Source organism: Arvicola amphibius, chromosome 7 (genome assembly GCF_903992535.2).
Source record: "Arvicola amphibius chromosome 7, mArvAmp1.2, whole genome shotgun sequence".
In the NCBI taxonomy this organism is placed as follows: Eukaryota; Metazoa; Chordata; class Mammalia; order Rodentia; family Cricetidae; genus Arvicola; species Arvicola amphibius.
The window spans coordinates 89,180,769-89,252,857 of record NC_052053.1 but is presented as its reverse complement, the minus strand read 5'-3'; the positions used below and the strand labels follow the sequence as shown (position 1 = coordinate 89,252,857).

The 72,089-nt window shown below is 39.2% G+C and overlaps 1 protein-coding gene across 2 annotated transcripts; it reads right to left on the bottom strand.

Moving 5' to 3' along the window:
• Positions 1-40,198: 40,198 nt before the first annotated feature.
• Dio2 (iodothyronine deiodinase 2) lies at positions 40,199-54,616 on the bottom strand. Of its 2 annotated transcripts, XM_038337981.1 has the most exons (3): positions 54,255-54,616; positions 53,699-53,973; positions 40,199-45,644 (listed from the first exon to the last, which is right to left on the bottom strand). In XM_038337981.1, the coding sequence occupies exons 2-3, from the start codon at positions 53,918-53,920 to the stop codon at positions 45,066-45,068; spliced, it is 801 nt and encodes a 266-aa protein (XP_038193909.1). In that variant the 5' UTR covers positions 53,921-53,973; positions 54,255-54,616; the 3' UTR covers positions 40,199-45,065. The 2 variants fall into 2 exon arrangements, with proteins under 2 accessions (XP_038193909.1, XP_038193910.1); XM_038337982.1 differs by having other exon boundaries at positions 45,078-45,644; positions 53,699-54,616.
• Between the last annotated feature and the right edge of the window lie 17,473 nt (positions 54,617-72,089).

Sequence of the window (72,089 nt, the reverse complement as noted above, 5' to 3'; positions counted from 1 at the left end):
ATGAAACAGGGAGCCCAATGACTTGGCCAAAGTCTTGAGAGAGGAAAGGATGATGGTATACAAAGAGATTTAGAAATTATGCTAAACAGAAGTTTATTGTTTGAAACTTGCATTAGCTAGTTCTGTGGATTAATACCATGTACCAAGTTCCAAACACTTCAGTGTAAACTCTCAACAACGGACCTGCTATCCTGTCTCTCCAAACAAGTTTAGTTTTACCCTAACAATCACTTGATTTTTGGTCCTTGTTTCTATTTTTGCTCTTTTAACATTTTTTTTAATTTTTTTTATTTACCTAAAATACAATGGATTCAATATCTTGGTTGCCTTGGATGAGAAGGCCAGCCTCACTCTGGCAATGGTGAAGTTGGTTTTCATGCTGGTCCTGGTCTGAATCAAACACGATAGTCTCCAAGGTATTTTCTGTCAGCATGAGATATGACTCCCATGGATACTAAGAACTAGGATAATAGTCATCAACAATATTAGGACATATATAAAGTCTACAGAAGTCAACAAGATTAAGCTTAAGCCAGAGAGAGAGAGAGAGAGAGAGAGAGAGAGAGAGAGAGAGAGAGAGAGAGAGAGAGAATGGATTGATTTATATCAAACACAATACAAGTCCCAATCAGGAGGTGAAATTCTTTACATGAGTCACAAGTGAGACTCTCCAAGTTATATCTCAAGATAAATATAAATGTAAAATGTCCGTCACTTCTGTTCATTGTCTCAAATGAACAAACCCCTTTCTACCACTGGGAGGTTCACTTTCTAAACTATGCTATTTTGAGCAATTTTTTTTTCTTGAGAGATATAAAGAAGCATCCATGCACCCCAAAAGAGAAGGCACCAGTGATCAAAGAAAGGATTCTACCTAAGTCCTGGCTGGTGAACCAACAAACTGATACTATTCATGACTTTCTAGACAAAGCATCGATGACTCAAAGATGGCTGCGACACTACCAGGAATTTCCCTGGGTACTTCTAGGAACCAGAGTCTTACCCACAGTATGAATGACCCATAAAAAGCTGCAACGCTAAAGACATCCATGAGATACTTATGGACAGATGCACTACCCAAGAACCTGAACCCCTGGGCTGTTGTTTAACTCATATAACCTATGAGGAGGTTTTACAAATCTCATGGACCTCTTTAGCCTTCTCGTTCCATACAGGAGGGGATGCTAGTCACAATCTCACAAGGAGGGCTTCATGCAGGTGATCACGGCTGCTGTGACTCAAGTTGACAACAACTATGCCACCCCCAGAGGCTGTAATTATACTCCCCTGCTTTCTCTGACTCACATTTTTCCACTCCCTGTTCTGTGATGTTCCCTTGAGCCTTGATCTGCTCAGGGCTGAATAGTGAACCGTTCTGTCACTTTAACATTGTAAGCCATGGTAACAAACACTCACTCCAAGCAGTTCAATCACTTATCAACTATTAGTAACTGCAGTGACTAGAAAAAGAGGCTTCTTTCCCCTCTAGCTGATAGCAGCAGTTATGTACAGACACAAGCATAAAGGTTTAGAAAGCAATATTACAGCATCCTACCCACTTAACAGAACAATAGCAATAGTCTCCCCCACTGCAGGCCACAATTTCTCCAGCCGTAGGTTTTTGCCTACCTCATGGTACCAAACATGTGTTTCTTCTTGTAGAGTGAGCTTTCAACACAATTGGGAAACAACTGGTCACACCCATGACAGTTGTGTCATTATTGCAACAGTGGCACACCTTGCCCTGGCATGCTGACTGCATAATATGCAGAGACCACATCTGAGTAGGGCTATGAGGGACACATCTCCCCAGTGACTTACAGACGAAGAAGGTTCCTAACCAACCAGACCTGACTTTGTCTCCTTGCAACGAAAATATGTAATTTCTTTAGGATAAGAGACTTATCATTGAGTTCGGACATGCAATGAACAGCATTGACAATAGTCTATATTATGTGGGGATCCTCAAAGTACTCCCTAGGCAATCACTTCATAGGATAATAGCTCACTGTTGGCATGAGGATTTTCCCTCTTACTTATAGCATAGGGCAGGACAACAAAGCAAAATCCTGGGACATCATCCAGTATCTAAAATGTTCTGCATACTAACAGAAAACCACTGCATTTCAACTTCAAGGCTTCTGGTTGCCTTTCATGTTCTGCCCCAGCAGGTAACATTTACTGGCCACTTCATTAGTGTAGCAGCTGAGCTATTTCAGTGCCACAATATGGCATCCTCACTGAACACACATGGATCATGTGCAGCGAGGGTAACAAACGCATGCCTGCTATCATCTTTTGAGTGAGCTGTTGTTCAGATTTCATGGCCTTCTGGAGGCCCCTTTAAGTTCATTGGTCCATGTTTAGGTGTGAAGTATCACATGTCTTTCCTGGTGATGCTATTCACACAAATAGAGAAGGTACCAAAATATTTTTAAAAAAAAAAGAAAGAAAGAAAGAAAGGGGGGAAGGAAGGAAGGAAGGAAGGAAGGAAGGAAGGAAGGAGAGAAAGAAAGAAAGAAAGAAAGAAAGAAAGAAAGAAAGAAAGAAAGAAAGAAAGAATACATCGAGCCTGATGAACTAATGAGTTCATTGGGGGTTATTTCCAGAAACATGGGTAATATAGGGAACAACTAAAGAGTTCCACCTGCATCGTGAATGGCTGAGATGATGCTGGGCCGTTGAAAAGTCCTAGTGTAGATAAACTACAAAGAATTCCAACCCCTAGTCATTGTGCAACTCTTACATAATCTTGTAGAAGAGAGGGACTTTGCAGGACTCATAAGCCTCTCCTCTCCTTTTACAAAGAAATGTTAATAGACATATCTCATGAGCTTATGTCACAGATGGTCACAGCTACTCTGGTTCAAGAAAATAGTGGTTATGTCATGCCTGGAAGACATTCCCACATTACAGCTCTGAATTGCCATGTCAAAGCAGAAATACGAGAAAGTCTGTCTTTTATTCCAAAACTACCACCCAACTTCTTCCCCCACATCAATGGACACAATCAGGCTATTTATAACCTTAATTAAAATATTATCAATAAAAAAGTAGACTTAGTGACACTGGGTTGTAACAACCAAAGTTGAAACACTTACTTGGATTCCTGTTTAGTTATCATATGGGCTAACTTATAGGCTTGTTAAGAGTGATTCAATGACGCTTTGGTAAAAGAAAACTGGACAAAAAAACTAGCAAATAGTATTGTGTGTGATGGTACAGTATTACTGTACCACTAAATGATTTGTTCTATCTATTTATCTGTAATCAATGATTAAAATTACTACACATCGGTGTGTGGCTATAGACGCAAACACGCAGAGTCGGTAGATTAGTTTGCTTTGTGTGGCTTCAGAAATGAGACTATAAACATAGGCAATGTTTAAAACTCAAGAAAAGAAAAATTGAAGGATATGATGACGACGTTATGATGTTGATGATTATGGGGATGGTGGTGGTAGTGGTGCTGGTTTTGCAATCCATACAAAACTGTTTAGAACATCCAGTGTAACCTGCTTTGCCATTGCAGCAAAGGTGTAACAACTTCCTCTACTACTATCTTCTGTAAGATCTGCTTTGGGATGATTCTCAGTTTCATGGAGATTCTAAGTTATCTGATGACCAGACGGATGAAGATAAATGGTTTGTCCCTTCAAATAGACTTGTGGCATTTGTGAACATCTTAGACAAGTAAAGCCAATAATAGATTTGATACCAAATGATATTTCTTTTATTTATTTTCTAAATTGTTCCACTGACACATTCAGCAACTAAAATCACAAATTTATTGAATTTGCAGGAACAAAACTATAATTAGGAACTTTCATTAGAGAATTTTCCCAGGTAGTATCCTGCTTGTCTTAAGCATTATGTGGGTGCCAAAGCCTAGGGACTTAATGGAACCCAGGTGGTCAATAAGAAGCATGACACAAAAAAATGATATCTACAAAGACTGAGACTCTATTAACCATACTAGATAATGGGATTGTGGGGTGTCCAAGACTAGGTCTGTCAAGTGCCTCAGCCAAAGCTGAGTCAGTTTTAGGCACCATCTGTGACTGGTCTCTGGGATTGGAAATATTAGCACATTATTTCAGGGAAGTCAAGCTTGTCTTTGACCTCTCCTCCTGTATCCCAGACAGTCCTACTTGCCTCTGGCCATGATGAGAAGAAGGTCTGTGAGCTCATTTCTGGGCAGTGTTTCGATGGAATGGAGACAGTGTCCACTGGGGCTTATATGTGAGGAAAACTTCAAGGCCTTGCTTCCTAAGAGAGCTGGGAAAGACATTATTAGGTGTTGAGAAGAGCTGCCTGTGGGCTTTTAAAATAAAATAATAAAAGTCAAACAAAATGAGAATTTTCCCAGGAAAACTTGACTTGGACATATTTTCTGTGGGTGGAGGAGCAGACACCAGCTCGGACCTTGCTGGACAACTCTGGATGAAAGAAGACAATGTGAGCTGGTCATTAGGGTAACTGCTGAACAGGATCAATCTGTATCTATTCTTTGAGGCTGCTTTGGCACCAATCTTTGGTGTGCTATCCCTAGAGATGCCCCAACCTCTAGATACCCATTCTCTCCATTCAAAATCAACAAGCTGATTATCTGAACCATCCAATATAATCACCAATAGTCACATGGATCTATTGAACTATGGAGACATTGCTGAGCTGAATTATGCTTTAAACTTAAAATATACAAGGTTATTTTAAAAACATATAATAGGATATTTCAAGAATTTAGTACAAAACTGTAAATTATCACACTAAAATGATTTCACATGTTGAAATGAAAATACTTTGGAAATACTAAGTTAGAAAAAAGTATGTTATTAAAATTAAATTATTTCTCTTTACATTTTCAAAAACTGTGGCTACTACAAATTTTTAAATTACATTTGTGGTTATATTTGTGGCTCACATTGTATTTCTTTTGGAGCACATAGTTCTCTATCCTCAGGATTGTTATTTTTAATATATCCATTTACCCTTGACAATGATGAGCTTGGGATTTCTCAAATAACACATTTTATTTTAACAGGAGTCATGGAAAAGGGTAAGATGAGAAATAGGTAAATCCCTTCACCTCAAATATGCTTCCTCCTTCTTTATCCTGGAAAACTCTGCTTTTATCCACATCAAAAGTCTTCTCACTAGGGACTTTCAGAAACTTTGGTTCAATCCTCCATACAACTTCATCAGAGCTGTCTAAATACTACTATAGAGTATCTCAATGCACATTGCTCCCCTTCTGTGTTATGAGTTTGTTATAAACAGGAAGTCCTCTATTTCAAAAGCATAATGCCACAGTAGCAATATAAATGCTTTCTTATTTCTTATTTTATTCATAAACTTCTTCACCCAACCTGGTATATAGCCTTCTGTACCATTTAGTCAGTTGTAGAAATATTTTTCCATTCCTTGTTCTTCAAATAGCCCATAATACCATGAAGCGAAATTTCCTCATGTTAGTTGCTAACCCAGATGCTTCTTTTTAAATAATACTTTGTTAATTCTTTGAGAATTCCATACAAGGTATTTTAATCATATTTACCACCACCCTTAAAGCCCCCCAGATCCACTCAAACTCCCTACTTATCCAATTCATGTGTATTTTAAAGCCCATAGAGTCTTATCTCTGTTTCCTAGTTACTTTTAATAAAGTCATCTAGTCATCAGTATCACAGTGATGGGGGCTAAAGTTTTTACCGTGTCCTCCCCTTTTCTGTCTGCACAAGGGTCCTGATTTTTTTCTCCTGGTATGTGTTCCATGTGATCAAATCTAGGCCAGCTTTATCTCCACTTCTTACATTATATTTCTCGTATTTTCTAGTAATGCTCTTAAGGTTGTGTTATCAGCTTTCTCCTTACTTCACCCCTGCAAATACATTCCTGTTTCCAAATGGAATGTTTATCCCACCGATTGGGTGTTGACTTTCTTTGAAGCCAGTATAATATGGTATTGATTAGGAAAATGATGACCTAATGACTCAGCAAGGATTAGTTCTTGTCCTATTTCCTGACGCTTGTCCATCTATGGACTGACAAAGTCAACCTTTTAATACAATTGGATCAGTCTCGTTTTTGGATCCTGCCTGAGATTTTGTTGTACTCTGCCAGATTTTGTTGATCTCTTGACCAGTACACCAAGTATGAAATAGGAAGTCAGACCTTTTTTGGTTGATTACAAGCATTTTCCTTTCACACACAAAGCCTAGGTGACATCCAGGAGCTCACCTTACTCGAATAGCCAGCAAGGCTCTTTCTATGGGCTGTTGTGCAACCAACGCCCACCAGTTGACCTTGGAAAAAGTCTTTCCAACTTGTTTCAAATGTGGTCCAAGAAGAAGAGGCAGCTTTGGCATTCTCATGAAAGGGCATAGTCAGAATTCTGTCTTCAATTATCACTAAGATAATAAAAACAAATCAGACTGCCAAATTATTAAAGTAGTGAAAATATTCTGAAAAGTCTCTAATTTCCTTTGGTCATGAGGATATATTCAATATGACTGCAGAAGAAAAAGGAAATAGAATTGATAGATACTGTCATCTTTTAAATATGAGATTACACAATTGTGTAATTTTGTTATTGTTCTTTTGCTTCCTTGACTAATTTTTATTTCTCAGATCTACTGGAATGGTTTAAAGATAAAACTTTGATCTAACTGGAACTCTCCCAGACCTCCCACTTTGCCTGAATAACATCTCCCACTTCTCCCCCCTCCCAGCCCCTCATCAGCTTGGATTTCACTCCTGTTATAAAATCTTTTGATTTGTTTCTTACTTTCTTTTGTGTGTGTGTTTGTGTGTGTGTAGAATGCCCTTTTAAATTACATACTTTTTAGGAATTTCTCATCATGCAGCCAGTCCCACTCACTTCCCAGTCCCTCTATACCTTTCTTCACACTTGTAGCATCCCCCCTCAGGAAAATGTAAAGAGAAACAATAAAGATAAGATAATGAATTATAAACAAAAGCAGACAAAAAGCAGTTTGCTATTCCATCTTTTTCCCCTCTCCAACACCTCTTCATTCATCTTCCTGGCACTGGGAGCTGAGGTGTGTCATGTAGTGCACCCTTTTGTCCAAGCAGCTTTATTTGCAAATGTTCATTGTGTAATATGTTGTTAGTTAGGCTCATGGCCTCTGGATTCTGGTACACCGTCAATACCTGACCCTCACTAAAACTCCTCTTGGATATCCTGCTGTTAACCCAAATTTTCTTACTGCAAAAAAGAAATGTACAACTGTATGTCTCCCAGAATGATATCCAAACCAGGTAGCTACTCAAAGCATGTTTACTGAGTAGAAACGAAGGAATGAATGTTAGCAAAGATAAATGTAGAAGATCTTTGGGTTATTAAAATTATCTTTATTTTAAGATAACCATAGTTCTATAAAGAGAAAAATAGAAAGACTCCATCAAAAAATCTGCTAGAACCAATAACTTAATTATGGAATTGAATACTACAAGTTATATAGGAAATCAACAGCGCTTTTATATACCAATAATGAACTTGATAACAAAAATAATGAAGAAAACAATCTTATTCATAATAGCTACAAAATAGTAGATGACCTAACAATAAATTTAACCAAGGAAGTGAATTATGTCTATAAAGAAAATCATAAAATATCATGAAGGAAATTGAAAAGGATACAAAAAAGTGAAAATATACCCCATATTTATGGATTGCCAAATTGTACTATTGTTTAAATGTCCATACTGTTATATGCTACCTGCAGATTAAATGCAATTTTCATTGAAATAGCAATGATTTCCTCTACAGAAAGGAAAAAGTAACCTTAAAATTCATATGGAAACAGCCAAACATTAGGAGGAATTCTAATTAGGGGTTTCCTGCAGAAGAGGAAGAGGGAAAATGATCGCAGGAGCCAGAGGGATTAAGAAAGGACATCACAAGAAAACTCACAGAATCAACTAACCTGAGATCATAGGGGCTCACAGAGACTGGATCAACAACCAGAGAGCCTGTATGGGACTGACCTAGGTACTCTACATATATGTTACATATACATTATATTGATATGGCTTGGTTGCTTTGTGGGACTCCTAACAGTGGTAACAGGGGCTGACTCTTTTACAGGCCTTTAAAACCCTACTCCTCATAACTGGTTGCCTTAATACATAGGGAAGAGCTTGATATGGCAACCTGATATGCCATGTTTATTGATACTAATGGGAGACCTGCCCTTTCCTAAACAGATACGAGGAGGAGTAACTTGGGGGTTGGGAACAGGGTGGGCATGGAGAGGACAGAATGGAAGGAGAGGAGGGAGGGGAAACTGTGGCCAGGATGTAAAATAAATAAACAAATTTTTAAAGATGTATGTGGAACCACAAAAGACTTCTAGCATCAAAAATAAATGTGAACAGATACAGCAAAGCTAGAGGTATGCCAAACAGGCCTCCAAACACCCTACAAAATTACAGCAAGGTACTAGAGAGTGGTAGTTCAAAATGTTTAATGCTCTTTCAGAACACCCCAGTTCAGTTTCTAGTATCCACCTTGGGCAACTCATGACTACCTCCCAATGCCCACAAAGATCAACTCATATTCACCTGTTAGTTCATTTTCTGGGAATTAAGTCCCTCTTCTAGCTCCACAGGTACCAGGACAGAAGATGTAGGTAGATAGGTAGGTAGGTAAATAGATAGGTAGATAGATGGACATAGATAGATAGACAGACAGACAGACAGATAGATAAATAGATAGATAGAGAGAGATAATGCATACATAGTTATTTAGATGCATAGATACACATAAACAAAACTCAGTAATACATTGTTACTCTAATAAAGCCCAAACAAAATGACAATGAGAAAAATAGAGAATTGAGAAAATGCATATATCTTTAGGCTCCAGATCTCCAAAGGTACAAAAAATATTACTGAAAATACAATCTCTTAATTATATATTACTGGGGAAGCTGCATATGTAGAATAAAATTAGATACCTGTCTATCACCAGTTACTATAATCAACTCAAAATGAAACAAATTGAACAAACTTAAAAACTCAAACTATTGAAGTTTCTAGAAAAAAAATATATGTGAAACACTTCAGGACACCGATATATGCAACAATATTTTGCCTGAAGTTTCAAAAGCATTGATAATAAAGGAAAAACATACCATGGGAATAACAACAAACTAATAAACGTCTTTATAACAAAAGAAAACAAGAGAGTAAAGAAACAGCCTCCCCAAACAGAAGAGCCAATATTTTTAAGGTATTTATTTGTTAGCAAGTATATATGTATATGTATGTTCAGAAGCATGCAGTGCACATGTAGATGCATGTGTTCGCTCACGTATGTGGTTTGTGAAGGCCTTGATGCTGATTTTCTTCTTCCGTCATTCTCCACTTAATCTATTGAGACAGGTTTCTCAATTGTATGTGCAGTTGAGGATTGGAAAGTCTAGTTAGCCAGCTTTCCATAGAGATCTCTGCCTCCAGACTTTTAACATAGGTTCTGGAGATTGGAATTCATGAATTCATGCACTCACACTTGTATAACAAGCCCTTCATCCACTATGACATCTCCCCAGCCCCTTATAAACTATTTAGCTACCAAAAGATTGATATCCAGACTCCTTAAAGGACTCAATTACAAAACACCAAATAATCTAATTAAAAAATGGGCAAACTATCTGATAAGACATCTTACAAACAGAAAATTAATATATCAAATGTACTCATGGTCACTCACTACTCATCAGAGAAATGCAGATCAAAAACACAATGAGATACCTTTCTCAAGTGAGGTTGTCAATTAAACAAAATAGACAACAGTAGCAAATGCTCATAAAGATGTTAAAAAGGGAATTGTGGGTATATATTATAAATTATAAATATATATTATTAATTTCCCAAGTTAAAGAAATGATACATAAAGGTTTGTAGATGCTAATTATATAGTCATTATGGAGAACAATATGGAGGCTTCACAAAACAATTACACAACTACATGACCCATTATTTCACTAGTGGATATATAACAATCAATATAGCAGAGATGGCTTTATATCTCTGTATAGTTTTATAATAATTTAGCATATGCAAGTCTTTTGGAAAGGGGAAAACTCAATTAAGAAAACACTCCCACCAAATTGGCCTGTGATGAACGTTTTTGATTGATGATTGATGTGGGAAGGACCAGACCAGGGGTAGTGGCACCCCTGGCTTGATGGTCCTTAATGGTATAAGAAAGCAGGCTGTGTAAGCCATGAGGAACAAAGCAGCTTTTCTCTATGGTGTCTGCTCTCTGGCTTCCCTTAATGATGCATTTATAAGCTGCAATATAAAATAAACCCTTTCCTCCCCAAGGTGCTTTTGATTATGGTGTTTTATCACAGAAATAGAAACCCTTAAAACATAACTACCCTTGTATATTTATTGGAGTCAATGCTATTCACAGCAGCCAAAATACAACATTAACTAAGGTGCTCATCAACAGATGAACTGATTAGAAATGTGAGATACTATGACCATTGGAATGTGTTTGGCCATAAAAAGAATTTTTGTATTTGTGACAACATTAATGGAATTAAAAGATGCTATTAATATCAATATTAAAATAGTCATGTAAAGAAAGTTGTTCATAGAATGAAAGCAAATATAGAATGGTCTTATTAATTGATAGAGGTAAACATTGATTTCACAAAGTAGAGGGCAGAACAGTGGTCACTAGAGGCTAGGCAGGGTAGAGAGGAGGATGTTAGAGGGTAATTAAAAAGAAGGTACAAATGTGCACTTAGAGAGAAGAAACACAGCTGAAGCTTATGCATGATAGTAAGGTGACTAATTTATAATTTATGATTCATTTTATAATGAGCTAAAAGAACAGAGTTCAAATGTTCCCAAGTTAAAGAAATGATATATAAAGATTTGTAGATGCTAATTATATAGATTTGATTGCTACATATTGTAAATGTATAGTGAATTTTCAGGCTGCACTCTATTCAAAAACATACAATTATGTGTCAATTAATTTTTCTCCAATCCTTGATTTCATACTGGAGCTATAGTTTTGTCATAGAGTACTTGATATGCATACAGGTAGTCCAAGATTCAGTCTTTGGTACTGGCAAAAGTATCAAACCCCAAACACAGCTCTTTAACAAACTCAGTAACTTTTCTACATCTTTTGAGTTCATCTTTAAAAACAGACATAATCATATAGCATTCTGAGGTCAAGTAAGGTCAAGCTAGTGAAAACATTCTGTAAACTGAAAAGCCCAATAGAAAATGAACTGTTATCCTGTACTCTTTCTGCTTTCATGTGCATATTTCCCACGAAAGTATCAATGCAGTGCATCAGGATTCAGGAGGCAGGTAGGGCCGAGGGTCTCCAGGTCACATGCAGTGCATACTGTAATTCTACTTCTACGTAAACTCCATGGCTGATGTTCAGAGAACTCTTTCTAAGCAACACAGGAAACCAATCTCAGGCATCCTCTGCACCAGAGCAAAAAAAGAACTGCAGTATTCAGAGGACATAATAGTATGTTTTCTCACGCATGACCCCACCCATGGTGAGAACCAACTAAGTTTAGAGACCCAGGGTCTGTGGGAGATTATGAAGGTCCATTACAGTGTTTTAAATAACCCACCCACCAAAGATAACTGGGTTAACATGAAGCTTTTTGCCTTGCCTACCCAGAGAACAGAGGATTTTATAAATTTATTTTGTTTTTTTTTTTTATTCTTTGAGAATTTAAAGTACCTGGTAAGTTAGAATCATACCTACCTCCCTTCTTGTTGATCCATGAATTCCAATTCCCCATGAATCTGCCTCTTCACTTCATATCCTCTTACTTTTGTAAATTACCCATTAAGTATATTTAATGCTGCCCATATGTGCATGGGTGTAGGGCCATCTACTGGAGCATGGGCAACCTACCAGTGACCATACCCCCCAAAGAATGACCCTCACTCTCCCAGGAGCCACCAACTGCCAACAGCTTCTCAGTTAAGAGCAGAGCCTTGTGAATTCTCCTCTGTCTATGCAAGAGTTTTTCCTGGCTGGATCTTGTGCAGATCTCATGCAGAAAACCACAGCCACTGTAAGTTTATGGGTTCAGTAGGTATAGCGTAGTTACTGGCAAAGTCTGAAATACTGATCTAGTGAACAAAAGGATGAAACTGTTGCACCTAAAGCCACAGATTGTTAATGAAATGCATTATTTATAATGAGTGAGGAAGGACGGACTACAAGGAAAGAAAGAAAAAAATAATATCAGAAAAAGATAAATTATGGTGGTATAAGCATGAGGTTTGCAGATATTTTCTGCAAGAGTGCTGGTCACATGTAGGCTATCACTATTTATGTGTTAGGCATTTAAATTTAACATAGGGTTTGCGCTAAGGACCTGTGAAGAAAGAAAACCATATGAAGATTTGTTGTGCAATTCTTACTAAAGTTGTCTGAGTGACCTTGACAGTCTGTCTTAGCATGTTTGTATGAGATGAACAGTGACCGTGATCCAAATCTAGTGTTGCCAATTTTTGAGTCTTATGAATAAAAGGATTAGCCTAAGGATAGACGACATTGGGTCTTTGTGATAGTTTATTACAAAGAACAAAAACCTGGTTGCACTATTCCAAGTGTTTATATTGCAATGAATCTCAGGAGTGTCCACAGATATCCAAGAAGAGTGGGGCCATCCAAGGACAGAGGGTAGAGTTGGCAAGTCCAGCAGTAGGACATTGATGGCTTTACTTGAACACTTTGGTCATCTACATCTTGATTTCCCTCCACACCCTTCCTTATTTCATGAACTTCTTTATTGTTTGTGATTATAATGGAGTATTCGGTAATTCACCATGACTACTTTCTAGCATCTAGGAATACTGGCTACGATGCCCTACCTTGATCAATCTTAGTGTGGACACTAGATTAAAGGTAAAAGTGGACATTAGGAGTATAAAGTTCAGGTGAGGGGAGATAGATCTGCCCTGTGGAAGCAACTCAGGGCCGATGCATATCTAGAGACATGAGAGGAAATGTGGGTTGAAAACTAGTAAAGAGCAATGGTCTTCATCTTAGGAACATCACCAATTGAGGTAAAAAAAAAAAAAGAAAGAAAAGAAAAACTGGACTAGGCTAGAGTGTCACACATCTCCTCTTTTCTATGTTTCTCATCAATCCACTTCTAAAGGAAATGGTGATTTCAGCCTGCCATGAGTCACAAAGGCACGGGAAGATTCCATTAAATGGGTTTCTAATTGTGGTTTGGGAGGAAGCCTTGTTAAAAATCTGTACCTAATTTTCTGCTTATGAGCTAATATGCTTAGCATATTATCACCAGAAACCAAAATATTAAAACACTTTCAGATTTCAAGTCCTCTCTCATTACCATGCTCCCTGGCTGCTTCCCTTTGCCTGGTGGAATGCCCCCTTTGGACTGTCAGCGACTCAGGAGTTTACCTGGAGACGTCACACTGCGGGCTGCCCACCTTTTCCTGCACTTGCCTCTGACTACCACAAAGAACCTTAGGCAAGAGCAATAGGTCACGAAAATTACCTGAACCACTATTCCTCTTCTAAAACAGCCACTTTTAGCCTTCATGTCTTTCGTGTGGATCTAAAGGTTTAAGAAAGACAGTCTTTGCTCTCTTCCAGGACAGGCCACCCAGGGATAACACACACTTACCTATCTGGATGGCACTCCTTAGCCCTGAAACAGGGACCCAAAAAAGCGAGAAGGGGAGGATGGGGAGAGCTTGGGAGAATGGGACAGTTGGGATGGAGGAAGGGTGGATATGGGAGCAGGGAAGTATATATCTTAATTAAGGGAAACATTTGAGGGTTGGCAAGAGTCTTGACTCTAGAGGGGTTCCCAGATGTCCATGGAGATGTTCCCAGCTAGATCCTTGGGCAGCTGAGAAGAGGGAGTCTGAAATGGCCCTATCCTATAGCCACTCTGATGAATATCTTGCATATCACCATAGAACCTTCATCTGGCAATTGATGAACCTAGAGACAGAGACCCACATGGAGCACTGGACTGAGCTTGTAAGGTTCAAATGAGGAGCAGAAGAAGGGAGAAAATGAGCAAGGAAGTCAGGACAACAAGGGGTGTGCCCACCCACTGAGACGGTGGGGCTGATCTACTGGGAGCTCACCAAGGCCAGCTGGACTGGGACTGATATAGAATGTGATCAAACCGGACTCTCTGAACATGGCAGACAATGAGGACTGACTGAGAAGCCAAAAACAATGGCCCTGGGTTTTGATCCTACTGCATGTACTGGCTTTGTGGGAGCCTAGTCTGTTTGGATACTCACCTTCCTAGACCTGGATAAAGGGGAGAGGACCTTGGACTTCCCACAGGGCAGTGAAACCTTGACTGTTCCTTGGACTGGAGAGAGAGGGAGAGGGGTATGGGGGAGAAAGAGGGAAACTGGAGGAGGGTAGGAGGTGGAAATTTTTAATAAAAAAAAGAAAAAGACATAAAAAAAAATAAAGGAACAAAGGAGGAGAATCGTTTCTCCTTGAGAACATAGGCCAGTAAGGAAGGCTGACCAAGCCCTAAGCACTGGCTTTAGGCTCCACATCACTGCAGAAATGGGAATATGCCCAAGCTGAGGGGGCATGCCACCCCAGCACTCAACAAAATCTTAAATGGTGTGGGAGAAGCCAGGCTTAAATGATGAGGACAGTGCTGGAGCTTTAGTTGCTAAACCCTGAGACCAGTCCTGGCTACAAATGTCCAAGATCACCCAGGAACTCGCCAATCTACTTGGTGTCAACAGCTGTGTTTACAGTCTATTGGCAAGGAAGGAAGGAGTCATTGTGTAGCCATTGCTGTGAGAGAATGGAAAATCTTTGTTTTCCTTCCTTGTGCTCCAGAGGAAGTGTAGGATCAATCAATGAGATCTACAGGTCTGTTGGAGGATATCCTAGGTGAATCCAGTTAAAACATAAGTTCAGATCTGTAGCCATTGTTCCATGAAACCTCCAAAGACAGGATATCATTATATTGAAAATATCCTTAACCTGCCCTTATTTAAAGTAACATTTGATGCTAACAATGCCCCATGTCTCTTCAGCGTCTTTGCTCCTCTACTCACTGACACCACATGTTGACCCCAAGTCCCCCCCTCTAAACTGTTTCTCTCTATCACATCAAATGTCTCTCCTCTTTTCTTCCCCTGCTGCCAAGATGTGTTTCCTGTCTAGACCATTACAATGAATTCCAGTCAATTAGCCATCTGAATCCAACCTAAACAATAACACGTCTGTCTAAATCTTCTCAAAATACAAAGCTGTTTGCATCACTTCCCCACTTAAAAACCTCTTTAGTGGCTCCCCATTCATTAAACCACTAAAGAAGCTCTGCAAACCCTTTAGCCTGATGGTCATTCTTCACAGGCCTCACCTCCACCAACTCCTCCACTGCATCTGTCTCTTGTCTATTGTTTCTGTCAACACTTTAGTAACATTAGGTAATTCTAGAAAATTTACAGAAAAAAATGTATAAACCTCAACCTTTTGTCACCGTTCACAAAAGCATTTTTGTCTCTTTACACATGGACTCACTTACAAAAGTTGAAACATCTTGGTTCTTTTTTTATTTATTCAAGAGTGGCATTTCCCCCATATTTAAAATAATTTTACATATTCAATATCATTTGTAACCCTGAATGAAAATATAATTATTTGTTTTTATAGTATACTTAGTACTTGGTTATAATAATTAGGACAGATGTAGACATGTACATATATGTTAACAAGCAAGCCTACAACTATAACATAGAGCTACCACTGCTGACATTTTTAGTATGTATAGTTATTGCTTCTTTCATTTGATCACCATATCATGGCATTCATTCTGTTACATTTTTTTCTTCTTCATTGGCTTCAAAACTTTGCATCATGTTTTGTTATGAGCAGTAGTGAATTACACAGCTCCTATCTTTAAAAATATACTAGAGCCCAGTTCCTCTACTTATTAGTAAGAGTGAAAAGGGTGTGTTCATTTCCATTGGGATGCTAATTTCCTATTCCTGTTTCCTTAAGAAATTTCCAATTTTTGTTAAAACAATCCAATTTCCATAGCACATTTATGACCTCTTGTAACCTACCTTTTAAAGGTTATTTTAACTATACAATGTTACATAATAATAACAGTAGTAATAATAATAATAGTAATAATAATGCTCAAATAGCTTTATCTCTCAAGACCAAATATTTGTTCTATTTTTGGGTTGATGGCTTCATTTGAATTTTCACCTATCTTCACATAATGTTGTTCTAACAAGTTTGTTCAGAAGTATGCACTCATTCCAAGCTCTCTAAGCACCTGTCTGAAATACGTTTTCTTTCTCCAAACTTACCTGTGGCAATTTTGTCATCTAGAGGACTCTTCCATAACAATATTTAACCTTCTAGTGCCACATCTTTTCATCCTCTATCCTTTTTGGCTCTGCTAGTTTGAAGAAAATTGATATCAGTCTTTTCTTAGGTATTTTTCTATGCAACCTGTTTCTATTAGCTCTAAAATTTTCTAGTTTACTCCATCTTTGATTTTAAATGTTTCAGTATTAAAGTAGGTTCTAATGTATTTCCATTAAATTTAAATAAATAACCAATTATTCTTTTCAGTTAAAGACAGGTCCATTCAGAACATTTCATTTTACTTTTTCCCCTACTCTTTCCATTTATGTCATTCTACAAATTTCCATATTATGTGTGTAATTTTTTCTTTATATCTGTGTTTGATCTTCTCTTTTATCTTTTTTTCCATTTAAGAATTGTACTTCAGTACTCCCTTAGTATCTCAGAGAAATGTTCTGTTTCCAACATTATTATTCAGTTTTACAGTGTTCAATCAAATCTCTGCAGCTTCCTCCTAATTAAGCATTTTGTACAATTCTATGAAATCTTTCTTACTCGCGGAACAGCCCCCATTTACAACTGCTCACTCAAATTTCATAGCTATGACAACCTCTTGAATCATGATAATAAGGATAACAATACTTCTAAATTTTCCTCCTACCTTAGAAAAGACAGAATTACCCTTTTGAACTACAGTACAATTTTTATGTATCTGGTATTATGTGTCAGGTATTACAACCCTATTAATATCTCTGCATAAATGGAGAAATAAAGTCAGCCATGCTTGGCATTTGCTATAAAAGTAGGAGCTAAGGTAGGTGGTTCTTTTTCAACTTCTTGAGGGAGGAACTTCTGTCTTTCTGGTTTTAAGTTCTTATAAATTCTTACCCAGTCCTACCATTCCTCTGTAAGAGTCTCCATTAAATCCATGCTTTCCTCAATACAAGCCACATTCCCCTTACAAGAAAGAATACTTCCAATCACTCTTCTAGGCTTTGTTGTGCCTTATGTTGGATTTTATCCAGGTGGGAATTGTAGATGTTTTCAGAAAATGGTTCATTGGTTGCATTTTCATCATTGGGGTAACAGAATAAATATAAAAGGTTTGTACGAGCTAATGGTTAGAGGTTAGACACCATGGTCATCAGTACTATTTTATTTTATTTTATTTTCCCCCAAGATGGGGTTTCTCTGTAGTTTTAGAGCCTGTCCTGGAACTAGCTCTTTTTTATTTCAGAAATTATATGAGTTATTTTTTTCTATTTTTCATTATTATTATTATTATTAGTAGTAGTAGTAGTAGTAGTAGTAGTAGTAGTAGTAGTAGTACAAATTTTCACTTCCTCCCCTTCTCCCAATTCCCTCCCCTTCCCCCCCATTTTCCTTTCCCTTCCCTCTCCAGTCCAAAGAGCAGTCAGGGTTCCCTGCCCTGTGGGAAGTCCAAGGTCCTCCCCCCTCCATCCAGGTCTAGAAAGGTGAGCATCCAAACAGACTAGGTTCCCACAAAGCCAGTACATGGAGTAGAATCAAAACCCAGTGCCGGGGGTTGGGGTTGGGGGTCTTGTGGCCCCGAGGGAGGGGAGGGGTTGTGCATGACTAAGCTCCCAAGGCCCAAATGAGGAGCGGAAGGAGGAAGAACATGAGCAAGGAAGTCAGGACCGCGAGGAGTGCACCCACCCACTGAGATGGTGGGGCTGGTCTAATGGGAGCTCACCAAGGCCAGCTTGACTGGGACTGAAAAACCATGGGATCTAACCGGACTCTCTGAACATGGCAGACAATGAGGGCTGACTGAGAAGCCAAGAATAATGGCACTGGGTTTTGATCCTACTGTATGTACTAGCTTTGGGGGAGCCTAGTCTGTTTAGATGCGCACCTTCCTGGACGTGGATGGAGTGGGGAAGACCTTGGACTTCCCACAGGGCAGAGAACCCCGGCTGCTCCTTGGACTAGAGAGGGAGGGGGAGGGGAGTGGAGGGAGGGGAAAGGAAATGGGAGGTGGGGAGGAGGCAGAAATTTTTAATAATAATAATAATAATAATATAAATAATAATAATAATATCCAGTGCCGTTGTCCTTGGCTTCTCAGTCCGCCCTCCATGTAAGCCACGTTCAGAGAGTCCAGTTTGATCATGTGCTCTATCAGACCCAGTCCAGCTGGCCTTGGTGAGTTCCCATTAGATCAGCCCCACCGTCACAGTGGGTGGGCACACCCCTCATGGCCCTGACTTCTGTGCTCATGTTCTCTCTCCTTCTGCTCCTCATTTGGACCTTGAGAGCTCAGTCCAGTGCTCCAATGTGGGTCTCTGTCTCTATCTCCATCCAACGCCAAATGAAGGTTCTATGGTGATATGCAAGATATTCATCAGAGTGGCTATAGTATAAGGCCAGATCAGGTGTCCTCTCCTCAGCTGCTCAAGGAACAAGCTGGGGACATCTCCTTGGACACCTGGGAAGCCCTCTAGAGTCCAGTCTCTTGCCAACTCTCAAATAGTTCCCTTAATTAATACATATACTTCCCTGCTCCCATATCCACTCCTCCTCCATCCCAACTGTCCCATTCCCCCAAGTTCTCCCCATCCTCCCCTTCTCACTTCTCTCTACTCATCTCTCCTTACTCCAAACCCACCCCCACCCCCAAGTTCTCCATTTTTGCCTGGAAATCTTGTCTACTTCCAATATCCAGGAGGATAACTACATGGTTTTTTTTGGGGGGGGGGAGGGTTCACCTTCCTATTTAGCTTCTCTAGGATCATGAATTATAGGCTTAATGTCCTTCATTTAGGGCTAGAATCCACTAATGAGTGAGTACTTACCATATTCATCTTTTGGGGTCTGGGTTACTATAGCCCAGACTAGCCTTAAACTCACAGAGATCTGCCTGCTTCTGCCTCCTGAGAGCTGGAATTAAAAGCGTGCGCCACAACTGCCCAGCAACAATACTCTTTAGTGGAGTTGAAATGAAACAAATCCCAGCAAGAATGCACCGTAGGTCAAAACTCTTTACCTCATTGCAAAGAGACAAGAAGAGAATAAGAAGAAAGGGTCATATGATATTCTTTAGAGAAATGCCTCCAACAACCTGAGAACCTTCATTAGGATCACTCCTACAAGGGCTACATCATACCCAAGGAGCACCACCCTACAGCCTTTGGAAAATGATCAAATTCTGCATATAACAAGTATATGTCAAGTTTCTGTTCCCCCTATATATATATATTTTTTTTTTTGGTTTTTCGAGACAGGGTTTCCCTGTAGTTTCTAGAGCCTGTCCTGGATCTAGCTCTTGTACACCAGGCTGGTCTCGAACTCAGAGATCCTCCTGCCTCTGCCTCCCGAGTGCTGGGATTAAAGGCGTGCGCCACCACCGCCCGGCATGTTCCCCATATATTTTAAGACTTGATTACTTTATTGAAACCTAATGGTGTGAAAGAAAGCAGTACACCTCTGCCGTCACTACATCTCCAAACTCTTTACTTTAAATATTTTATTTCCTGTATTATTATTTTTATCAATCTCATTACTATATATTGTATACTTTTTAGAAAATATACATTTTCTCATACTTTGTGTTTTGGGAAGGTCTCTTTTAAAATCTCTTCCAAAGCCCTCTCTTTCTATTGAAATAGACAAGACTCTAACACTTACCAACTGCTGATGGAGGAGGGTCATCTGTCTATGTGTCACTTTCATTGGTTAATAAAGAAACTGAATTAGCTCTTTAATAGGACAGAAAATAAGGTAGGTGGAGTAGAGAGAACAGAATTGTGGGAGAAATAAAGCAGAGTCAGGCAGATGCCTCAGGCAGACGCCATAGCTCTCCTCTCCGAGATGGACGCAGGCTAAGATCCTTCCCGGTAAGACACCACCTCGTGGTGCTACACAGATTACTAAATATGTGTTAAAGCAAGATATGAAAATTAGCCAATAAGAGGCTGAAACTAATGGGCCAGGCAGTGTTTAAATGAATACAGTTTCCATGTAATTATTTTAGGTAAAAGCCAGCCGGTGGCTGGCAGCCGAGTGGTAGGAAGCGGCCTATAGCTCCATCTACAAACTGCAATAAAAGTATTCAGGAAAAAGCAATGGAAAACTCACCTTTGAGTAAGCTCTCGTGTTTTCTATGGGTTGGTATGTACTACACTGTGCCACAAATACTAGCCATATATGATTATGTCCTATTTCTCCCAACTAGAGATTTAAAATGTGGGAGAAGCAGCCATGTTTGCTTTGTGTTTGTTTTCTACTAGGAAACAATATATCATATAATTGGGTCTCACTAAAATATGATAAATTCAGTTGAAGTATATGTACCATTTCATGTGCTATATATGTTACATGAATTATTACTATGTATTATTTATGCACCTCAAAGAATCCATTGCAAATACCAGCTCTTTTGCAAAAGAGTTATATAAGGCATAGACAAGATGGATAACTTTACGGTTACCCAGTCAATGACTGAAATTAGAATCAGATCCAATTTTGATTCTAATGGCCATATGATATTTCTGTTATGCCATTCTCACTCAATTAAATTTTAAGGAAGTTGAAATGACCTCACCAGGCATAAAACTTAGAAGGATTATTATTGAGTTAAATATAAAACAGCATGCATCCCTTATCAAGTCTACTTGCATCTTCTCTTTGGCTGAATATGAGAATGGGCCTCAAAGTTTCTACAGAATTCTTCTTTCTTCTCCATGATAATAAAGTAATTTTCCACTTACTACTTCTATAAAATAATTTTGCCATGCCATTCCTTGGAAATTTAAATGAAATTTGATAAAGAACAGATTTTTCCCATACCACAGCTATAATTTCATGTTAGGATATTTAATCTACATATTAGGTGATCCATTCTTCTGTGCTCAGTCCATACTTTGTGTAGTCAACAGAAAAAAATGGTGGGTAGCTGTAGCTGTTTATGGACCAGAACCAAAATCATTGAGAATGGAAAAGAAAACTTTAAAGCTTGTACTGTCAGCCCACAGGCCAAGCCCTACTCTGTATTGGGTTTAGTTTGGGTTGAATAGTTTAAAATATATTTGATTTTTAATTTATTCAGTTGTCTTAGGGTTTTTATTGCTGTGAACAGACATCATAACCATGATAACTCTTACAAAGAAAAAGTTTAATTTTAATTTCAGGGGTTCAGTCCATTATTATCATGACTGCATGCATGACGTACAGGTAGATATGGTTGTGGAGAAATAGCTGAGAGTCCTATATCGGGCAACAAAAAGTTGACTGACAGTCACAGTGGGGAAAGTTTGAGCAAAAGAGACCTTAAAGCCTGCCCCCACAGTGACACACTTCCTCCAACAAGTTCACACTTTCTAATAGTGGCACTCTTTTGGGGGGCCATTTTCTTTTAAAACTACCACATCAAAATTTAAAAGTTTGAAATCCCACAAAAAGACAAATTCTTAGCTAACAAGATGTCTGATCACATTGGTCTAGCATTTCATTTCAACACAGGAAATATAACTTAGCTTGAATAACAGCAAGGATGGTTACTGCCTTCAGTTATGGACCAGAGATCATGCAGACTTGATGTCAAACAAAGAAAATTACAGCAGGAAGAAACCTTAGCAAAATTAACTCAGCCTTTTCATTTGTAATAAGGAAGGATGATGTGAGATCACCCAAGGTGGTGGTTCACAGGAGACTGATAGTACAGAATTGCATATTCTGATTATGCAGGCCACTGCTCTTCTTATTAACAAGCTTCAAAGTGCAATAAGGACCTCACATAAAATTCTATATTGAGTAATTTAAAAGTGAGCTGTACTGTAAAATACCAAGCTGCTACTCCAGGCTCCCTTAGTGCCTGATCTCTTCTATGTTTACATTCACACATTATCCTGCCGAAGGACAACAGATCTTCCAGGCAGATATTGCAATTCATCTGAGTAACCACAAAGCAATGTCATTCTGAGGGTTGACTTTTTATAAAAATACAACCATTTATTCTGTATTAAACTTATTATAAATATACTTTATTTGTTTGACATTATGTTATATATTGATATTATATTCTATCAACTATATTGGACAGTCAGTGAAGATAAAAAGAATGAACAGAACAGTAAAGCCATTGTCTCTATAGTCATAATTAGCCATCTAGAACTGAATCCCCAACAGTGAGTAAGCTAGACATGCTTTCCAGACCTAAAACAGGTCTATTTCTTTATATTTCCTAGATTATATTAAGCATAGCATGTGTGATTCATAATTTAGTCAAAAGTTAATGACAAATTAAAATGAAAATATCAAATAGAATCAGCAAATTTATTAATCATTCAACAAATTTTCAAGAATGGGTAAAAGTATTAACTTTTAATGATCTATTGTATTTCTAGTTAATAATTAGATTCCTTTTTTTGAAACTTTATTCCAAAGCCTTTCTATGGTGGAAGAATATTCATGATCTAAGAAGAAGTTCCTAGCCATCTCATCTGATTCTAAATGAGTATGTTGAATCAGAAACGTCTATGCAATATAAGGAAGCTGCAGGATGATCAACTTTTCCCCTAATGTCTAGAATAGTCACCTTTCTACACATTTATTTCTTAAATGTAGTTAAGTGATAGGTATGAATTGGGCATCAATATTTGTCACTGGAAATATAGGAACAGGATTATAAGGTAACTAATTTCTTGGGTTAAAAGTTAATTTAAGAACTGGGGAAGCAGCCTAACAGCAGAACTTAACAAGAAAGAGGTCCTGGGTTTGACTCCCAGCACTTCAAAAAAAAGTTCACTAAAAGACACAGATTGAAAGAGGTGGAATATAGTTGATGCTTAGTTAACTATGGTTTTATTATTTTGTTGATACCCTAAAAACATAGAAAGAATATGCAGTAGATATCCAAAAATAGAAGCTAAAAGTGGGAATAGTCAAAACAGTCTTCAAAGGAACACTACATTTTCAGGAAGTAAGAATAACTACAAAAGTCAAGGAGGGCAGGCATCTTTAGGAGCAGAAACATCAACATATCAATGGGGGCAGAAAATCAGGATTCTTTCTACCACTGAGTTAACTCTCAGCTAGACTCACAATGAGGACTGGACAATGGCTAAGATAAAATAGTATATGTGAAGTGGAAAGTTGAAAGGGTAACAAAAAGAAATTAAAGAAAAAGAAAGGAGATGAATTTATTATATTTAGCTAGACTTAACTCAGTATAGTGAGACACAGATACTGCAATGTTGTGCCCAGTCCATAGGGACCCCAAAAGATCACCAGAGAGACCGACTCACTGAAATGCAAAAAGCAAGGTTTATTGTGTGCATAAGACAAGTCAGCAAGGACCTCGTCAAAGAAACTGGCACAGCAGCAGCAAGAGGAGGGCATTATTTAAAGGCAAAATCCAGAAAAGTTACATGAGCAGAGTGTGGGGTGACAGGTTCAATCCTAATTGGCTCGCATCTAGAGACTTTTCAGAAATTTTATTTTCTAATGTCACCTATTGCTTGTCAAGTTTTCTTATTGGCTGACCTCCAGAATGTTCCAGGTGGGAACATTCTGTGACATCTCTACTTTCAAGATGGCTACCATGTTACTTTTGTCCCTAGCCATTTCTGCCGACTGGCTTACACAAGACACAAGATGGAGGCAGAGGACAAAATAGAGGAACTTTGGTTCTTCAGCAATGATGTCATTGGGAGTCCATCTCTCTTAGATCACAGATCTGCCTATTTTTGAACAAATATTGAAGTCTCTCCTTTCTTATGTCCACACACACATTTATAAGCTGACCCACATATTTGAGAACTGATTACATTTATTTAATACTTAATGAAATAATAATAGTATATGAGGTTAGTAGCTAATGTCTTCTTTATTAGTGTTTGAAACCAAAAAACTTTTTTTAAATTATTAAATTTATTTTTTAAAACAATCTTTTCTCATTTTTCATACCTATCTCAGTTCCCACCTGCTCTCCCTATCCTTCTCCCCCCATCCACTCCTCAGAGAGGGTAAGGCTTTCCAAGGGGAGTCAATAAAGTCTGACATCACTTTGAGACAGGATTGAGGCTCTCCCCTCTATATCTAGGCTGAGAAAGGTATCCCTCCAGAAAGAATGGGCTCTAAAACATCAGTTCAAGCACTTGGGATAAATCCTGTCCCCACAGACTGCCTAAGCTGCACACTGTCACCCACATTCAGAGAGCCTAGTCTGTCCTAGGCAGGTTCCCTTATTATCAGTCCAGGGTCAGTGAGCTCTCACTAGCTCAGGTCAGCTGTTTCTGTGGGTATCCCCATCATGGTCATCATCCCTTTGCTCATATTATTGCTCCTCCCTCCCTTGGACTTGTCTCTGGAAGCTCGGCCCAATGCTGAGCTGTGGATCCCCACATCTGCTTCCATCAGTTGCTGGATGAAGGTTCTATGATGATAAGTAAGGTAGTCATCAACCTGATTACAGAAGAAGGTCAGTTCAGGCCCCCTCTCCACTATTGCTTAGGGTCTTAAGTAGGGTCATCCTTGTGAATTCCTGAGACTTTCTCTAGTGCCAAGTTTCTTGCTAGCTTCATAATGACTCCCTCTACCAAGGGAACTTTCCTTGCTCTCCCTCTCTGTCCTTCCCCCATCTCAACCAACCTGTTCCCTCATGTTCTCCTCCTCCCTTGCCACCCCTTCCCCTCCTTTTCTGCTTTCCCTTTTACCCCCACCAACTCCTAATAGTCTCAGGAGATCTTGCCTAATTCCCCTTACCAGGGGGATTTATATATGTCTCTCTCAGGGTTCTCCTTGTTACTTAGCTTCTCTGGGTTTGTAGATTATAGGTTGGTTATCCTTTGGTTTATGTCTAATATACAATTATGAGTGAGTGCATACCATGTTTGTGTTTCTGGATCTGGTTACCTCAATTAGGGTGGTTTTCTTCTAGTTCCATCCATTTCAAGGTGTCATTATTTTTGTTTGTTTGTTTGTTTTTTAACTCGGAGTAGTACTTCATTGTACCACATTTTCTGTATCCATTCTTCAGTTGAAGAGCATCTAAATTGTTTCCAGGTTCTGGCTATTATGAATAATGCTACTATAAACACAGTTGAACAAATGTCCTTGTGGCATGAGTGTGCATCAGTTGCGTATATGCCCAAGAGTGGTTTTGCTGGGTCTTGAGGTTGATTGATTCTCAATTTTTTGAGAAATTGTCATACTGATTTCCAAAGTGGTTGTACAAGTTTGTACTCCCTCCAGCAATGGGGACTGTTCCCCTTAATCTGAATCCTCTCCAGAATAAAATATCATTGGTGTTTTTGATCTTAGTCACTCTGCCATGTGTAAGATGGTATCTCAGAGTCCTTTTGATTTGCATTTCCCTGATGGCTAAGGATGTTGAGTGATTTCTTCAATGTCTTTTGTCCATATGTTATTCTTCTGTTGAGAATTTTGTTTAGATTTGTACCTCCTTTTTTAATTAATTTTTTTTGGTATTTGATGTCTAGTTTCTTGCGTTCTTTATATATTTTGGAAGTCAGTCCTCTGTCAAATGGGTGGCTAATCAAGATCTTTTCCCATTCTATAGGATGTCATTTTGTCTTATTGACTGTGTCCTTTGCTGTACAGAAGTTTCTCAGTTTCAGGAGGGGCCATTTATTAACTGTTGCTGTCAGTGTTTGTGTGGCTGGTGTTATATTTGAGAAGTGGTCTCCTATGCCCATGTGTTCAAAGATACCTCCCACTTTCTCTTCAACAAGGTTCATGGGACTGAATTTATGTTGAGGTATTTGGTCATTTGGACTTGAGTTTTGTGCATGGAGATAGATATGGGTCTATTTGCATTCTTCTACAAGTTGACATTCAGTTGTTCCAGCACCATTTGTTGAAGGTGTTTTCTTTCTTCCACTGTATAATTTTAGTTCCTTTGTCAAAAATCATATATTTATAGGTGTGTGTATTAATATCAGGGTTTTCAGTATGATTCCATTGGTCTACTTCTCTATTTTTCTGCCAGTACCAAGCTGTTTTCATTACTATAGCTCCATAGTAAAGCTTGAAGTCAGTGATGCTGCTGCCTCCAGAGGTTCCTTTATTGCCATGATTGTTTTGGATATTATTTTGGTTTTTTGTTTTCCCATATGAAGTTGAGTATTGTTCTTTTGAGGTCTGTAAAGAATTGTGTTGAAATTTTGATGGGAATTGCACTGAATTTGTAGATTGCTTTTGGTAAGGTTGCCAATTTTTTATGTTGATTCTACCTATCTAAGAGTATGGGAGATCTCTTCATTTCTGATATCTTCTTCAATGTCTTTTTTCAAAAACTTAAAGTTCTTTTGTATAGTTTTTTATTTCTTTGGTTAGTGTTAACCCAAGATACTTTATATTATTTGTGGTTACCATAATGGGTGTTGTCTCTCTTTTTCCCAGAACTTTTATCATTTGTATATAGGAAGGCTACTGATTTTTTTGAGTTGATCTTGTATCCTGCTACATTATTGAAGGTGTTTATCAGTTGCAGGAGCTCTATAGTAGAACTTTTGGGGTCACTTATGTATACAATCATGTCATCTGCAAATAGCAAAAGTTTGACTTCTTTTCCATTTTGCATCCCCTTGATCTCCTTGTATTGTCTTACTTATCTAGCTAGAACTTTGAGTACTAATATTGAATAGATAAGCAGAGAGTGGACAGCCTTGTCTGGTTCCTGATTTCAGTGGAATTTCTTTGAGTTTCTTTCCACTTAATTTGATGTTGCCTGTTGACTTGCTGCATATTGCTTTTATATGTTTAGATATGTTTCTTTTATTCCTAATCTCTCCAAGACCTTTACTATAAAGGGGTGTTAATTTTGTCAAAGACTGTTTCAGCATGTAGTGAGATGATGATCATATAGTTTTTTCTTTCAGTTGATTTATATGGTGGATTACATTGACAGTCTTTTATATATTGAACTATCCCTGCATCTCTGGGATGAAGTCAACTTGATCATGGTGGGTGATTTTTTTGATGTGTTCTTGGACTCAGTTTACCAGTATTTTATTGGGTATTTTTTATCAATTATCATAAGGCAGATTGGTCTGTAATTCTCTTTCTTACTTGTGTCTTTGAGTGGTTTGGGTATCAGTGTTTCTGTAGCCTTGTAAAAAGAGTTTGGCAATGCTCCCACTATTTCTATTCTGTGGAACAATTGGAGAAGTATAGGTATTAGCTTTTCTTTGAAGTTCTGATAGGATTCTGTGCTGAAACCATCTGGCCCTGGGCTTTTGTTGTTGTTGTTCGGATACTTTTGATGACTTCTTCTATTTCCTTAGGGGTTATATGTCTATTAAAATTGTTTATCTGGTCTTGATTTAGTTTTGGTATGTGGTACCTACCCAAGAAACTGTCCATTTCTTTTAGATTTTCCAATTTTGTGGTTTTTGAAATATGGCCTAATGATTCTTTTTATTTCCTCAGTGTTTGTTTTTCTGTCACTTTTCATATCTGATTTTGTTAATTTGGATATTTTCTCTATGCCTTTTGGTTAGTTGGGATCATGGTTTCTCTATCTTGTTGATTTTTCCAAAGAACCAGCTCTTTATTTCATTGATCTTTGTATTGTTCTCTTTGTTTCTATTTTAATGATTTCAGCCCACAATTTGATTATTTCCTGTTAGTTAGTCCTCCTGGAGTCTGCTACTTTTTGTTTTAGAGCTTTCAGGTGTGAGGTTAAGTCATATTCTTAATGAGATTTCTTCATTTTCTTCATGTAGGCACTTAGTTCCATGTTAGTCCCTCTTAACATTGCTTCCATGGAGTTCCATGAGTTTTAGTATGTTGTATATTCATTTTTGTTGAATCTTGGAAGTCTTTAATTTCTTTCTTTATTTTTTCCTTGACCCAGGGGTGATTCAACTGAACATCATTCAATTTCCATGTGTTTGTAGGCTTTCTGCAATTGGTGTAGTTGTTGAATTCTAACTTTAAGATAAGATATGGGGGTTATTCCAATTTTTTTTTTATCTGTTGAGGTTTGCTTTGTGAATGAGTATGTGATCAATTTTAGAGAAGATTACATGAGGTGCTGAGAAGGCAGTATATTCTTTTGTGAAATGTTCTACAGATGTCTATTATTCCCATTTAAGTCATGACATGTGTTAATTCTTTTATTTCTCTGTTAAGTTTCTGTCTAGCAGACCTGTCCATTGGTGAGAGTGGAGTGTTGAAGTCTCCCACTATTAGTGTTTGGGTTCTGATGTGTGATTTAAGCTTTAGTAATGTTTCTTTTTACATATGTAGGTTCTCTTGTATTTGGGGCATGGATTTTCAGAATTAAGGCTTCATCTTAATGAATTTTTCCTGTGATGAGTATGACGTGTCCTTCTCCATCTCTTTTGATTGATTTTAGTTTGAAATCTATTTTGTTAGATATTAGAACAGCTATACCTGCTTGTTTCTTAGGTCCATTTGATTGTAAAAATTTTTCCTGAACCCTTTACTCTCAGGTCAGGTCTGTCTTTGAGGTTGAGGTATGTTTCTCGTATACAGCAGAAGAATGGGTCCTGTTTTCATATCAATTCTGTTAACCTGTGTCTTTTTATATGTAAATTGAGTCCACTGATATTAAGAGATATTGATGACCAGAGATTGGTCATTCCTTATTTTTAGGTAGTAGTGTTCATGTGTTTCCCTTCTTTGAGGTTTACTGGTATGAGGTATAAGTTTATCTGTTGCCTGTGTTTTCGTGGGTGCAGCTAACTTCTTTGGGTTGGAGTTTTCCTTCTAGTACTTTCTGCAGTGATGGATTTGTGAATAGGTAGGTATTGTTTAAATCTGGTTTTGTCATGGAGTATCTTGCTTTCTCATTCTATGGTGACTAAAAGCTTTGCTGGGTATAGTAGTCTGGTTTGCATCCAATGTCTCTTAGTATCTGTAACACATTCCTCCAAGACTTTCTGGCTTTCAGAGTTTCCATCAAGAAGATGGGTATAAATGAGTCTGCCTGTATATGTTATTTGACCTTTTGCTTTTTCAGCTTTAATATTTTTTCTTTAGTCTACATGTTTAGTGCTTTGATTATTATATGGTGATGGGTCTTCTTTTTATGGTCCAACCTATTTGGTGTTCTGCAAGCTTCTTGTACCTTCATAGGCATAGCCTTCTTTAGTTTGGGAAAGTTTTTTTCTTTGATTTTGTTGAATATATTTTCTGTGCCTTTGATATGGAGTTCTTCTACTTTTATTATTCTTGGGTTTCATTTTTTCATGATGTCCTAAATTTCCTGGATGTTTTGTGTTAAGGATCTGTTGGATTTAACATTTTCTTTGACCAATGAATCTATTTCCTCTATTGTATCCTCAACTCTTGAAATTCTCTTTTCTATCCTCTTGTAATCTATTGGCAATGCTTGCATCTGTAGTTCTTGTTCATTTACCCAGATTTTCTATTTCCAAAATTCCCTTGGTTTGTGTTTTCTTTACTGACTCTATTTCAATTTTCAAGTCTTAAACTGTTTGAACTATTTCCTTCATCTGTTTGATTTTTTGTTTGTTTGTTTTTGTTTGGTTTTTTGTTTTGTTTTCTTGGCTTTAAGAGATTTATTGATTTCTTCCAACTTTTGTTTGTCTTTTTCCCCCCACTTTTCCTTTAAGTGTCTCTATCATCTTTAGAATGTTTTATTTAGGATCATTTTCTTCTGCTTCTTCTGGATTAGCATGTTCAGGTCTTCCTGTTGTAGGTTCTGGTGCCATATTGCTCTTTATGGTGTTGAATACATTCTTACACTGCCATATGCCCATCTTTTTCCAGTGGGGACAGGAGAGGCTTTGCTTCAGAGGGTCCCTCTTTCTTCAATTTGTGAAGGTGGGGCCTTTGACTTAGGTGGTCACTCTTCCTCCAGGTGCAGGCATATTCATGCATTTAGTGGATACTGATATAGTTCTGGGGCTCTCCCAGGTATAGTCAGGGCCAAGGCTCTCTCCATGAGCAGTCAGGGCCAAGACTCCAGTGGTCACAGATGTGGTAGGGGAATGGTTGTGTTTGTGGGAAGACTGTTCTGGAGTCTCTGTAGTTTGGTGGGTGGTGATAGGGCACAGGATGTGCTTCCCAGGGCTAGGACATAGAGAGCAGAGCCCTTCATCTGGGAACCCAGACACTCACCTTTCCAGGAGTAGTCTGGGCCAAGAATCCAGTGGTCATAGATGTGGTGGGGGATGATTGCATATATGGGGAGGCTGTTCCAGGGTTTCTGAGGTTTGGTGGGTAAAACAAAAAATCTTAGGGAAAATGTCAAATAGCATTTGCCTCTCTTAGAACCTGTAGCATCTTATACCACTGACAGACCAGATGAACAGTAGAAATTAGTAGCTTTGAAATTTTCTTGAATTAATCCTAAGTGAGGTGGCTAGGGCCTAGAATTTTATGTAGAACTTAGAAATGATAATTTATAATATATGTTATGGGGCAGACAGAGGAGCCAGTGGTAGACAATTCTTATCTTCCGCAGTATTTTCAGAACTGATGTGCTAAAATCTAAGAATAATGTTGACATGTTATAATAATAAAACAGCAGAGTTTGACAGGAAAATTAATTTGTGAAAGAAGATAAATTGTTCCTTATCTTTTGCTTTAACAGCTAATGAAATGTGTGAGTGGCTAATTCATGTTTCCAAAGGTCCAGAGCAATGGAAAGCAGATGTGGATTCGGTTCTGCATGAGGAGGTTTCAGAATCACTCATGAACATAGAGTTGAGCATGACATTGTTCAGATTAGATAACATTCCCTAACAAAGATTTCAGCAATAGGAGAGGCTATGTATTCAAGGGGGTGGACCCTTCTACTATAATTTCTAGTAGGTCTTGGATAAAATAAAACTAACAGACTTCAAAACACATAGAGGAATAACAAAGGTTTTCATTCTTTACTATCATTCTCAGTACCAGTAATTTTATATATATACATATATACATATATATATATATGTATATATATACACTCATGTGAGTATATACTATATTAATTATAATTATTCTATATTATATAATATTATTATGTTAATATTGTATGTTATATTATATATGTCAATTATCACATGAAATGATGGTAAATTTAACAAAATCAAACCGAAATGCTAAAAGACTTCTTCCTTTGATCTTGAGAAGTGTATTCTTAAACATATATAAAAGAGACAACTACCAATAATAATCAAGATGTCCCTGGTAGATAAATGAATAAAGCAGAAACAGAATTAACTGTAACAATGTAACAACGCTCATCCCAAAATTAAAATTACAGTATTCATTTTAATATATAGGAAACTGGCATCGTATAGCTCAATACCAAAGGGTGATAAAATCTCAAGAGTTACCAAAATAATAAAGTCTTTCTCTCCCTCTCCCTCTTTTTCTCCCTCTCCCTCTCTCTCTCTCTCCCTCCTCTCTCTCTCTCTCTCTCTCTCTCCTCTCTCTCTCTCTCTCTCTCTCTGTGTGTGTGCTGAAATGATGCCTTTAGGAGATCATCTCTTTCATATCTCAGCTCTGTCTTTCTTTGAACAAACATTGTAATTTCCCCCTTTTGTGAATCTCTAAACCTGAATTTATTGACTGACACATACACTTTGGTAACCGATTACATTTAGTGAATACTTAATTAAATGATAATATTATAATAAGTTAGTGGATAATATCTTTAATAGTGTTGAGAAAACTGCACGTATACATAATATATAATATATACATGTTTCATGTATGCATGCATATGCACATGTACATACAGACATATATACTATATATGATATATAAAATATTGGCTCAGAAATATAATATATTTGCTGTAGGAGGCTGCTTGTTTGTTTCCCCAGCCACTCAGACTCCTGAAATAATTACACAGAAACTATATTATTTGCAATAGTCTTTGGCCAATAGCTTAAGCGTATTTGACAGCTAGCTCTTACATCTATAATTAACCCATTTTGATTATTTTATATTTTATCACAAGGTTTGTGGCCTACCGGCAAGGTTTGAGCTGGCAGCTCACATTTTTCTCCTCTGGTCGCTACATGGCATCTTGTGACTCCACCTTCTTTCTCCCAGCATTCAGTTTACTTCCCCTCCTACATCCTTCCCCCCTGCCTAGCTCTACTTTACCCTATCACAGGTCAAGACAGCTTCTTTATTCATTAACCAATAAAAGCAACACATATACAGAAGGCCTTCCCATACCATATATTTATATTATAATACTTACATAAATTTATAACAGATAATTTATATATACTATTTATATAATATATACTTATGAGATATATTATTGGTACAGAAAAAGATGATAGAGAAAAAATCTATAGTAGATACCATAGAGGCACATACATGCATTTGGAAACTTGTAGTCAGAACTATCATTATAGAATATTGGTAAAAAATGAATGAAAGGTACCTTAATAATTACCTGATAGAAGAACAAAGTAAAATTTTGTTTCTTCACTAGTTTCATAAGGAAAATATCTTCATATACATAATATAATCAAAAGGTAAAATTTCTGGAAGAAAATCTCCTCTTTCCTTTTCCCTTCCTTTTCTTCTCCACCTCCCTCTCTTCTTCCTTCTCCTTTTTTGACAGGGACAACAATGTAGCATTGGTGGTTTGGAACTAAACCAGGCTGGCTTCAGCTTCAGAAATCTACCTGCCTCTGCCTTCCAAATGCTGGCAATAATGGCATGTACCACCATGCCTAGCTACTTTCCTCTTCCACAGTAATGAAATTTTGCACGGATGCATAGATATCAGCAATGAAGATGCATGTTCTAACCTACCTTACATGACAGTCAATTCTGGTGCTGTGTTTCAATGTGACTGCCTTCATAGGTTCATGTGTTGGATTTCCAGCTGGTGGTGCTATTTTATAAGACTGTGGAACCAATATGAAGTGGAGCCTTGTGGAAGAAAGTGAGTCACTGAGCAGCAGACTTGGGGTTTTCTGGCCCAGCCTCACTTCCTGTTCACTCTTAATTTTCCAAGTGTGGATGCAATATGACCAGATAACATCCTTCTCCTGTTATGGCCCTTTTCCTGCCTTCTGCTCTTCTTTACCACCACAAAGGACTACAGTCCTCTGGAACACTAAGTGAAAACAAACCCTGTCTCCTTTAGGATTATTTTCTCAGTGTATTTTGTCTCAGCAATGAGAAGGTAACAGACAATGAGTGATAAACTTCTTGCCAATGGGATGTGTTTGGAAATATCAATAAAGCAGTTCACATGATCCTCCTTAAAAGACAGCTGGCACACAAATGTCTTACCCATCTAGTTTTCTTTGGCAATCTTTGGCTATGGCAGGGAACCCTGACTACTCTTTGGACTGGAGAGGGAGGGGAAAGGAGTAAGGGAAGGGGTAGGAAAATGGGAGGTGGGGAGGAGGCGGAAATTTTTAATAATAAAAAAGAAAAAACAGTCAAAGATTGGATGGGGAACACAATCATTTGGGGATTTAAGCAGGCTTCATGCAATATAACTACCATCCTTGCTCTGATTTCCTATCTCAACACTCTTGATAACAGAGACTAGCACATATCTGTCTTGCCTGAGTCTCTATTACACTATCTCTTATTCTACCTCATATTACCTACATAACAATGCTTATTTTCTTTCTTTCAAAGGAGTAATGTGGTAGTTTGAAACTGGTACCCATTAGCTCATGGGGAATGACACTATTGGGAGGTATGGCCTTATTGCAGGAACTGTGTCACTGTGGAGGTAGGCTTTGAGGTCTCCTAAGATTCATTCAGTGTGACACTCAGTCCATTTCCTGTTGCTTTCTGGCCAAGATGTAACCAGCACCACGTCTGCCTGCACACCTCCACGCTCCCCACCATACTCCCTGCCATGACGACAATGGACCAAACCTCTGAACTGTAAGCAAGCCACACCAACAAAATGTTTTCTTTACAAGAGTTGCCATGGTCATGGCGTCTCTTCACAGTAATAGAAACCCTAACTAAGACAAGTACATAGAAAAAAATACTATAAACATGTCCATTTTTAAGAGACTGTATGGAAAGAGAGAGGTAAAATAAGAAGCTGTAGGAGTTAGTAACATGCAATGTCGTTCAAATATGGAGAATGAGGACTGAAATAAATTGATCTCATAGTCATCTAGATTAAATGGAGATTACTGGTGACTGTAGAGGGCTATTTTCAAAGGGTGACTAAGCAGCCGGTAAACAACCCAGCCCTCAAGGGATTATTGCATGTTACATGGAAGCCTTCCAGCTCTTTTTAAAGCCAGCGCCTGAATGTTGGGTGTTTCTGGACTAGGTGTACCTGAATCATGTAGAAAAAGAAAAAATAGCCTTTGCCCTGAATGATGCCTTGATGCCTTCCCATAATCATGGTGCATCCACTAACATATCTGATCTACTCAACCTGGTCACTAGAATGTCATCTGCCAACTAGTTTGGGTACAACCTGCCTCTGCCCTTAGCTGAATTTTCGAAGGTCAACAACATATGCACACTCTAGCATGAACAGCATGGATTGCTAGTAACAATACAGCCTTATTTGTAATGAGAAATGATGATTATCTTAAAGATATAACCACAAAGTTGGGCCGTGTTTAATTACCATTCTTTCCATAGAAGCCATAAGCACCAAAACATAGGAAACAGAAGTAGATCTAGGCCAAACTTAGAATTTTTCAAAGTCCAAATAAGCACTGATTTATATAACCCAAAGAGATAAATCCTATAAAGTACACAAAAACTGAAAGTTTATTGTACCAAAGTCATTGTTTCATAAGAAATACTGACAATAATTAAGTTTAGGGGATTCCAGTCATTATAACACAATATAGCCTTTATTTATTGACCTTGAAGAATTACAAAAGCACCCAGGCCTACAAACTCTATGCACTACTAAATTTCCTAAAATACCACACATGTTGTATAAAATAATGAATAAAGATTTTTGTCTGAAATATATAGAATGATTACCTATCCAGTCTCTTCCATGCCAACCAAACTCCATGTTCCCCACACGCTAAAGTTGTTTTGTTGTTTTTCTTTTTCTTAGAAGAACAAGGAAAATGTGTGGAGTGGGGGGAGGGCAAAGGCAGTAGAGGAAACAAGCCACAATTCCCTTCTCCAGAAATGAGAATGGGAGGCTCAGCACTTCCAATCTCTGATTTTAACCAGTTAAAATGGTTGTGGTTTACCAAAATGCACCTGGAATCTCTGCTACTGCCATGCAGGCCAAGGCAGTTGCAGGACTGAAAAATGATTCTCATGATACTTAAGCTGCAAGGCATAAACAGCCACAAGCTCAACACAGAGCAAACTGCAGCTGTTTGGCTGTAGCCAGACTTGTGTCCCGCAAGGAGACCCCTGGAATTCCCAAAGGCTAGATGCTAGGCTCACTCTGGACATCATATTAACCTCACCATAACAGCATCTGTGTTTTCTTGACTGTAAGGTTTTAAGTTTTTCGTGCTGGTCTTATGGTGAGAATTTATCCCCTGCCTTTTATTCCACCTTCATTTCCTTTGGATATTAAGCAAACTCACACCATAGCAATTAAACACTTTGCTCAAACCATAACAAATCATCGTACATGCAAAGCTGTGAGAAGATTATAAATGCCCAATGCAATGCACTGTGTTAATGATTTCATAAAATATAGTTGCAAGCAATAACAGCTCATGACTACCCAGAGGGGTCCTTTAGTGTGTGTGTGTGTGTGCATGTGCGTGTGCGTGTGTGTGTGGTACATATGTATTCATGTTTGTGTGTCCATGCATTTTTGTAGGTATGGGGGATAGAAGTCACCATCAGATGTCAACTTCTGTTATTGTACCATCTCACTTTTTTGAGGGTTTCCAACTGAACGTGACATTCACTGATGGCTAGACGCTTGGCTAATAGGTTCTGGGAGCCTCCAACTTCACTTTCCACCAGGACTGGTGTTCAGATACGTGCCACCCTCCAGGTTGTTTCATAATCATTACTGTTATTATTGATAATTTTATATATGAGTACTATATTTACATCATTTCCCCCCTCCCATCTTCTCCCTCAAACTATTCCTGTGGCCCTTGCTCCCTCTCAAATTCTGTTTTCTTTATTATTGTTTCATGTGGAAATATAACCAGCTGGGTGTATTTGTGTGCTTGCATGTATGTGCTTTTAGGAAAGACCACGTGGTTTCAGATAACCAATTAGGAGACTGAACCCTGAGAGAGCTTGATTTTTTTCTCTCTTATCAGTCATTAGTGGCATGTTACTCTTTATATAAGAGTACAACTATGTGATATTTCCCTTATCCAGATTATGTGCAAGGTTTTATCCACAAGTGTAGAGATCTAAACTCAGGTCCTTATGCCTTTGCTCCTAGCACTTTAATAACTGAGTCATCACCCAGCTCCTTCCTTTATATTTTTAAATTCTTTTTTCTAGATGTTACTTCTGTATATTTTTGGACTCCCCTTCTAGATACAATTGAGTATGCTAATTTGTTTTCAATATATATAATATATAATTTTCTTAAAATGTCTATCCATTACTCTGTGTGTATATATATATATATATATATATATGCATGATGTTTATGTGTGGGAGCACCTGTCATGATAAAAGTGTGGAGGCAGGGAGGGGAGCAGAGAAAAATGTAGAGCTCAATAAAAATGAATTAAAAAATTAAACAGGGAAATGATGGTTTATTATTTACAACCTTTTAATTCATATTAAAGACCTTCAATTATTATAATGAAAAATGTGTGGAGGTTTATAGGACAACTTCATGGAGTTAATTCTGTCTTTCCATTCTCCCATAGTTTGCTGGAATTGAACTCAGTTGATCAGGTTTGTGCAACAAGCACATCTACCCACTGAACCCTCTCAGCATCCCTGTATTCCGACTTTCTAAGTTTCTAGTTACACATGCAAGGCATACAAACCCAGAATAGCTTAGCAGCCTGGTACTCCATTTAGCTTGGGCTCTATACATACCCCTCCTCTAATGATGCACTGAGCAATCCGGGACCCTCACCCACATTGAGCCACACAAACATAGAGCTTAAATAACAGAGTGAGTCTTTCTCCTTTAGTAATAAACACCTCTTTCATGGTTAGTCTCCATTCAAACATGCTAGAACCTATTCAGGAATAGAGGAGTAGAGGCAATGGACTGATCTCGGCTGGGATGGTCTTGGGTGCATGGGCAGTAAGGCATAGTGTGTCCTCTTTTGAATATTTAGGCAAAATAACCTATTTCCATTTATGTCTATGCATAGCTTGGTATGCATATGATTAAAATCAAATGTATTATGAGAAAGGACAAGCACAGTGGAAAAAAAAGACTTTCATAATCTAAGTCAGTCAATCAAAGTGGAGATTTACCCACACTATGCCCCTTAGTAACTGACTTCTCCCCCTTCTAACTCTTTAAAAAGAAGTCCCAAACAGCAGCCAATGTTCATTGATATTCAAGAACCCTTGCAATGTATCCTGCACTGTTTCTTTAATTGAACCATCTTACTGCCTTAGTAGCTGTGTGCACCTTCTTAATTCTTTGACTAAGACAGTGAAAAGCTGGAAACATCAGGTCTAGATTAAGATGACAGGTAATTTATTAGCTTGTCTGTCACCACTTCTTCCTAACGTGTTAACAGTTGAGCAGACTGAAAACTCAACAATACTTTTCAATCCAGGTAGAGGGTATAGACCCAGATAAAATCTTCCCCCAGACTGGGGTAACAAGAAGGTAAATATATCACAGTTTAGATGGCTAAGCTCAGTTAGTAGAAGGTTAAGAGCTGGGAACACCTGCAGGAACCTTTCCCTGAGTAGAAATATCCAAACAGTAATTGATGCATTGGAGGAACCTCAATGTGAGAAATGGGTACTAAAAATTCCAGGAGGACCCAGTCATGGTGTCTCCTCACAGCTTTGTAAGTTTCAACTCCAGAAACTGGACTGGGTTTCAGAAAATTAGAAAAATTCCTCTCTAGCCTATGGCAAGCAGAAGACAGAAAGAGCCATTTTGAGGCACACCAGAACCTTGTTTCCAGAGGTCTAACCCCCAGGAAAGACTGGGGAACTCCACCTGACCAGCTTGGGTGTGGTGAAGGTCTAGCTGACCTCAGGAAAGAGAAACACAGTAATCAAGTCGGTTCTAGTTAGTCAGTGCTACGTGAGCAGGATTAAGAGATGGGGCAACACCTGTGAGGATCAGAGTTCTGAGACAAGGGCTTATGGGAAGACTTGGGTATGCCTTTTGAAACTGTCCTTCAAAACTGCAGGAGAAATAAAGTCATTCTCAAACTAAAGTTGAGAATATGTATTGTCAGGAGACCTCCTTCATAAAAAACATTAAAAGAAATTCATTCATTAGAGAAAAGAAAAATGACACAGGTCAGAAACTACAGACAGAGCTTTGACAACAGACCTGAAATAAAAACTCGGTTTCCTTTATGTAGCAGATAACAGTGCTCAAAACTAATGGCAGCAATAATACTTGTGACTATATACGCATGTACACGGAATAAATGACAGCGCTAGGGACAGGACAGAGAAAACAAAGGCAGTTTGTTGTTTTAAGGCGTTCAACCCACTTAATACAGTAGGGTGTTGTTTGAGTGGGATAGACATTGTTGTAATTGAACACTGCAAACTCAAGGAAAACTATTAAAAAGTAAAGTGTGTGTGTGCGTGTGCGTGTGCGTGTGTGTGTGTGTGTGTGTGTGTGTGTGTGTGTGTGTGCATGTAAATGGCTCTAATTGCTCCTGCAGAGAACCCAGGGTCTGTTCCCAGCACCGGTAGCAGGTGCCTCAAAAGCCTCTATGATTCTAGCACCAGGCAACTTAGTGCCCTCTTCTGACCTCCACAGCTGCATGAAAGTGTGCATACACAGAGTGATGCACACACATAAATAAATATCTTTAGAGAAAAACAAACAAACAAACAAAACATGAGGCAGTTCTGATCCAGCCATTTTCTGAGGTTGGGTTACTAGCCAAGGGAACCATTTTAAAATTTTTAAACCAATTTGTGCATGATTCTTGCAAAATTTGAACAAATTCATGATAGGCCTCTTAAAGAAGTCTGGTCTTTAAGGGCATATCACGGGAACCCAGCATGGGGGCTCTGCAAAGGAATGAAGCTGAATGAACAATTGTAAAATAATGATTTTTTTTAAAAGAAATTTCACTAAAATTTATAGTATTATGTAAGAGGCTACAAGTATTAATAAAATTATGGGTTAAAAAATCATGAGAAAGAATAGGGCCTAAGGAAATATCACCGTTTTGTTTAAGTAATCGGAGAAAGAAAAACCACATGTTGAACTACATTCCAAGTGCATTCCTTATGATTTCTGGTCATGGCATCCATAGTACATCCATTTCCTTGTGCTCTTTCACACTGGGACACGTGTAATATACATAGGTCTAATCTTTTTAGCTACATTATTAGTGCATTGCTGACCACATAATGAATAACATGTGTGTGTGTGTATGTGTGTGTGTGTGTATGACTGTGTATGTTTGTCTGCATTTGTGCTGCTTTAACCAACTTCTTGAACGTTCCTTACACTTAGAAAACCTAAACTACAAATCTGACAAAGTACATGATTGCTTCACAGTCTCTGGAATTCAGGGCTCCTTTCACGGATCCTGTGTGTAATTTGTTAATAAATATGAAAAATATCTGAACGTTTATTTTGAACTCGTCTCGATTTCCTTGAAAACCGTGGCACACAGCCTTTATTAAAATAATCTGGCATGGCTTTGCCCACAAATACCAAGGAGTGCATATTAGAAAGATGGATGCTCTTTCCCTTGTCACCCATGACTGTGTTTCAGCCCAGAGCAAGGTCTAGGACGTTATTTAAAAATAAACAAATAGAGCCAAAGGGTAACTCTATTCTTTTATTTAACGTTTATTAAAACATGAGAACAAGCTGTATAAGCACACGTACCACTCAGCACCGATATAACAGCACTCTTCCTACTGATAATTCCCCAAAGCTTTCCTCTTGTCTGCAACCGAGAAGCAGAGATGGACACACACACACTCTCATCGCATTGACCCAGTACTCTTCGCATCATGACCCAAATATTCTCCTTGCCAAGGAGACAGAGATGGGAGAGGCAGACTCGTGTGACTACATCCAACCACGGACTGAGCGGGTGACTCTTTCATCAGTAGTTATCATTTCCACACCAGTCAGCTCTGCCCATCTCTGTTTCTCCCATCGGGTGTCTGGTTATCTGGGTCCGTGAGACAGTCTGGTGACAACGGACACACAAGGAAACAAAACTGGCCAATGTTCCCTACCCAAGATCATTTAATTGCTTTGGTTATCAAGTACTGGGTACATGGGTCTTCTCATTCCCCACTCCTGACACATAAAAAAAACAAAAAACTGCATGGCATGGTCCGGAGTAGTTTTGAGAGAATTTTATTTAGTTCCCATCCCCTTCTGTGGGCCTCTTTCATTTTTATGTTTACCTGTTTGAATTTTTTTTCTCAAGATAGATGGGGGAGGGCAGTTTGAGTCAAAATAGTGACTTCATTAAACATCTGCTAGGTCTCCAAAGTCTTGGTAAATATTAAATAAACTCCCCAGAGCCCTGGTGCTGTTGCCTGAGACAGGCAGCAAGTCCTGGCTTGCATGAAAAGTCTTGTTTGGATATCTGTATGTGTTTGCTTTCTGCTCGTTCAGACTCATCTTGGAACAGAGCTGAGTCTGTCAAGTCTGAGACCTTGTTTCTGGTGTTATCTAGAACACACGGCATGAAGAAGAGGCCTGGTACTTGCTTATCCTAAAGTAATTCACTGACTTTCAGCAGCCTTCCTCCAAGCGTAAGAAGTTTCATTTCAAAACTTTCCAAGCTCCCCCTTGGGGAGGGGGGAGCTAATTCTCCCCACCCAGCAGCTTCCTAGTTCATACAGCCTCAGATTCCTCCTTTCCTAGGAGGACTAGAGACAGTTCCAAGACAGTACAATCATTAAGCAGCAAGTGATTCTTATGTCAGTTCTGGAAATCCACATAAAGAGTAGGGTTTGGCTTCTACATTTAAGGCAATGATAGAAGTTGGAGTATAACTAAATATCCTTTGGTTCTAGTTGGGGACTGTATCCTAATGAAAGGTCCTAAAACTAAAATACTCACAGCCAATTTCCACTAAGAGAGAGGATACTGGACGTATTCTAAAGGGCAAAAGTGCTAGTTCATAACATTCAATGGGGGCAGAATCAGCCTGATATCCTCCTCTGCAGTATCCAAGGGATTCTAATGAAACTTATTTTCCAAACCATCAGTCAGAGGTCAGGAGGAACTAATGTCCAGGTTGATCCTCTTATGAAGTACATAATGAGAAGTCCTGCACATCAGCAAATCTCTCTTGCTGTGGATGGAGGCTACCGGGCATGCCAAGGACAACTTACATCCACCTGAGAATCCTCTGAAAATCATAACTAGCATCCCCAACCTTCTCATCCAGTATTTTTGGGGGGGAAGCCCCCACCTGTGACCTCACTGTGTTCTATAAATTTTAATCAAACCCAAATAGGAAAATACACTCAGGCAAAGAGAACAGAGAGTAAGCATCTGCTCACTCCTAGAAGTTAACTACATTAATAGGACCACTTCGAAGCTGATAGTACCAAAAATCCAGGGACATAAAATATGAAGGAGGTAAAGACACAGGAGGAGAGATCTAGAGCTTGAATAAAGCCAACATGTGAGTTACAGGACTTCCATTCTGACAACACAGAACAAGAACAATGACTGGGCTGCCTCCACTAAGGTTCATTGCCGTTGTATGAAGTTTGTCTACATTTGCGGGGCAGACACTTTATTCACGCCCATTTAAGAAAGTCAATGTCCAGATTATTTCCTCTAACCCATAAACTAAAGTGATAGACTAAGATGTCTTTCAAACACTAAGTGTTTGAGAAATCCAGATGCTGTGGTATGTTCTAAGAAACTGTTTCAACAGTGGTCAGGCCAATTCAGTTTAAAACTCTGAACTGATATGCCCATGTAAACATATCTTACAGGGGGAAATGTTAATGTTCTAGGAAAAATAACTCCATGATCTTGGATATATCAATGATATACATATATATATATATGTGTATATCGTTGGGAGAATATATAAGCATATGTATGTATATTTCCTTGTGAGAATTATAGTTATAACTCTTAGAAGGAATATACATAATAAAAGGCATATTAGAAAGGTGGATACTGACATCCTAATAGTGTCACTGAGCACAAGAGCTGATCATGAATTTTCTTGTCTGGAATAATGACTTCTTAATTTTGTAAAAGGCAAATCATAGGAACTCATAAACATTTACATTGAGATAAATAGGTTACATAATTACAGGCGTATCATACCCGGGAGACCACCCCATTCTACACAGTGTAAGATTCCTGAGCTCTGCCAATCCACCTTCTTCCTGGGCCCTTCAACAGTTTTTTCTTCCAGTGTTTCTGCCATGTTCTACTGAACATGTCCGTGTCCCTGACAGTCAGACTATGTCTTTGTATATTTACTTCCTCTTCGTCCTTCCTCCACTGGCCTGTGCTCCAAAAGACAAATTGTATACACATACAACCTTCTCTTTCTTAAAAAAATACAGCACAACTGGGTGATTTGTTTCCATCACACATTTCCCCCGACAACTAGTATGGCTTTAGCCAAGACTCATCCCCCCACCCACTTCTCTGACGTTCTGTTCCACTGTGGCACATGAAAAACAAAGGGGACATTCAGGGACGACGATGTGAGTGTTCTGAAACCAGCTTTTCACTTTGCTTCTTTAAGGAGGCACATCAATCCCAACACCATTTTGAAGACTGGAATCAGCGAGGAATCACTGATAAACCTTGGTGGCAGGCCTTGACATTTGAGGAGTCTGAAGAAGTCTCTCTTCAGCTGTGTTTCCCAATGCCATTGCAGTTTTCGAAATTTACCTTGTTTCTTTGTGGGCATGTCTGACAGGATTTAAAGCACTGGCAATCTTAGATGCTGCCAAACATAGCCACAATGCTGCTTTAATGTCTAAGAAAATGTGGACTGGTGATCTGACTTATTTCTTGCTGCCATTTTTAAAAACAATACCTTTGTTTCACGCACACCCACTTCCTAGTTTTCTCATCTGGGACAGCTTTTTAATAAGATGACTTTAACTTTAAATTATCTTCTCCCATGTAGTTCAAATTTAGATCTAAATATTGAAAGAGATAGACATAAAAAATAATTGATTTGACCTGTAAATATAAACATATGCTGTTAGCTAAAAGTCTTTGAGTTTAAAAAATAATTATGATCCAATATCACTTGGTCTAATTTTTTTTTGGAGGCTGTAATCTTTAGGTATTGCTTGTGGGTAAAGCTGTGTTCCTTTTATTTTTAAGAGAAATGTACCCATATATACATTTCTAGTTATGCACATCGTTGCTAAACTTCACCTAACGGGTTAACTCTAGTTAAAGAAAACAAAACCCAAGTCCAAATTCAAATGTCAGTGAAATTTCTATTTTACCAGATCCCAGTGATACCAAGAAGCCTATAAGCCTTTAAAACTATGGGTAGAAATAATCAGAATAAATTGCTCTCATGTTTAAGTGAAGAAACCCATTTTCATTAGAGTTTACCTACTTTAGGAGGGGTCAGGGGCTGAATGGCTAGGGTACCTGGTTCCTACACCCTTCACTCAGCATGGAGAGAAAACAGTGATTCTGAGATTATGGACAGAGGGGAGCATAACATTGTAACCGTAGGAATTTGGCAGGAACAACTCAGCAGCACCTAGCCCCCTGGATTTTCCCTTAGCAAGTATCACCCACTGAAATGGGTATATTCTAGAAAGTAATTATCTCCACGTTAAGAACATTCACCCATTTTTATCTTTCCATCTTCTGTTCTCTCAGTCTAAGGGTACTGCTACAATCTTGTTTCCATGTGCATCCTCCCTGTGTTACTTTTAGCCAGCCCCTTTCTCTTTCCAGCTGTGCGCATGCTTGCATGCGGGTGTGGCTGAATGACACTCTTATCTTCAGCTTCCAGGCAAAACACTGTGCAGTTTTCTCCTCTTTCTGCTCCCTCTTTCTTTGTTTGACAAGTTCATTTTCCCTGACCTAGCGCTTTCCCATCTGCCAGATTTCCGATGTCATCTTAATCCCCCAGGTTGGGGGACCCATTCTTGGTTTGTACATATACATTTGGGAATTGTGGGCTATGGAGACTAACACAGGCATTGCACAGCTAGAACTAACACCTCAGCCCGAAGGGCATGACATTGCTTCAAGATCACATTATAAGTAAATATTTGGGGGTCTTTCCAATTGGGTTTGTTCCTGATGTCTAAAACGGAGACAATACACGTCATCAGATCATAGGTAGTATAGCTCCTATAGTATACTCTGGGAACTGTTGTCCTCGGCTCCCAACGCACACATAGGGCAGAATCACTTCTGTTGCAAGCAAGGATGAAGGCACACCGCATCAGAGTTTCTTCCACTCCAACTCGGATCAGTTCACTCAGAAGGGAGGTAACAGGGCTGCTATTTAGCACGATGCCATTTGTATACTAAAGGAAGTATTGAAATGTTCAGAGGTTGATGCTTTCTGACAGGTGTATCCCTGTCTTTCAGTGAGGCAACGGGATTCAGTTGAAATAGTAGATTCAGTTCTCAACTTCTTTTACATATTTTTTTTAAAAAAATAATAAACACTATTACAATCACACAGTTAACCAACTAATCTAAAATTCATCTCTTGTTGAAATTCTTCTCCAGCCAACTCCGGACTTCTTGGAGGTTGTAGCTGAAGGGGCCCTTCCCCCCTAAATAAGCAATTTTCTGTCTCTGCACGATGCACACACGTTCAAACGCTACCCCGTAAGCTACGTTGGCATTATTGTCCATGCGGTCAGCCACAACTTGACACTGGGGCGGCAAGGAGAAACGCTCCAGGAGCTGTTGGGCTGCTGCGCATCGGTCCTCTTGGTTCCGGTGCTTCTTCACCTCAAAAGACAAAGAGGAGTCCCCAGGCACTGCCCAACCATCTGAAGGATGAGCCTCATCAATATATACCAACAGGAAGTCGGCCACTGATGAGAACTCTTCCACCAATTGGCGAAAGGCTGGCAGTTGCCTAGTGAAAGGTGGTCAGGTGGCCGAACCAAAGTTGACCACCAGTGGGCGCTCTGCACTGGCAAAGTCAAGGAGGTGGCATTCTGCCCCATCGGCTGTCTTCTTCAAAGCATAATTGTTACCTGCTTCAGGATTGGATACATGCACCACGCTGGAATTGGGGGCATCTTCACCCAATTTAACCTAAAAAGAAAAAAATATTAATGTATTAATACATTACTAGTACAATTTACTCTAAATAATTTACTCTACATTAAATAATTTACTCTAAATGCAATGGGTTCTAATGAGAGAGAGAGAGAGAGAGAGAGAGAGAGAGAGAGAGAGAGAGAGAGAGAGAGAGAGAGAGAGAGAGAGAGAGAGAGAGAGAGAGATCTGAGTAAAACTAGTCATGTCAGGTAACCCAAAGAATGGTCCAGAAAAAAAATGAAAGTATAAAAGTCTTCCCTTCTGACTATTCATTGGAGGTAATTCTTTCCATCTCTGAAGACACTGGAGTGAACTGTTTTCACAATTAAGTTGATTCTGGTGTTCTTTTCTACTCTCGCTTTCTTGTCAGTGCCTAACAAGCATTATAGAATGAATGATTAATTGACTTCATTTTAAAAGTTAAGAGTAAATGGCCCACTTTAAGATAAATTATCTCATTTTTGGAATGGACTGTCTCTTTCTGAATTCTAAAAGACTCAGGCAAGACCTGAGTTTTCACACATATGGGTTTAATTTGTTTTCTCTTTTCTCCTCTTTCAAATAATAACTTAATACATTTATCTGTTAATTTGTCCTGTGTGTGTGTGTGTGTGTGTCTGTCTGTCTCTCTGTCTTTCTGAGCACTTGTGGAGGTCAGAGGGCAACTTTTTGGAGCTGTCTTGTCCTTTAGCCATGTGTGTCCTTGAGTTCAAACTCATGTCATCAGACTTGGAAGCCCAGTGAGCCATCTCACGCACCCAGTAAGTTCTTTACTATTATCCAATGAACACCAGTGAGTTCTGTCTCCGGGCAATGCTGGACAATCTATAATCCACCGTTTGTGAGTAGAGTTCCTCCCACTTCCCCTTGTCCATGCTTTCCCAACCCGGAATATTTAGGCAATCATGCCTGCTTTCCTTCTGTGGGTCCTGGAGGATGAAGTAAGGAGGGGAACTCTATTAATGACTCTGTGAGGATAAGAGATGCCACTGTGTACAGCACCCCATCACATACGGCACAGTACCACTCTTCTTGGGAAATCATATGTTCAAAAAAGTGCAAATTGTTCTGAGAAGAGATTCACGCTCCCTTCAGCATGCATGGTGTGATCTCTGCAGGTTCTTGTGGGTACTGCTCACAATATGTATGTTATGGCTAGAATCTCAGAGCTGCCCCTGAAAAGCAAAAACTAACAAGAAAAAGAGCTATTCCACAATATGACTTTCAGCTGAGTTCTGACTTTCTATATATTTTGGGTTTTTCCCACACTTCTATATCAGAAGACCCAAACCTTGTGCTTTTTATATAACTTATTATCAAAACCCTCAGAATGATAAGCATTCAGATACAAGGCATGCTGACTGAAATTATTCTGTGAACCCCTTAGTCCTTGGTTTAAATCATTGAACATAGAATACTGAAAGTTAGTGGCCTTTGAATTTGTAGGTTGATAATAAAAAGAAGGCAACAGAAAAGAGTCAATTACTTACTTCAGAATTACCATGATTGGATCTCCCTCTAGAATGGTTTAATCAAGGCTAATACTATCAGGGATAGCTTACAATGGTACCATTGATTTTTAAATACTATCCTTAATATTGCAAAACATTTCCAACTTGATCGACTTATCTCTCTCATATAAATATAGTCCCATATAAAACTATCGTTAATTGAAGCTACTTAAAAGGGAACTGCTGGAGAGCAAAGATGTACACTGACGTAGAACACTCAGGGGATTTTTCACTTAGGGAAAGAATCAAAGTTCTTTCTCATTCTTCTCGAAACTTTCAGGACCGATTTGAAATTGGTACTAGTAGTGGTCCAAAAGACATCTTAAAATCATAGTCTTGCTTCTTAGATGTGATTTAAATAAATATATTTTGATTCAGTAACAACTATGAAGAAAGTTATTTATATGGACCATCTTGGCTATTTTACAGTCAACTACATAGAGGGTTCCCATAATGCACCTTTGACCAGATGACCTCTACTCTGCTCTTTGAAGCACTGAAAAACACATCAAACAGGAAGATACACATTTTAGGCATTGTTGAGCTTTAAAGTCTCTTGATACTTGCTCCTAAATAATGTTATAAAGGGGCTTTCTATGACTTCTGCTTCCCGTCACATCCTGCAGTGATGCCAGGACTGCTTTGAATGCCACTGCCTGTGCAATGTTGATCCTCAAAGGCCTGTGATAAGAAGGAATGGATGCGCTCTGATGAGCATGTTGTAGAGACTACTTGTTGGATCAGAAAATTTTCATGGGAGCAAATAATCTCTGTACTGCAGACTAGAGGATTTCTTCTGGGTGAAAGTATCCATCTGCATGTGGGAGCCATTGTTGAGTTCTGTGGACAACTGTGTGGTCTTGCTAAACAGGCCTGGGTCTCCCTGGCTCCCAAGCAGACCTGTTGATCGTTGTGTTATTCTTGACTATTCAACTGAACAATCCAGTCTGATATTTTGGTCATAGATAATCTCTTGCTACCTGCAGTCAATTTCCTTGCAAAGTCTAAGAGCATGTCACTTCTTAGAGACAACAGACAGTTCTGCCATACAACCCTTCGCAAAACAATTTTTTTCTAGATTACCTTAGAAAATGTAGGATAAACATCACACACTTTAATTTTAAAGTTTAGGGAAGTCAACAAATTCTTAATATCCCCTGGTGGTGGAGGCATTGAGCATTTCATTGCTCTGGGAAATATGCACCTTAAAGGCTTTAGGGAGTGAATTATTGAATAAACTCTGGTTGTTATAATCCTAAATCAGGGAAAACTTCTACACTGAATAACAACCCCGTCATACAGTGAACACAATCAGGTGATGGACAAATACACTAAAGCATATACATTCAGAAACAGGAACCCTACCCTGTTACCAGAGACTGCTGTAGTCAACACCAATATCGTTGGCCTATTCTTAATTATTTCAGCTAACCAGCAAATAAAAGAAATGAGATCAATCCTCTTTACTTTGTTCTTCAGCTGTGAACATTAGGAAGTCATGTATGAACACCTTATTCATGAAAGTCACAGGCTAGAGAAAACATACAGGTAAGATTAACGGTACTAATAAAATTAAGTGTGCTGGAGCACATGACTAGTCTCCATAAAACCCTGGATTTGAGCCCCAGCAGAACAAAATAAGTACACACACACACACACACACACGAGAGAGAGAGAGAGAGAGAGAGAGAGAGAGAGAGAGAGAGAGAGAGAGAGAGAGAGAGAGAGAGAGAAGAGAGAGAGAGAGAGAGAGAGAGAGGAGAGAGAGAGAGTCACACTTATAATGTATAAGCCCAAGCGTGAGCAAACCATTGGTCAGATTTTATAAGCCTTATAAAACTAGTCATAAATTGACTCCTCTTTTCTAAAATCTGATAGGGGATAAGTTGGATAAAAATTTGAAAAATAGACTTAATCTTTAAAAAATGTTTTAAATCCATTTCCCAAATCACTATGAAATTAAACTTCCATTAGATTAAAATTCCCAGTAGAGAATTTCTTGGTTTTTTGTTTTGTTTTGTTTTGTTTTTGTTTGTTTGTTTTTGTTTTTTTTGGGGGGGGGTTAGAAATCCTGCTGAGATGGAATGGGAGAAACCCCATTGTCATCCATACAATGGAAGACAGAGCAAAGCATTCCCTGAAACAGAGCCAAAATGATGAAGAAAATAAAGTCGGTCCCATAATAACACTAAGGCTACAGGAAAGACGTTCAACAAAAACAAACCATCCTCTGGTACTCCCAAACTTCGTTTTAATTTCCCACAGTGGCACAGAAAGTCTCCTGGACACAAGTTACCTATCATCTTAATTTCTGCTTCTTAGAGGGTTTGTGTTTGGTTTTTGTCCTTAATGAGACATATTTGCCAAAGAGGCATTCAAAAGGCATTTTTTTGCTCTTGCGGAAGAGTAATTAGGTCGGTACCTCTTTCCCTGCCAGCATCAGCCGCCTAAAGAGAACCCTGCCTGGTATTTAATGCCCAAACACAAGAAACATCATTTCCACTAATTGGTCTTGAAGTTCCGATGTTCCCAAAGGGTCTCTTTATTTTGCAAGGATCAGAAGGGACACACGTAAACTGTGATAGCGTCACTACTGACCTTTATCGCTCTCATCTGCACTGTTAGAGTCATTTCAGTGGACAGGAACACAATGCCCACTAAGGGAGTGGGTAAGGCAAGTTTACTGCTGATGACATCTCTGGGCCAAGTTCAAAGGTGATAACAGATATGTTTATAGACGTAGGCAAAAGCACAAATGCATACTGTATGTAAGAATTTGACTCCCTTGATGATGGGTTCCAGTTTAGGACAGGGTTGAGTACTTAGGGACTGGAGATAAAGCAGCAAAATGCAGAGCCAAGGGAAACATGGAACCATTTATTGAGTGAACTAGAAACATATCATATACTGCCATCCTTGTTTTTGTTTTTGTTTTGTTTCTTTCACAGCCTAAGAGGAGCTTTTGAGTAACGTATCACACACTCTCATGATGCGTTGTGAAACAAATTTTTAAAAATGGGGGACGGGCACGTACCAGAATATTTACACAGACTTTTGGTCATCCAAAGCACTGGAAATTAACTCTCAGGAAGTTTCCAATTCTTCAGCATAATGATCGGGCTACAGCAGTGTCCTCAGAAACATGGCCAAACAATCATTAGGCAGGGCTTCAGCCCTGCCCATTCAGATGGGCCAAATAAATCAGACTTGAAGAACAGCCTACCTCCTCTGTCTCCTGGGTTGAGCTCTCCTCTTTGGCTATTCTCTTTTTGATTTGTATCTTGAAAATGAAGCTCAAAGCCCTATCATTTCTCTATGTTTTATCCAAGTGACAGACAAGCTCTGGCTGTGGCCTTCTTTGTGTCCTTGTAGGACAGTTTCTCTCTCTAAAGAGCCTCTTTTCACTGGAGAAGCCAGTGTCAAAAGGCTGGAGGTGAATAAAGAGAAGGAGGAGAATGTTAAAGAGACCCTTTCAAAACAAAATTGTATGTTCCCATGAGTATGTTTTCTGTGCCACTGCAACATCAGCTGTGCAGAAATGAGCCTGCTTGTGAGTGTCTATACTGTCTGCTTACTTTTACACTTCATTTAGGTAAGAGCCAGGCTCCAAGCAAGGACAGCTTGCTCACTGGTTGCATTTCTGAGTCGTTGAGCACCAACACAAGGGTACAGTGTTCACCGGCAAAGACACCGAGGAAACTTAAATCATAAATAGCCGCTATTCCTTCCAACCCTTTCACTAGTTTTTAGATTTCCTTTTTCAACCCCAATTGCACACAGGCCTCCTGACCATTACCAAGCCCGTGTGATCTTTGATAAGTTCCTTACAAAGTTGACTTTAAGTCATTTTTAAAGTTTCAATGCAGTTTTTATTGCTAGTATTTCATTCTGGTCTCATTCCCTCTCCTCACTGCAGCTCCTGCCTGTGTCTCCTCCTCTGTGAACAAATACAGCATCTCTAAACATCTTCACAAATGTAATAGCTGACATTCACTAAGCAAGAAAGTTGGGAGTAATGAACGATCTGTCTAAATGAAACTCCATGTAGACACACCCCTCATCCTGGAGAAATCTGCTTCATGGGTGGCAGTAGCCAAATAATGCAAGTCAAGATTGTGAAATCCCAAGATGCAATGTCAAACGGGACCTCCTCCAGCATCTATGGAAACAGTCACGCCTAAAGACAGTGTGCCACGGATGACACAGCATTTGGCAAATGATTCAACCTGTTTGAGAGGTTCTGCGTGAGCTTCTGAGGCCACCACATCCACTATGATGCCAGCCATAGTTAAAGACAGAAGAGGACAGGATTTTGCTCAAGTCATACTCATAATGTTTTTATTTATCTCACACTCAGCCCCGCTTTTTCTCTGAGCTTGTGTTTTCTTGGGGTTTCTTTGGCACATTGTAGCTGTTTTACAAATCATTAGAAGCAAGCATAATAACATAAGTCATGAACTTGGTCATTAATCAAGTCAGTGGGCAGAGACAAAGAAATAAATAAGAGGAATACATAAACCATATGCCAACAGTAAAAACAAATCATTTATCTTTCTCAGTTCCCATGAACACAAATAACAACATAGACAACACAACGGAACACTATACGTTAGTGAAAAAAGACACCATGAAGTTTATTATAGGGGCATTTGCTTAATTTTTTTTCTTTTCCATATCATTGATGGGAAAATACCTCAATTGATGTTTATAGGTGCTTTTGTAGCCTCCAAGTTGATATGAAAATATTTATATTCTATACATATGTGTATGGGTAAAATTCTCCAAAAATTCACTTTAAATTCTTCTAAGAAGAAGTTCATTGTCTTTCAAAAGTGAAGCTTTTAGTATACTGAGATCTAGCCACTAACATTCCATATTATCTAAAGTATGATACATAGATGTAATGGAAGGTATTGGCTAATCAATAACATTTTAATGTACAGTTGTAATGCCCCACTCCAACCTCCTGACACCTGAACATACATACAAATGTCACATTCTCTGTGGGGATGGAATTATTTTTCAGTACCTCTGGGCTCATCCTTTTTATTACTTCTACATATAAGATAAAACTGGCCTTTAACGACAGTGCAGGAGACTCCTTTCCTGATGAGGGCATTCCTACTTGCTAAAAAGAGGCTTGACATTTGACATGTCCTCAGCACAGCAAGAGGGGACCTTCTTCAGATGACTTGCAGGAGCAATGTCATGAATCACACAATCTATTCTCAAAAGGCATTTTCTTCCCCAGCACCAGCTTGGATGCTTTGTTTTTATTTTCCTGGCACATGGATTGATTTTTCCACTGTTTATTGGGGGAGGGAGGGCTCTTTCCCTTCCTCCTCGGCTATTCTGAGTTTTCATCATGCTCTCTACAGTTCCACCTGTCTGAAGAATGCCACTTGGTTGAACATCTGGCTTCACTATTGCAAGCTCCCTTCTCCAGCAAGTTCTCCCAGTGCCCCTAGGGACACATTTCCTCCTTTTGTTGAAATCTCTTTCCAATGCATTCATTCTCGCTATAAAACCCAGAATACTTTAGGAGTCCTGTGAACCTAAGGGATGGGGGCAAAAGCATGGAGGGCCATAGTAAAGTATTCTTCTTTGCCCTGACAGATACCATTTGAAAAATGTTTCCCTAACATCTCCCAGCAGCAGAATCTAACACCAGAACTTTTCACTTCAAAACATCAGTCACCCACTCTGGTGTTTCAAATGCCGATAGAGACACATGTTTGCCAGGTAAGGGAGGTCGCTGTTGTAATGCCCAAAGCCTGATCTTGGAACACACCATAGACCCATCAGGGCTTTCCTAGGTAACTTATTTGTGGCTTTGGTTTTACATACAAAGTTTGAATTTCTGGCAGTTCCTAGATCTTTCTTTTGCAAACTGACACTTCAAAACTAGGAATCCACACATCCCAACCAAGTAGGTGGCTGTACTGGGCTTGCTTCCATTAGTTCTTACCTCCCTAAGAAATGAAGGGGCTAGGGTGTGATCAGAGTCATCATCATCACCATCACCACCACCATCACCACCACCACCACCACCACCACCACCACCACCACCACCACCACCACCATCATCATCATCATCATCAGACTCTGACCATTTCAGCAGAAAGGAAACATTATCCAGACCTTCCTACTACATCTCCTACAGTCTCCTATTAAGCAAAGCAGCAGAACCCAGCTCATGCCGAGAGCAGAACAAATGCAGCCCCCAGCCTCCAACAAGCCTAAATTCACCCAGAGTTATTTCACCACCACCAAGCCCCAAACTGCCTAGTCAGAGCAAGGTAACAGCAGCCATGTCAAAAAACTCTTGCTGAGCTCACCCAGAATCCCGATGGCTCAATATCTGTCACTCCCAAATCTAACCTGTGCAACAGGTGTCCCAAGTGACATTGAGACTCCCTTGAACGTCATCAAAAGGGCAGGCCACCCCAGATAGGGCTGCCCATGACATGACCTGCAACCCCGTACCTTCCAGTCCCCTGGTTCGGCTGACCTAGAAGCCCAGTGAGTGCAGCTCACCTGTTTGTAGGCATCTAGGAGGAAGCTCTTCCAGACACAGCGTAGTCCCTCTGAGGTCAACATGCGCCGCCACTCTCCGCGAGTGGACTTGGAGCGGCTGAGCAGCAGCGCCACGTGCTTCAGCAGAATGACCGAGTCATAGAGCGCCAGGAAGAGGCAGTTGGAGAAAAAGACTGGCAGAATCTGCAGTGTGATCAGCAAGTCTACGCTGAGGAGTCCCATCTTCTCTGCTTCTGCAGCCTGTCCCCTGTGTGCTCTGCTTCCCCCTTCACCCTCTTTTTGAAAAGGAAGGTGGTGGTAGAGGAAGTGGGGGACCAGGGGGGAAGGTTGGGAGTGGGGGTGGGGGGGGAGAAGGAGAAAAACTAAATTAGAAGGAAACCCAAGTTGTCTCTTCTTTGAAAGAAGCAGAAATGGCAAGACTAAGTTCGCTCTCTGCAGTCCAGCAGTTGGAGTGTGCCCATCAATTCATTCAATTCCGAGATGCATTTTTTTTCCAGGATTTAAGATGGTTAAAAAAAAAAAATAGAAAGAAAGAAAAGAAAAAGCCCTGGCGTACCAGTTCCTAATCCAGTTACCCCTGTCAGAGTCCGTTAAAGACAGGAAGCTCTACTTTCATTTCCAGGCACCTATGAGACTGCAGAGATGGTAAAATTTCTTTGAGCTTTTCATGTTCCTTTAAACGCAGACTGACTTCTTGCAGTGCCAAATTTCTTAACTGTGCTGTAAGGGTAGGGTTTGTTTGTATTTTTCTTTCTTTTTCTTTCTGTCTGTCTGTCTTTACTCCGTCTTAAACATACTTTCTCTTCTCCTCCTCCCAGCCTGCCTCTGTCTGTTCTTTCTCCAGGTTCTCCAGGAGCGGCTGAGTCCTCTGCCCCCTCCCTCTGGCTTTTCCTCTTTGCTATCTTCTGCCTGCGTAGCAGAGTGCCTCTCTGCAGCCCAGTGAGTCTCCCGAAGCCTTTTATACATTCCCTGGCTAATTGCTGCAATAGAGAAAGGAAAGCCTAATCTTGCTAAAGATCTTGACGTCATCGAGAAAGAGGGCTTTACTTTGGCCAGGAGCACAGTGAACAGAAAAGCAAAACTCCACAACTTTTTTTTTAAGTAGGGGTGGGGGAAAAGACAGTGGGATTTTGCTTTGTGATTTAAAGGGAGAGACAGGAAAAGAAATCACCTTTGACAGCTTTCAGGAAATGCTTCCAAACTTGAAGCAAAGTAATTTGTAGATTAATATGTTAACACTTTCCTCTGACTACCATTTTTATTAACCTATCAGTAGCTTTGGCAATAAAGACCCCTGGCAGACAGGTAGAAAAGGGGAGGAGTGAACATAGATGGGTTTTACAATATAGATTTTTTTAAAAAAAGATATTAATGTTCCTATGTGAGCTTTATACCATGACACTTCTTTTTCACCAAATTTGGGTCCTGGGTTCTATGAATATATATATTTTTTTGTCATGAGCTTATCTAAGAAAACTCATCTAAGTTGGAAAAGTTGTAAACTGTTTGAGACCACCACAATATTTCTTTAAAACCTATTCCCAAACTCAGTACCAGTGTTATTTTTGGTTTCACTAAAGCTTCATTTCATAACAACAATAATAACCTTCCAGGCAAAGAAGAAACTGAGTGACCAAATCTTTGAGTGTCATTTCCCTTCAACACTGATAAAACAAACTTTCCATTCATTGCCATTTAGATGCCACGAAGTTGAGAAATCGATTATTTATGAGAGTCCTTTAAATTTAGCCCTTCTCCTAAGGGGCCTGAAGACTTAGGAAATATTTTTGGGTTTTTTTTTTTTTTTTTTTTTGGCTTGGCAAAAATAAATAAATAAGTCTATATGTGGTTAGGAACAAATCAAGACTTGGTGCCACATGCCTCCTGGCCCTCAAGGACATCCTGCTCTTTAGTCTTCACGAGAGTTATTTAAGCAGGTCCAGGGTGGCAGCCACTCATCACCCCCATCTCCTCCTATTTTTCCTTCCTCTCCTGCTTAAGAGATCATCTCTGGGAATACTTTTCCCTGAGAGAAATCGTGGCAATTGTAGACACTGGGGTGGGGGTGGAGGTCATAAAACTGTAATTGAAAGTTGATTAGTTGAGTTTTCTATGTGCACAGCGTCCCCATTAAACACAATCTAAACAGTGGGTACAAACATGTGGTCAGTCTGCTGCTCTTACTGCTTTGCCCCTCCATACAGCACTTAAAAGCCTAGACAGAGCAGAGTCATTCTTTGTAGGGAGCACGGGCGAAAATCTGCATATGGGTGTATTTTGTTCAGTTGGCAAGGCACTTTTGAAATTGAGTCAAAAGAGAGGGTAAGATCTGTGTGACCCACAGCTCTCGCTGGGCTTTGCCATCTCCCCAGCACTTAAGAATCCTGGTTGGCATTTGTTCAGCTCAGTGAGGATGTTCTGAATGAATGAATACCGAGGGCATGCAGAGGGCTCAGCTTGCTTCACACTAGGGGGCGCCATTCACATACAACATATCAGAGTGGAGAGGTGCCCTGCAATTCTAAAGTGAGGTAACTTTTGCATGGCCCTCCTCCCCAAAGACAGAGGTTCCATGCCACATAACTTTGGCTCTTTTTTTTCTATTAATCATCAGATGTGAGGTTTGGGTATATACCCCGTGGACTAAGTGTTTGGAGGAGAATCCAGATGTTTGAAAAATTAACACAAACGACAGACCATCTGTCCTTGCAGTACCAGCACGCGTTTGCAAAAGTCTATCATTCCCATACACAGTATTTGTGTTTCGTTCTTTTTTTTTTTCTTTTTTCTTTTTTTGGTTTTTTTCGAGACAGGGTTTCTCTGCAGCTTTTTTAGAGCCTGTCCTGGAACTAGCTCTTGTAGACCAGGCTGGCCTCGAACTCATAGAGATCCGCCTGCCTCTGCCTCCCGAGTGCTGGGATTAAAGGCGTGCGCCACCACCGCCCGGCTTGTGTTTCGTTCTTGATCCCAAGCTTCTGAAAGCTTTTATGGAAAGTAGGAAAGGACACGGAGATGGAGGTGACGATGGTATCTCAACTAGAGTAGATGAGAACACTTCAACACCTGATGAAGTCACTGCCAGCAAGGGCAGCAGGTGTGGTCCCCAGAAACAAAGCTTCTACTCACTGCTCAACCCTGAAAGCCCCAAGGCTCCACAGAGTTCTTCTGAGACCCAGAAATGTAAGCTGATGCTCCTCGTACTTGTCATCCACGCTCAGGATCTGAGGCGTGATTGGAAATGGCCTCTTAAGGAGAAGATGAGTGGGAAGTCAGAAAATGCTTCCTTTTCAAACGCAAAGTGCAGGATACAAGCAGGTACAGATCAGAATTATAGCCACTGGCTGCTGTTTGTTCCCATTTTTTTTCTTTCCTTTTTTTTTTTAAGATCAGAAATGTTGGAGTGGAAATTGAAAATGTAGGAAAATGAGTAGCCCACAACCAACCTGAGAAAACCATTTGTCAGATTTCTATTGAATTTTTTTTTCTGAGTAAAGGGATCATAAAACTGAGCATCTCTTCCCATCTGTCCAACACCTCAGAAGAAATTACAACCCTCCGAAATGAGGTCTCTTTCAACATGTGGCTCCCAGTTGCTTGTTGGAATTATTTGGTAGTTATCATTTTTGATCTTCAAGTGATCCTATACTCTCTAAGTCACAGAAAAATCATGATGAGGCATAGCATATAGTTTTCCCAGCATGATGAGGAAAAGTGGGTCAGCAAGGTTGGAGAGTCAAGTGGTTTGGGATATCTCCCTGAACCCTAAACCTCACTGTTCTTATCAGCTGTCTTCTTGTTCCTTGTCAGGTCATGGCTCTGAGAATCAGAAACTCTTGCTGAAGTTGGTTCACTAGGAATTTTATCTTCTAAATTGCAGTGAATACCTAGGACTCAGCATCTGTTTAATATTGTCCCAACTCAACCCCTTGGTTCAGATTTCATTTCTCATTGAAAGGGTTTCGATATCCTCTGGTCATGAAATTGTCTTGAGCAGTCAATATGCTAATGAAGCAAATGCAAACCAGCAGGGTACATGGTGGTTGAATTTCCCCATACAATTTTACACACAGGTTTTCCTCCTCAAAGACACAGCCCAAGGAAAAACACACTAGGCATTTTTACTGAGTACAGAACCACTACAAAATCATTTAAAATTGCCCCCCTCTTCTCATAGTAAGAATGCATCAGATCCTGCCTTTGACTCTCTTTGGTGGAAAAGAGTAATGCATGATGAATCTTTCCTTAGTGAGCTTGCTTTTGGCTTTTCAACTGAGATTAACACAACGAAGCTGGGTGACCTGAGAGCCTAATTTGTAATTTGGAATGTGACAGCTGCCACACTCTTTCCTTCACTCTCACCTATAAAAGAAAGCAAAAACCCAAAGGATATTGTCACAGTGGTGTTTCATGCCACTGGCATAGAAGCCGCCTTGGTTTGAAACGTTTTAGTCATCCTCATTCACGTGATTTGTCAAATGCATAATACACATGAGGTTTTATCTTTACTAAAAAAAAATCTGCAGAATAAATGCAACAATTATCAATCCAAAAAAATCACAAGAAGGACAAAGGTGCTGGCTAAGGCTTTGCAAATAGTGCTTTGTGACATACTTCGCTAAACGATGTGCTATAATCAGGAAATGGAATCACAGAATGCACAGCTTCCTGTCTCTGATTCTGATTGTGCCAGACACAGGATTGTGATGCAAGGTGTCTACCACAAGTACCGATTCCCTATGAATTCCTTGCGGGTCCACCCCTTCTGCAAACACAGCCATGTTCCCTGCCTTCCCGTGACAAAATGTGCTGGTCAATGGACAAAATACACAACCCCGGAGTCAACTCTGACACTCCTTAAAGAAAGCAACTCAGCGCTGAGGTAGGGCACGCAGGCACTGTGGGCGGTGAGAAATGCCTTCCCTACAGCCCTTCCCTAGATCCTTGGCAAGCTCTGGCACATGGGAGGTGTGAATGCATTCTTCCCTCAGGAACTGAGGCTGCTTCTTTATAAAGGCCACCTACCTCAAGCAGAAGGAAAGAGGGAAAAAAAAGAGAACAAGGAGGAGGGAAGGGGAGGTATAAGTGGTAGTAATGGAATTTGAGGAAGCGATGGCTTAGTAGGTGTCTGAGGTTGCTATTGTTCTGATAAAACACCACGAACAAATGCAACTTGGGAGGAAAGGGTTTATTTCATTTTCAACTTTTAAGTAATAATTCATCACTCAGGGGAGTCAAAGTGGGAATTCAGGGCAGGAACCTGGAGGCTGGGACAGAAGCAGAAGTCATGGAGGCTTGTCCCCCATGACTCGCTCAGTTTCTTAAACAACCCTGTACCACCTGCCCTCGGGGTAGCATGTCCACCTGCCCTAGGGATAGCATGTCCACCTTTCCTAAGGGTAGCACGTCCACAGCGGACTTGCTCCCATCATCTCTCAAGAAAAGGCCCTACAGACTTGCACACAGGCCAATCGGATTGAAGTATTTCCTCAATTGAGGTTCCTCTTCCCAACTAATCCTGGTTTGTGTCAGGTGGACAAACACACACAAACACAAGACAGGGTAGTGGTAAAGTACTTCCTGTGTAAGCATGAGGACCTCTGTTGGGTCCCCAGCACCCACATAAAAGCCAGAATACACTGTAACCCCAGTGCTGAGCAGTGGAAGACACGTGGATCCTTTAGACCCAAACACAGTCCAGCCTAATAGGTGAACCTAGGTCCCAGTAAGAGATCCTGTCTAATAAAACAAGGAAACAAGGTGGGTGGTCCCCGAGGAATAGTCCCCAAGGTTAACCTCTGGCGTCACGTCTTATTACACATAGAAGCACAGGTGACCAATTAGACACATATAAAACTAACACAGTCAGAAGTAGAAAAAGGGAAAGGTTCAAATGAATTACCTGTGGAGGCTGCCACAAGAAAATCAATTAATGCCAATTGTGGAGATGCCTCTCTTGAGAAAGACAGCTGTCCAGAACCTGGATGGCAGCCACCACCTCAATTCACAGAGACCACTAAACAGCTGTTCAGAGTCAAGAATGTTCACTTACCCCTGACCTGGTCTGTATTAGAATTAATGGCTGCTCTCCACCCCTCACTCTCCAAACATCCCCAAGTGCCATGAGGCTGGCTGTGAGTGTTTGCTTTTGAGAATCATTTATCTCTGGAAAGAGCCTAACTTGGGGACCTAGTGAACCAAGAGGTTGCAAAGGAACAGAGTGGAATAGAGTCCTATCATGACCCACATGGCACACTCCAGGACAGAGAGCTCTCAGAAGAAACAGTGTCGACTCACCCGTTGTGACTCATTTCATTTCGCCAACCTCCCTGACCCATTACAGTGGACCAAGAGAAACAAAGGCAAACAGCCAGAACTAGTCCATCACCTTTGGAACAACTTTCCTTTGCCCTTTATTTCATTCCACAGCTTGTTGGACACCAGTAGATGATATTCAGCTTTGAAATAAAATAGGTCATTCTTTGTAAATGGGTTTACAGCAGCTCTTAAAGGAATCATTTTATATCACCTTATTCATGATCCGGTACATGGGCACGTAGCATGAGAAACATTTGGAGACACATGCTGGCTCTTGCCACTCCAGAGGCAGTGGAAGGACTTGTTCTGAGAATGAGACACGCCACAACTCCCCTTCCAATCAGTAGACATTAACACAAAGGGAAAAACCAGATGGTTCTCTCTCAACTTCAGCAGAGATGGGGAAGCTAAAAGAATTAATTGTATCATGGGGAAATAATTCATGTTTGGTGTGGGGATGAATATCTGCAATGAAGATGATTATAAATGAGACCTATTACCAAGAGAAATTATGAAAATGTTACCCATGGACTGGTTCTTGAGATAGGGAGGAAGGTTAAAAAGATAATTTCTCAAAACTCCCTTAAACCTAGGGTGCTATTAAGATAATAGTTTAGAATGAATTACTGTACCACACATGCATAAAATCATGCAACTGGGCTAATGGCAGAATATGATATTCCTAAATGATATTTTTTTACTTCCATTTCAATTTTAAAGGCTATGTTTTTATCAGATTAAATGAATATTTGTGCTCTTCTAAGAGGCTGGAGACAGGAAAGGATTAGTGTGACATACAAGGATGAAAATCTAAGGCATGAAATGCAAATTTAGTTTGAAGCTGGACTTGTTCTTTAGATGGAGGCTAGGAGTCTTTTATCAAGATACAACCACTTAGCTAAATGATTACTTCTCAAATAGATGTATAAACAAATTCCTGAACAGACATTTTACTTTCTCAGGGGACTCTCTATCATTTTAAAGATCCTAATAAATCTTCATTCCTGAAAGAAACCAATATACTTTAAGATTTTTGCATTAGTAATAAAAGCTTCACTAACCTAAGAGCCTCAGAGGAAGCATATGTGCTGCTTCCTCGAAATGTTGAATTGCAACTTCCTTATTTGTCATTGCTTTATTTTTGCTGTTGATTTGTAATTTTTTTTAAAAAAAAATTTTACTGGGTATCTAATCTATGCGTGTGCCACGTGCCAGTCAAGTTTTCATTATGAACTATATCCTCAGTCTTCTCTCTGCTTTTTATTTTGACACAGGGTCTCTCTAGGCTGTCCAGAGTAGAATTTACTTTGTAGCCCAAGTAGACCTGGACTCTGTGGCCCTCCTGTCTCAGCCTCCTCATTAACTGGCATTACAGACTTGTGAGGGCTATTCTTGGTGGTTAACTGAAATATCTGGAATGAACGACAATCCAGAAATGGAGAGCAGACCTCCAGATCTTGATCTGGATCTTGAGACAGGAAGACAACATGCCTTTGATTTGGATCTTGAGGCTGGGTGACACAGGTCTTTAATCTGGATCTTGAGGAGAGAGAACACACCTTTAATCTGGACTACTTTTTCTGCTGGAAGCCTATATAAAACAATGGAAGAAGGAAGGAGTCATTTTTCACCTGCTTACCCTCTCCTGGCCAGCACATTCACTGGCATTGGAGCCTACTCTTCTTTGGAATTCCAGCATACACAGACCAGCTGAGACACCTTGTCACATGAGACTGAACAGCTAGCTACTAGATTCTTGAACTTTCCATTCACAGCTAGCCATTGTTGGATTAGTTGGATTGCAGCCTGTAAGTCATTCCAATAAATTACATATTATATGTGCATATATATACATGTATACTTACATGTATATGTGTATATGTATGTATTTATGTGTGTATATATTTATATATTTTTATATATTTAAAATTTCTGTGATCATGAAGCCAATGTAACTATAAACAGACTTCTAGTTTCATTTTCTCTCTGTGAGTGGAGCTGTTGCTTCCCCATATATATTCAGTGTTGATAGATGTCATGTTGTATTTTACAAGGAACTAGTCAGAAGAAAATGATGCTTGTTCAGACTTTCTTAAATTTACTTCTTCTGAATAAATTTTCACCAACAAGGGTGAAGGAGGAAGAGGAGAAAAGGAAAGAGGGGGTTGATGTGGAATGAGAGGGATGGGGATGGGGAAGAAGAGAAAGAGGAGGAAGAGGAGAGAGAAGGGGAGCAAGAGGAGGAAAGAGAAGGAAGAGCTGCTTGCAGAAAGTCTGACATGACATTGCTTTGAACTACCAACCTGTTCCTGCTAACCTGATGAAAACTTTTGATGAAGGAGTGAAAAAGAATGATTATCTGTCGCTGAAAATACTAGGCATGGGCACCATTCCTGAGTAATGACATAACCAGCCTGAATCTCTGCCCCACGCCACTCTGAACCACAATCAAGTATAACGTCCTCCAAGGCACATACCTTGACATTATTTGGCACTTAACCTTCTCTCCATTATCCAAGAATCCAAGAATAGGGAGAAAGAAAAGCTAGCCAAATATTTCCTACTGTATAGGACACCTCTTGTCTTAAATTGCTTGGACCCAAGGAGAATAGAAAGACTTCAAAGAGGAGTCTTTTTTTTTTTTTATAATGGACAGTATGCTTTCCAAATGGAAACCTCAACAACATTCAGGGCTGGTCAATGATTTGGGCACTGGCTACTACTTCAATTCTTCACCAGAGCGAGTTCCCTGTAAAGGGGTCTCAAAAGTCATGACATGATGTGTTTCAGTGGGAAAGTGTTTGCTTAGCAAGCCCAAAGCTGTGGATTGAGTTCTCAGTATTCTCTCAAACTGTAGATAATAAATTGGCTACGAAAACCATCTTGTATGAAAGAATGGTCATTCTAGGAGAAGTTAATTGGAATACCTAGGGAGTGGTGGTGAGGCAAGGTAGAAGACAGGTGAATTTCACTCGATATAAGGACAGACAGGGATGGGGGCAATAACACACAACATTTGAATTATTTAATTGTGACAGTTGCTAAGCATTAAAAAAACAGAGACATGTGAAAACTATAAGTTACCTCAGTAAAAAGATAGGAAATAAGAATTCAGTTGGCAACATATTTTTCATTCCTAGATGCAGGACCCATGTAAGAATATGGAATATTGGGGGTGGAGAGATGGCTTAGCAGTTAAGAACAGTAGGTGCTCTTCCAGAGGTCCTGAGTTCAATTCCCAACAACAACATGGTAGCTCACAACCATCTGTAATGAGATCTGGTGCTCTCTTCTGGCACAAAGACACAAATACAGGCAGAACCTAGTATATACATAGTAAATAAATAAATCTTTATAAATATGGAGTGTTAAAAAAAGAAGAAAGAAAACAGAAAAGAAAAAAAAAGAAGCAGGAGAAAAATAAAAAAAAATATGTGCTTATATTATGAAACCAGTTCAGAGCAACCCCAAGCATGAACCACCATTCATCATGTATGCAGCCATTCACTGATAACTGGTTTTTATTGGAACTATTATAGATTATTTCTCGTCTTAAAAAACTATTTAGAATCCAGTAGGGGGAGACAGACTTGTAAACTAAAAAAGGGAGTAGAGTGTTTCAGGTAGCATACAAGCATTGCAGCATACAAAGGGTAAAATCAAAGAATTAGCTAATGTTTATGGAGTAAGAATAAAGAATGGACTAATGAAAAATATATCCTGACCCAACTACATATGAAATGAATTTCACTCATGTGATATTTGGTAAGGGAACAAGTGTAAAGTGGTGGTTTCTTTATGTATTTATGTGTGTAACCTTTTATAGAGCACTATTCAAGGAACTTATATACTATAAATATTTGGAGGGCTTAGAAGACAGCTTATTTTAACACTATAACCTACTTCAAATACATAGAAATCTTCTATAGAAAAGTGAACTGAAATTTGTTTCAGTCTTTGTTTTAATGAACCCTGATAGTTAACAGACAAGTACTAGGTCCTGGGTTATTCCTTCCCTGTCTTCAGTCTATAAGAATGACTAAGAATAAGTTCAATCAGCCTTAGCATTTAAATATTAGCCATGGTATACCAACAAGCAACTTCCGCAATATTGTCTACTTCTAGTTCAAGAATTATGTTACGGAAAACAATGACCAGACCAATTTCTAGTTCTCCACAACCATATTTTATTTTAGTTGATCCTTTTATTTTAGACCTGACAAGGTTCCTCTTTGAAATATGCTTATACAACATATTGATGTCCCAAGTTAACAGTGTGACTTTGAGAAATTTCATGCTATGGGCCAGATACAGAATACTAGCAGAATAGCTTAATCCACATGTCCATTCTTCTCTTTCTGCTAATTCATTACTTCCACACTGTTCCCTCTGTACTTCTGCTCATTCTACCTTTTTTGCTATATTATGTGTGATGGTTATTACATTGATCCTTTCATGCCAGACCACTCTTACAGAGCATAAGCAACAGAATTGAGGGACACCGGGGATGTTTCCAATGACATGTTCCAAAAAGATTTAGAAACTGAAATTATAGAATTATACCTAAAAAAAAATAGAGAATGTGATATCTGTACATAGAGAACATTCTTGTTTCATATTTGGTTTATATTACTAATAGAAAACAGCTAAATACTGAGATTAAATTTCATTGTGTTTTCCTCAAGACAAGGTCTCACTGTGTAGCTCTGACTGCTCTGGGATCACTATGTAGACAGGGCTGGCCTTGAATTCAGAGATCTGATGCCTACATCTCCCAAGTATTGGGATCAAAGCATGTACAACTATGCCCAGCTGAGATTAAAAATTATTATGGAAAAATTAAAACATAAGCAATATTAAGGGCAGCATAAGAAAACATCACCTAAAATAAATGTATACTAAGGACCGATTTCACTTCACTTCTGCTACCTTTGTCCACCTCCTCGGTTCCTCTGTGACTATGAAGGAGTTTTATATACCCTCCAAATATCTACAGTTTCAACCACAGAAGACAGAATATAAACTTATCTGACTAATTTATTTACTCTCTACTGTATACTGTTTTCTCTTTGACAGTCGTATGTCAAACTGCCAAGAAACAAATGAAAACTATAAAATTTTTTCCAACATTTCTGGGCTGAAACCAAATCTTCTATCCGAGTTCCTTTATACTATGATGGAAAGTGCTATTAAAAATGTATATACAAAAATAAAGTTAAATCATTACCTGTTGGAAGGAGTTGCTGCTTGTTGGTTCCCAGCCACCCCGCTAGCTTAGACCCCAAATAATCACACAGAAACTGTATTCATTAAATCACTGCTTGTCCCATTAGCTCTAGCTTCTTATAGGCTAACTCTTACATATTAATTTAACCCATTTCTATTAATCTGTGTATCGCCACGAGACTGTGGCTTACTGGCTAACGTTCCCAGTGTCTGTCCCTGGCGGGTCCCTCACTTCTCTCTCTGACTTTGCCCTTCTTTTTTTCCAGCATTCAGCCTAGCTTTCCCTGCCTACCTAAGTTCTGCCCTGTTATAGGTCCAAAGCAGTTTCTTTATTCACTAATGGTAATCCCAGCACACAGAGGGGACTCCCACAGGAATTCTCCCCAAATTTCTGAGCCACAGTCATTTCCTCACCAGTCCACACACTTGTAATGATGCAGTGGGCCTGCTGGCACAGGGTCATATTGCTCTTTAGAACATGAAATTATCTCAGTTTCCTTATTCCCATACACTCCAGCATGGAATATATCAGGAGGTATAACAGGAGATGACTCCCCAGGTCATGAGAATCCTCAGATAGGAGAAATGCAATTAGTAAGAATTCACACGGCTTGTCAATACAAAGTCAATAAGCTTCATAATGTAGAGTTTCCAATTAAGAAATCTCATTGGTGGGAGAAAATAATGCAACTTACCACAAATCCATAAATCACAAGTGGATAATAGATGTAAAACAAAGGATAACCATCCTATAGTCCATGACCCCAGAGAAGTTGGGAACAAGGAGAACCCTAAGAGACACATACATGGATTCCCTGGGGAAGGGGGAATAGACAAAATCTCCTGAGAATATTGGGAGTGGGGGCGTGGGGAGAGAAGAGAAGGGAGGAGAAGAACATGAGGAAGGACAGAGAGGGAGAGCAAGAAAAGAGCTGTCTTGATTGTGAGAGTCATTATGGGGCTAACCAAAAACCTGGCACCAGGTAAATTCCCATGAATCCACAAGTACGACCCCTGTTGAGTTCCTAAGCTATAGTGGAGAAGGTGCCTGAACTGACCTTCCCCTGTAATCAGACTGATGACTACCTTAATTGTCATCATAGAACTGATGAAAGCAGATGCAGAGATCCACAGCTAAGCACTGGGACGAGCTTCTGGAACGAGCTTCTGGAGACAAGACCAAGAGAGGGAGGAGTGATAATATGAGCAAAGGGGTCAAGGCCATGATGGTGATACCCACAGAAACAGCTAACCTGAGCTAGTGAAAGCTCATTGACTCTGGACTGACAGCGAAGGAACGTTCACAGGACCAAACTAGGCCCTCTGAATGTGGGTGACAGATGTGTGGTTGGAACAGTCTTTGCAGCCACTGGCAGTGGCACCAGGATTTAACCCTACTGCTTGAACCGGCCTTTTCGAGCCCATTCTTTTTTGAGAGATACCTTGTTCAGCCTAAATATAGAGGGATGGGCCGCGGTTTCACGTCAAAGTGATGTTTCAGATTTTGTTACCGCCCATGGGAAGCTTTACCCTCTCTGAGGAGTGGATAAGGGGTGGGGTGGGGGGAAAGTAGGGAGAGCGGGAGGAGGGAAGAAGTGGGAGTGGCAAAGATATGTAAAATGAGAAAAGTTTGCTTTAAAAAATAAATAAATTTAACAAAAAGCATAAATTATAAGAATGTAAAACCTTTTAGTGAAATCCGTGATAACGGGTCTCCATGCCTACTTTTTTAAAGCCAGTCTCCACTCTGGGTCATCACATTCCCACAGAGAGATCTGTGGATCTTTTTTCTTGGAGGTTTAGCATTTTCTCAACTACTTATAATGAAGATCCTCATCCTCCATATGATAAATGGGCATTTTGGGGAACTTTCTGGAAAAAAAATACAATGCTCCTTTCCAGGATCACTGATGACAAGAAGACATGTGGAGGATGAAAGAAGAGGAGGTAGGTGTGTGTGTGTGTGTGTGTGTGTGTGTGTGTGTGTGCGTGTGTGCGTGCGTGCGTACACGCATCTGTTTGTTTCTCTGCATTTTCTCCAAAAGAAGGCATAAAGATTTACCTGATATTATTCTTGCATCATACACTTGCATATGCATATCCATTAAATTTTGTAGTCATACATTGCTATATTGAAAAACATACTCCAATAATAAATTCAGTATATGAAAATTGCTTTCCTTTCCTACAGTATATAAAAGTGCCAGGACAATCTGCTCTCTGTGATCAGACAACAGAAAACTAAACATTGAGTGATCTCCAACTTTATGAGACACATAAAGAGGAAATAAAAATGGGTATGAAGATAAACACTTAAAGAGATAAACACTGTCAAAAAGAAATGATTACGAAGTTAGTAACAATTTGTATTTTTCATTGTGTTCTGTTTACCTGGCTTTTCCCCCTATGAATTTCTTTTCTTCCTTTCCCCTTCTCTTAATAAAGTATGTTCCCATAACCACTGACATTAAAGTGAAGAATGGGAGCCAAGATTCGGTTGATATTTATTGGGAAGAACATAAGCAACTGGAAATGTGAAAGTCTCCCTATATTGTTGAAAGTTTCATCTAGTGGCTTCCATTTGATAGTTCTGGAAGATTGATCCCCTTTTCCACACTGTCTGTACCATATAGAATTAGAACCTATATTTAACCTATAAAATAGTAACTCCTCATTATTTAAGCCTAGTACTATGCCAAAGGGCAGAAGATCTACAGATTTGTGTTACAGTCAAGCTGTATATGATTCTTTTCTTGTGAAATGCAGAGAGAAAATGGATTATTGCTTCCATTGGTATGCCCTTGACATTGTCATTTGAATTTTTGTTTCATTAAATTTCATCATTTGATAATGGAAATGACAAGATTGTTTTTAGCGTGACCCATAAATAACTGTCATTAGACTGATACAGCTCTCTAAAAAGATTACATAATCTGCCCATTAGTGTGTATAGTGGGGCCCATCACACCATATTCTAAACAACCTGACATTTACATTAGATACATAGAAGACTATTCCTTCAAAAGGAACAGAGTAGAATTTTAAGCTAAAAAAGTTTTGTTGTTTTTTGATTAGCAAATTAATTGTGTTTATTTTACATTAGTGAGGAGAGGAGAGAGCAGTGTACTCTCTTAGAGAAAAATAAAAACGAAATCTGAATGGAGAATGGCTTACACATACTTGCATGAAGCTGGGCTCTCAATTAAATCAAAAAGGACTTCTGTTATAATCTAAAACCTGAGGTTTTATCTTTAGGTCTGAAATGTTGAGAAAGTAGACCAAACACTTCTAGAGCACAGTGCAATTTCTTCTCTGAGTGAACAGTTTACCTCTGCTGCTCTTAAGTTCATTTATTGTTAACATGATCTTGAAAAGCTTAGTTTCGGAGTTACCTACTGGATTCTGGGATTCAGTTCAAAATGCTTTGTTTAAACCAATTTGCTGCTGTACTTCTATGATCTCCCTTAGCTGTACTGTAAAGATATAAAATAAAGTAGCAATAAAGAAACGTGTGAGCAGCATGACATAGGCCACCCAGCATAAGTTTAGTTTCTTTTCTCACCTAGCTCTCTTCTCCGTGATCACCGTAACACCAACATGAATAGCATAAAAAGAAATGATTACTGAGTCTCGCTGGAGTTCATTATACACCAGTCAGTCTCTAAGTGTTTCAATAGGACTAACTGAAATGGCCTTCATAAAATTCTTATGGCCTATTTGTTGGTTCATTTCATAAATGAGAAAACCAAGACTCAAGGGGCAGTGAAGCAAATCACTGAAGATCACTGTCTGAATCACAGTGTCCTAATGCAGGAAGCGCCTGAGATACACGCAACTAGTACAGCCCTTAATGTGTCACAGGTGAATCTTAATACATTGAACCTGATTTGGAAAAAGTGAATGAGCAGCCTCCTACTACATCTAGGCAGATATGATTACATTAAAGATCTTGATATGAGGAAATGATCCTGGTTGTAAATTCAGGAGTGCCCCAAAAGGCATCTCATGTACCTTAATAAAATGCTGGTAGAGGTGCCTTTCACATACACTGTGAACAGCAAAAAGGCATGAGGCCAGAAAGAGATTTGAAGATGCTAGCCTTGAAGATCACAAAGATTTCATTAAAAGGAGAGGATTGATGACAACCAACAGACTCAAAAGGGGCAGGGAACATATTCTTTCTGAAAGCCCCTTGGTAGAATGGTACCCTATAGGTACCTTGATTTTGGCCTTCAGTTTCTGACTCCTAGAATACTAAGAAACTGAATAAGGGAGAGTTGTTTCCTCTAGCTTAGACATGACCCTTGCCATCTTGAAGCTGAGACTCTGTGATGATACACGGGAGACCCTCTTAGAGTCAGACCTCATGGAGGTTCAGTCGAGGGTCACAAAAGCCCTAGAAGACCTTTGCAGTATTCTCATAAGGACCATTGCCTTCTGAGATTATATGAGGTAAACAAGCAAACAATTAACTGGGGTTGAATTTCCCAGTTGTTTGACAACACTCACATCACCCAGGGGCTTTGATATTATCTGTTTGAAAGTTTCTCTTGTTCCTAAAGTAGCCCCAGCAAACTCATAGATTCACCAAAATGGAATTGGTTTTGTTCTGTTTAATGAATTACATTTCTTTATATCTCTCCAAGAAAAGTCACGCAACATGAGTGTTTTTAGTTATTTTAAGCTGATCAGTGGTAGTCTGTTACAACTACCAGAGAAAATAAATACGTACTATAATTAGAAGATTCTCTAGATTCTGGGATTTAACTGTTCCTGCTTTGTCAATATTCCAAAAAAATTTACATAGACTATTACTCTTATAATGGCCATCTCACTCTTGGTAAATGTATTCTCCACTTTACAAATCTGTGACTTCTTTGCTTCTGTGGTAACAGATACTAGCTTTGTTTTGTTTCTGTATGAATCTTCCATAGTCCGCCTGACTTCTGTTCTGTGCTACATTCCATGGGCTAAAGAGTCCTTGTTTATCTTACCAATTACAGGGCACATTTCTGCAATCATGACTGTCTAGCTTTCTTCCGCTATCTTGCTACAGTTGTGAAACTCAGAAATGGTTCTAGGATTCAAATAAATTCGATTTTATCAAAGATCAAAGTATAGTAGGGAAACCGTGGGACATATTAGACCAAGTAGGAGCCATTATGCAATTTTCAAAATTACTATTAGGTCTGTAACTAAAAAACATTTTAATGAATCCAGCCAATTCAGTCAATGCCTCTAACATTAGCAGTGAATCTACATTTCAGGTTCATGTTCAACATCATGAGAGGTGATTTCAGCTGTGTAAAAAGAATGCCAAGAAATCACCAAATAATTTTACCTGTGACTTCTATGGCTACATTTTAATCTATCCCACAGCAGAACAAACCAAAATAACAAATACTTCCTAATAGATACCAAGTAACACTCTTCCAAATGAACATTCTTACAAGTAAAGGGATGTCATGGCCTCCAGTCTACTGGGAGAAGCCTATAGTTATAGATATATCCATAGACACTGAGTGATAGCAACAGCATTTGTCCATCATAGAACAGCCAACAGGTGAGTCTGTCTACACCCAAGTCAGTTCTGTTTCTAAGCAAATAAATAAATAAAAACAAAAATACAATTAAGCAATCAGAACCCATATTTTTAAAGATATCACCTGTGGCCATAATTAACAAAGCTACAAGAGGCCTGAGAGTCACAGTCAAGGTTATTTTTAGAGATCAATAAAATTTGAATCCCATCAGAATCACCAGAGTTTGCTATGTCTACTTTGTTCTTATTGCTTAAACAAAGGCTTCTTAAACTGAGCACTGCTGACTTTGATGATGGGTTCTATATGTTGTAGAATTTCTACTGCTCTTTCCCTGTCAAGAGCACCATATTACACCAAGGTAGAACAATCAAATACGTCTTCAACAGTGTCCAATATCCCCTGGCAAACAAAATGACACAAAGCTGAAACCACTATTTTTAGAGGAAAGCATTTGCACTAATCATAATTATAGAAATGTGATACATTGTTTGGTTTTAAAGTCCTCCTCTTAGCCATTAATGTTACTTTAAAGAAATTGATACACTCATAACACAAGCCAGCAAGGGCCTTCTTCATCAAGGAAGACAGCACTCTCTTAAAAACAAAGTCTATTTTTAATTATCCAGTTGTTATGGTTGATATCTAGGTCAAAGGACAAATCATGTATGCCCCATATCTCTTCAACAGTTCTTACCTTAGGTTTCTGGGAAGGACGGTTTTAAAGCCAATCCTGGATGTACAGGGATTACACTGATACCCAGAGCAGATGTGGATCTGCACTAAGTTCTATTCATAAATGTATCTAGAACAAATGCATACAGAGAAGCTGTCCCTCCATTAGACATGAGCAATATCATTAGGTTAAGTGGCTTACAGGTCCATTTTTAATTTCCTGGGTCATTTAGGAATAAAGGCAGGGAGAAAACAGACTGAAGAGAAGATCAACTAAAATATTTGCCCCATTTCACCCGTTAAAAAGGGATCTTATGCTTTTACAGCAGATAGAACTAAAGTATCCCAGTCAAAGGCTCTCAAGGGCCATAAGATAGCATCATCTCAAAGAGAAACCAGTGCATGTGAGACAGAGCCGCAGGCCTCTTTAAAAAAATAAGAGAAAAACAGGAGTCATATGAAGATTTTTTTTCCACATCAGCAGAATAGATGTCTGTGAATATTTGGAAAATGGTAGTATCTGGGTTGAGAAGCTGGTTTGCAGCAGGAGGGCTGGCTGCACAAACATAAGGACTCAAGTTCAGATCCCCAACACCTAGATAAAAGGCCAAATATGACCACATACCTGTAACCCA